General features: G+C 47.7%; 1 pseudogene; it reads left to right on the top strand.

Annotated features, from left to right (window-relative positions):
- Nucleotides 1-37,355: 37,355 nt before the first annotated feature.
- LOC145348627 (major histocompatibility complex class I-related protein 1-like) lies at nucleotides 37,356-38,063 on the top strand (annotated as a pseudogene).
- Nucleotides 38,064-72,089: the final 34,026 nt, after the last annotated feature.

The following is a 72,089-nucleotide window of genomic DNA, read 5'->3' as shown; positions in this document are numbered from 1 at the left end:
AATGGTGCTGACTTTGCTGAGTATTCATCAGCAAATTCTCTGTTGTACTTGTAGTAAACCCATTTCCAAAAAGCTGTTTCAATGCTGGTGTCAGCCGGAATATTCCAGTTACTGGACTGGTCATTGTGATCTCTGCTATGCTCATAACAAAATGGTTGCCAGTGGTGTCTTTAGTCCCAGAAGAAATGTCACCTCCAACATACACTGTACAATTCTTTGATGTGGCGAATTTTGGAGCAAAGCGCCATCCATATTTGTTCAGCCCTCTGCTCCAGTGATATTCAGCACTGTGCTGTGAGTGCTCCTTGTTTTTACAATCACACAGGACACCACAGAAGGGACACTGCTTCCGATAGCCACCTTGATTTGATTTATGATTGTCAGATGTATCAGTATACAGTGAAAGTATGGTTTGTTGTGCACTACACAGACAAAGTATACAGCTCAGAGAGAAGGAAAAGAAAGAGTGCAGAATATAGTGTTACAGGCATAGTTAGGATGTAGAGAAGGATCAACTTAATGTAAAGTAGATCCATTCAAAAAGTCTGATGGCAGAGGGGAAGAAGGTGTTCTTGCATCAATTGGTCCATGATCTCAAACTTTTGTATCTTTTTCCTGACAGAAAAAGGTGGAAGAGAGATCGTCCGGGGTGCGTGGTTGCTGGCTGCTTTGCCGAGGCCGCAGGAAGTGTAGATGGGGTCAATGGATGGGACGCTGTTTGTGTGATGGACTGGGCTTCATTCACGACCCTTTGAATTTTCTTGTGGTCTTGGGCAGAGCAGGAGCCATACCAGAAAGAATGCATTCTATGGTGCATCTGTAAAAGTTGGTGAGAGTCGTAGCTGACATGCCAAATTTTCTTAGCCTTCTGAGAAAGTAGAGGCATTGGTGGGCTTTCTTAACTGTAGTGCCAGCATGAAAGGACCAGGACAGGTTTTTAGTGATCTGGACAACTAAAAACTTGAAGGTCTCGACCATTTCTAGTTCGTCCCCATCGATGTAGACAGGGTCATGTTCTCCACTATGTTTCCTGAAGTTGATGACTATCTCCTTTGTTTTTTTGACATTGAGGGAGAGAATATTGTCATTGCACTACTTCACCAGATTCTCTATCTCATTCTTGCACTCTGTCTCATTATTTGAGATCCGACCCACTACAGTGGTATCATCAGCAAACTTGAAATTCGAGCTGGAGGGGAATTTGGCCACACAGTCATAGGTGTATAAGAAGTATAGTAGGGGGCTGAGGATACAGCCTTGTGGGGCACCGATGTTCAGGATTATCATGGAGGATCCATTATCCTTACTGATTGACGATTGTGGGTTAGGAAGTTCAGGATCCAGTCACAGAAGGAGGAGCTGAACCCCAGGCCACGGAGTTTGAAGATGAGTTTCTTAGGAATAATGGTGTCAAAGGTTGAGCTGTAGTCAATAAATAGAAGTCTGACAGAGGTTTCTTTGTTATCTAGGTGTTCCAGAGTTGAATGCAAGGTCAGAGAGACTGTCTACTGTGGGCTTGTTGTGGCGGTAGGTGAACTGAAGTGGATCCAGGCAATCTGGGAGTCTGGAATTGATTTGTGCCATGACTAACCTTTCAAAGCACTTCATATTGATGGATGTCAGAGCCACTGGCTGATAGTCATTAAGGCACACTGCTTGTTTTTTCTTAGGTACCAGAATGATGGTCGTCTTCTTGAAGCAGATAGGGAGCTCACGTTGTTGTAAAAAGAGATTAAAGATGTCTGCGAATACAAATGCCGGCTGATCCATGCAGGATCTGAGTGCTTGTCCAGGTATCCCATCCAGGCCAGTTGTGGGTTGCCCTTCGAGAAGGCTGCTCTGACATCTGCAAGGTGACCTCAGATATGGTTCATCCAGGACTTCCAGGTGGAGGGCGTGCTCTCACTGACCTCTCGCTCAAAACGGACATAAAATGTATTGAGCTCATCACAGAGGGATGAGTTGGAGCAATTTTACATGTCTTCATCTTGTAATTTGTTATGTCTTGCAGGTCTTGCCATAGTTGGCAGGGATCCATGTGGCTAGCCTGGGACTCTAGCTTGGTCCTTTTGACATCTTTGATGGATCTCCTTAGATCATATCTAGTTTTCTTGTATAGATCAGGGTCCCTGACTTGAACGTCTCAGACCTAGACTTCAACAAGCAGTGGATATCTCTGTTCATCCATAGTTTCTGGTTGGGGAAAACATGGATTTGCTTCTTTGGCATGGTTTTCTGCACACTTACTAATGAAGTTATTTACTGTAGTGGCATACGCATTCAGGTAAATTTACAGAGTTTTTAAATATTGACCGGTCTACAGACACTAAGCCATCTCATAGGAGATCATTCGATTCCTCAGACGAACATTGCTTGACTTTCTTTGACAGATTCTCCCAATTCAATTTTTGATTGTAAACCAGGAGCAGGAGCTTGTGGTCTGATTTGCCAAAATGTGGGTGGGCGATAGAGTGGTAGGCATATCTGATATTTGTGTAGCAGTGGTCTAGGATGTTTGGGCCTCTGGTGGAAAGGAGACATGTTGGTGGTACATGTTGGACCTTTAAACTGACCTGCTTTATGCCAGCTTATGGCTGTGAAAAAGATATGTGTCTTCCTTTGGTCCAATTACTTTAGACTGCAATGCTGGACCAGGGGACATGATGCACTGCCTGGATCTTGTGCAGCCTGAGCCAGGAAGGTAGAGCAAGACAGGTACTGAATAAATGTAGTGCAGGTAAGTGGCTATGGGGTGACAATCCAACACTGACTGCCACTGTGAAGGAATTGTGCCCCATATCTCCTTTTCTATAATGCAGTGATATAAACTGAGGATATAGTTTGAACTATGTCAGTTAAAAGTGAATCTAAAGAAAATTCTCTAATGCATTTAAATAGCATCTTTGACATAGCAAAATATTCCAAGGAGGAGAGTTATCAAATAAAATTTGACACAGTAAAGGAATAGTTTGGTCACACAGGAATGTTTGAAGGAATGAATTTAAGGGAAGAGGTAATTCCAGAGGCTGGGGGTGATTGAAGGCACAGCCACCAATTGTGGAACAATTATAATTGGAGGTGCTCAAGACTCCAGCATTGGTGGACTCCAAATGACAAGAACAAATTATATTTATATAGTGTCCTTTAGCATAGTGAAATATCTCAAGGTGCTTCGCAGGAGAGTTATCGAGCACAATTTGACAACAAGCCATAGAATATTAAGGGCAGAGGATAGAATTTTTGTTAAACTATATAAATTTCTCTACATCAAAAAGCCATCAATACAAAACCCGATGGGATGGATGCTTTCCTCCAAGAGGGTGGCATGGGGCTTCCTCTGATTTGACAGGGTCGAGGGGCTTTTAAGCATAAGAACATAAGAACATAAGAAATAGGAGCAGGAGTAGGCCATCTGGCCCTTCGAGCCTGCCCCGCCATTCAATAAGATCATGGCTGATCTGTCGTGGCTCAGTTCCACATTCCCGCCCTCTCCCCATAACCCTTAATCCCCTCGCTTATCAAAAACCCATCAACCCACGTCTTAAAAATATTTAGCGAGGCAGTCTCCACCACTTCAATGGGCAGAGAATTCCAGAGATTCACCACCCTTTGAGTGAAGAAATTCCTCCTCAACTCCGTTCTAAACCGCCCCCCCTTTATCTTGAGGCTGTGCCCCCTAGTCCTACTATCCTTTCTGAGCGGGAAGAGTCTCTCCACCTCTAACCTATCCATCCCATTCATCATCTTATACGTCTCAATGAGATCCCCCCTCATTCTTCTAAACTCTCCTCATAGCTCAACCCCCTCAACTCCGGTATCAGCCTAGTAAACCTCCTCTGCACTCCCTCCAAGGCCAAAATATCCTTGTGTAAGTACGGCGCCCAAAACTGCACACAGTACTCCAGCTGCGGCCTCATCAATGCCCTATACAGCCGCAGGAAGACCTCCCTACTTTTATATTCAATCCCCCTCGCGATGAAGGCCAGCATCCCATTCGCCTTCCTGACTACCTGCTGCACCTGCAAGCTGGGTTTTTGCGACTCATGCACAAGGACCCCGAGGTCCCTCTGCACCGTCGCCTGCTGCAGTTTTTCTCCACGTAAGTAATAATCCTTCCTACCATTATTCCTACCAAAGTGGACCACCTCGCACTTGCCAACATTAAATTCCATTTGCCAGTTCCTGGCCCATTCGCCCAGCCTATCTAGATCCTTCTGCAGACTCTCCCCACCCTCCGCACAATTTGCCTTTCCACCAATTTTGGTGTCATCAGCAAATTTCGACACCCTACACTCGGTTCCCTCCTCCAGATCATCTATATAAATGGTAAATAGCTGAGGCCCCAGCACCGACCCCTGGGGCACTCCACTAGTCACCATCCGCCAATCCGAATAGCAACCATTGACCCCCACTCTCTGCCTCCTATTTGACAACCAGTCCTCTATCCACGCTAACACCCTACCACCAACTCCACGCCCCCTGACCTTCTGCAATAACCTCTTGTGAGGTACCTTGTCAAACGCCTTCTGAAAATCAAGAAAGACCACATCCACCGGCTCTCCTCTATCCACCGCCCTAGACACATCCTCATAGAACTCCAGTAAATTTGTCAGACACGACTTCCCTTTAACGAAACCGTGCTGCGTCTGCTCTATCAAGCAGTTCCCCTCAAGATGCCTCGCTATTTCCTCCTTGATGACGGATTCTAACATTTTACCTACAACAGACGTTAAACTAACAGGCCTATAATTCCCCGCCTTTTGCCTGGCACCCTTCTTAAACAGCGGCGTAATATTAGCCGTTTTCCAATCTTCCGGCACTTCCCCGGAATCCAGCGACGTCTGGAAAATTAACACCAAGGCATCCACTATCACCTCCGCCATTTCTTTCAGGACCCTCGGATGCATTCCATCCGGTCCTGGGGACTTGTCCACAATCAGCCCCTCCAGTCTGTCGAGCACCGCCTCTCTAGTAACAGTAATGTCATCGAGACCCTCCAGTCCTACCACCTTTCCATCTCTAACATCCGGCAAATTATTCACGTCCTCCTCCGTGAAGACCGAAACAAAAAAGTTATTCAAGACCTCAGCCATATCCCCATCCCCTACCACTAAGTCCCCCTTCTCATCCTCTAAGGGACCAACGTTCACCCTAGCCAGCCTCTTCCTTTTTATATATTTATAAAAACTCTTGCTATCCTTTTTTATATTAAGCGCTAGCCCAGCTTCAAAGTCTCTCCTACCCTTCTTTATCAACTTCTTTGTCAATCTCTGTTGACATTTAAACCTCTCCCAATCCTCTTCTCGCCCACTACTCTTAGCTACTCTAAACGCCTCCGCTTTTAATTTAACACTTTCCTTCACCTCCTTCGTTATCTGTACTCCAAAGGGATGTGAAGTTGATAACAGAGACCTGGCTCAAAAAAAGGACCCATTTGGTATCTAAGTGTTCATAGTAAGAAGTCCACAACATCAGGTTAAAATCCAACTTTAACTTGGACTTTAACCTGGTGTTGTGAGACTTCTTACTGTGTCCCCCAAGTCCAACGCTGACATCGCTACATCATTAATATTCATAGGCACAAGGTTTTCAAGTAGTAAAGTGTAGTTAGGGATCATTTAGGGAACAGTGGTCATAATATCCTAATGTTACATATCCATGAATGACAACATTCTAAAATAAATTGAGTAGACTGGGATTGCATTCTCTAGAATTGAAGAATGAGAGTTATCTCATTGAAATATACAATATTTGGTTACAACATGAGATTATTCATGAAGACCCTGCCTTCTCAACCTTCTCCCTTCTGAGATGAGGTGAGCCTCAGTTTAGAATCTTCATCACTCAGCTCTGCCCTTCAAAGGGGAGAGCAGCCTGGGTCATCTGGCACTGTGGTGACTTTACCTTTTTACAGCATTTCGACAGAGTTTGACAGGGCATTTTTTTATTCATTCAATGGATTCAAAGGCCCGCATTTATTGCTCATCCCTAATTGCCCTTGAACTGAGTGGCAATGGATACAGGAAGAATGTTTCCCCTGGCGGGGATGTCTAGAACCAAAGGATTCATCTCAGAATAAGGGGTAGACCATTTAGGACCTAAAAAATTCACCTGTACACATTAAGAAATCTGCTCCATCCAAGTTCTTAACAGTATATCTGTCCCAATTCATGTTGAGAAAGTCGAAATGACCTAATATAATTACCCTATACTATTGTTTTTACACACCTTCCTGAACTGTGCACATACTTGCTCCTCAATTTTCTGTTGACTATCTGGGGATCTATAATAAACACCTAGAAATATGCCTGCCCCTTTTTTACTCCTAAGCTCTACCCACAAAGCATCATTTGATGCCTCCTCTAAGATATTATCTCTCCTTATTACATAGTAAAGAGTCTCACAGGTTAAAGTCCAACAGGTTTATTCGGTAGCATGAGCTTTTGGAATGCTGTCCCTTCATCAGGTGAGTAAATGATTTGTTTCATAAACAAGGAATATATAGACACAAACTCAATTACAAATTAGTGGTTGGAATGTGAGTATGAACAGGTAATCAAGACTTTACAGTTGCAGACAATGCGAGTGGAGAGAGAGTTAATACAGGCTAAAAAGGTATGAATTATCTCAGGCCAGGACAAGTGTTTAGGAAGGATAGGCGGGAGGAAAAAGCGGGGGGCGTAGCTCTACTGATTAAGGATAGCATCAGGGTGGTAGTAAGGGATGATATAGGAGCCAAAGAGCAGAAAGTGGAATCGTTGTGGGTGGAGATTAGGAACAGCAAAGGGAGGAAGACGCTGGTGGGTGTCATCTATAGGCCCCCAAATAATGGCCTGGAGGTGGGGCGGGCTGTTAACGCACAAATAAATGCGGCATGCAGGAATGGAACGGCGATAATTATGGGGGATTTCAATCTACATATTGATTGGTCGACCCATGTTGGACGCAGTGGGCTTGAGGAAGAGTTCTTGGGATGCTGCTGGGATAGTTTCCTTGAACAGTGAGTGTTGGAGCCGACGAGGGAGCGAGCTATCTTGGATCTGGTGTTATGTAATGAGGCAGGTAGAATTAAGGACCTTGTGGTGAAGGATCCTCTTGGGGAGAGTGATCATTGTATGGTGGAGTTTCTGATGCAGATGGAGGAGGAGAAAGTGGGTTCCCGGACCTGTGTCCTTTGTTTGAACAGAGGGGAGTACGGTAGGATGAGAGAGGAATTGGCAAATGTTGATTAGGGGAACGCATTGGAAGGTAGGTCTGCTGAGGAGCAGTGGAGGATCTTTAAGGAGATCTTTCTTGGTGCTCAGCAGAAATTTATTCCAATGGTTAAAAAGGATCGTAGGAGGAGAGATAATCAGCCGTGGATAACGAAGGAGGTAAAGGAAAGTGTTAAATTAAAAGCGGATGCATTTAGAGTAGCTAAGAGTAGTGGGCGAGAAGAGGATTGGGAGAGGTTTAAATATCAACAAAGAATGACGAAGAAGTTGATAAAGAAGGGTAGGATAAACTATGAAGCTGGGCTAGCGCTTAATATAAAAAAGGATAGCAAGAGTTTTTATAAATATATAAAAAGGAAGAGGCTGGCTAGGGTGAACGTTGGACCCTTAGAAGATGAGAGGGGGAACTTAGTGGTAGGGGATGGGGAAATGGCTGCGGTCTTGAATAACTTTTTTGTTTCGGTCTTCACGGAGGAAGACGTGAATAATTTGCCAGGTGTTAGCGATGGAAAGATGGTAGGAGTGGAGGGTCTCAATGATATTGTTGTTAGTAGAGAGGCAGTGCTCGACAGACTGGAGGGACTGATTGTGGACAAGTCCCCAGGACCGGATGTAATGCATCCGAGGGTTCTGAAAGAAATGGCGGAGGTGATAGTGGATGCATTGGTGTTTATTTTCCAGACGTCGCTGGATTCCGGGGAAGTGCCGGAAGATTGGAAAGCGGCTAATGTTACGCCGTTGTTTAAGAAGGGTGCCAGGCAAAAGGCAGGGAATTATAGGCCGGTTAGTTTAACGTCTGTTGTAGGTAAAATGTTAGAATCCGTCATCAAGGAGGAAATAGCGAGGCACCTTGAGGGGAATTGCTTGATAGAGCAGAGGCAGCACGGTTTTGTTAAGGGGAAGTCGTGTCTGACAAATTTATTGGAGTTCTATGAGGATGTGTCTAGGGCAGTGGATAGAGGAGAGCCGGTGGATGTGGTCCTTCTTGATTTTCAGAAGGCGTTTGACAAGGTACCTCACAAGAGGTTATTGCAGAAGGTAAGGGGGCATGGAGTTGCGGGTAGGGTGTTAGCGTGGATAGAGGATTGGTTGTCAAATAGGAGGCAGAGAGTGGGGGTTAATGGGTGCTATTCAGATTGGCGGTTGGTGACTAGTGGAGTGCCCCAGGGGTCGGTGCTGGGGCCTCAGCTATTTACCATTTATATAGATGATCTGGAGGAGGGAACCGAGTGTAGGGTGTCGAAATTTGCTGATGACACCAAGATTGGGGGAACGGCAAATTGCGCGGAGGGTGTGGAGAGTCTGCAGAAGGATCTAGATAGGCTGGGCGAATGGGCCAGGAACTGGCAAATGGAATTTAATGTTGGCAAGTGCGAGGTGGTCCACTTTGGTAGGAATAATGGTAGGAAGGACTATTTCTTACGTGGCGAAAAACTGCAGCAGGCGACGCTGCAGAGGGACCTCGGGGTCCTTGTGCATGAGTCGCAAAAACCCAGCCTGCAGGTGCAGCAGGTGGTCAGGAAGGCTAATGGGATGCTGGCCTTCATAGCGAGGGGGATTGAATATAAAAGTAGGGAGGCCTTGCTGTGGCTGTATAGGGCATTGGTGAGGCCGCAGCTGGAGTACTGTGTGCAGTTTTGGTCGCCTAACTTGCGCAAGGATATTTTGGCCTTGGAAGGAGTGCAGAGGAGGTTTACTAGGCTGATACCGGAGTTGAGGGGGTTGAGCTATGAGGAGAGGCTGAATAAACTAGGCTTGTACTCGTTAGAGTTTAGAAGAATGAGGGGAGATCTCATTGAGACGTATAAGATGATGAATGGGATGGATAGGATAGAAGTGGAGAGATTCTTCCCACTCAGAAAGGACAGTAGGACTAGGGGGCACAGCCTCAAGATAAAGGGGGGGGCGGTTTAGAACGGAGTTGAGGAGTAACTTCTTCACTCAAAGGGTGGTGAATCTCTGGAATTCTCTGCCCGTTGAGGTGGTGGAGGCTGCCTCGCTAAATATTTTTAAGACGCGGGTTGATGGGTTTTTGATAAGCGAGGGGATTAAGGGTTATGGGGAGAGGGCGGGAATGTGGAACTGAGCCACGACAGATCAGCCATGATCTTATTGAATGGCGGGGCAGGCTCGAGGGGCTAGATGGCCTACTCCTGCTCCTATTTCTTATGTTCTTATGTTAGACCGATTAAGAGTATAGAGATACAGAGGGACGTGGGAGTGCAGGTGCACAACTCTCTGAAGGTGTCGACACGGGTAGAGAAGGTTGTGAAGAAAGCTTATGGAATGCTAGACTTTATAGGAAGGGGTATAGAGTATAAGAGCTGCCGTCTAATGCTTCAGTTGTACAGAACATTGGTTAGACCGCATTTGGAGTACTGCGTCCAGTTCTGGTCACCTTACTACCGGAAGGATGTGGAGACTCTGGAGAGGGTGCAGAGGAGGTTTACCAGGATGTTGCCTGGCATGGAAGGACTGAGTTACGAGGAAAGGTTGGAGAAACTGGGGCTCTTCTCCTCAGAAAGACGGAGATTAAGGGGGGATATGATAGAGGTATATAAAATACTGAAGGGAATAGATAAACAGTGGTAGGCTTTTCCCTAGATTGGGGACAATTATGAGAGGTCACGATCTAAGGGTGAGGGGGGAGAAGTATAATTTGGATACGAGAGGAAGGTTTTTCACGCAGAGGGTTGTGGGGGTATGGAACGTGCTACCGAGTAGGGTGGTGGAGGCAGGCACATTGGACTTGTTTAAGGTTTACTTAGATAGACACATGAGTGAAGCAAGGATGGAGGGTTATAGTAGAGGGTATTAAATAGGGTCAGAGCCTCGGGACGACACCGGAAATGTAGTTTTATATGTTAACGTTTTTGTCTTTTTATTCCACAGGGTCGGTTCACCTTGTTGTCAAACGAGGGGCATGCACACGGTGGGTCGTGCGTGGGCTGCTCTTGGAGGTTCCGGGAGTGGCCTAGTACTTCGTGTCGTTGTATGTGCTTAATCCTGGACCAGCAGATGGGCACCGCAACAGCTCAGTGACTATCACTGCTAGCTGTGCAGATACATGGATTTGGGCCTGTGTCTGTGGGAGTTTGCGCATTCTCCCTGTGGTTGTGTGGGTTTCCTCCGGGCGCTCCGGTTTCCTCCCACACCCCAAAGATGTGCTCTTAGGCTGATTGGTGTACCAAATTGACACTATTCTCCCCTGAATCTGGCTACATTAGGGGTTCCACTCACATACACACAGGGCGGGGTAGGTGTGGGATGATGCGGCGGCGCGGGCTCGTTGGGCCGAAGGGCCTGTTTCCCATGCTGGGATGTCCTTTGTTCTTTGTTTGTTAACTCACCAAGCCTCCTTAGATAGCACCTTCCAGAAACATAACTATTACCATCTACCAGTACAAGGGACATATGGGAAAGCCACACCACTACCATCTGGAATTGCCCCTCAAGCCAATCACCATTCTAACCCTGATTTGGAAATATATTGCTGTTCCTTTGCTGTGTGTCACAATTCTGGAGTTCCCTCCCTAACAACACTGTGGGTGTACCTATACTTCAAGGACTGTCTGGGGAACGTGTTTATTCTTTCATAAATTATCTATTGGCAGCTGTGAGTAATGCTACTTAATACCCTAGCTTATCTGAGACAGAGTCTTGATGCGTGCCAGTCTCAGATTGAGAAGGCAACTCAGGATCACCTTCTCAAAGGCAATTAGGAATGGGCAATAATTTCTAACCAAGCCAGTGATGCCCACATCCCATGAATGAACTTTCAAAAATTACCCATTGCTTGCTACACCTTCACTTTCAGCAATTTATGAACAAGAACATTCAAGTCTCTTTTGACATCAGCATTTCCAAATTTCTCTCCAAAAAAAAATACTCTGCATTTCTGTTTTCCTACCAAAGTCGATAATTTCACATTTTTCCACATTCCATCTGCCACATTTTTTGCCCAGTCTGTTTAACTTTTCTTGAAACTTCTTTGCATCTACCTTACAACTCACATTCCCAGTGGGGTCCAAAAGGAGGAAAGCAGCCCATGGTCCTCTGGGACAGCAGTGATATTTACAGATCCTCGCAGTACTGGACAGCTTGCCAAATGAGAATCGCCTGTTTATTTCCACTCTGTCCATTATTAATGCACCATCCATGCCAGTATATTACTCTCAACCCCATGTGCTCTAATTTTGCTTACTAATTTCTTGTGTGGGACTTTATAAGGTGGGATGGGGTTTTCTCTACTCCAAGAAGGTGAAGTTTTCATCCCATTTTTTTGGACTGGAAAAATACTCTGGCATCCGTTCAGATAAAAAACATTGGAATGGAGCTAAAAAAAGTGGAAAGATGTCGCTGCAAAATTAACGAGACCTGTTTTTATTATAATGGGAGAGGAGTCCTAGATTCATGTCTTCTCCCCCGGCATCAGAACTGGTGGAATTGTACAGGATTCAATGTAGGTGATGGGGGTTTCAGTAGCCAACTGAAGAGTCTGCAAAACCTCTGTGTTGCCTTCTTTCAGATGCTTCAGTGGACAGAGGAGGACTTGGTGGGATTAAAGATTCTGGTGCTAGAGAGCAGAAAACTATCCATTGCAGGCAGCAATGATAGAGGCAGTGCTGCAGCAGAAGTCCAGGGTTAGCAGGGAATCAAAGACACAGATGAGTGAGGGCAGGATTGGAGGGGTTTAGGGGAATTCACAGGAATTTCACAGTCGGGGTAGGACGCCCATTTCGCCACCAACCATCGGCTTGCTCGATTAAATGTTGTCCCCGCCTCCAAACTCGTCACGGGAGAGGGAATTAAATTCTGCCCTTAGGTCACAATTCTCCCATTGCAGCTCGCCACTTTTCTGGCTGGTCCAACCAGGAGATGCGCATGTCGGCCATTTCGCGGATTCCCCGATAGTTTTCTCGACCCACGCACGTTTCCCAGCCAGAGATAAAGGACGCTGCCGGAAACCCACTGAAAACCTGCAGGCTGCTGTTTAGCATACGTTTACATACCTTTATATACCATTACTGAAATCCACATGATAATCTCTGCCCATGTCTGTATCTCCCACCTCTTTGTTGTGATATAATTTTGGCACAAATCAGAACAGGTATTTAAGATTGCAACCTAGCGTGGCAGTCTTGAACTGGCGTGAGGAGGTAAGTGCTGCTAGCGGAGCACAGGGAATGTTGCAGGCAGGTCTCGAAGATGCCTTGTGGTCTTCCTCCTGCTGCCTTCAGGTTTTGGCCCGTGGACGAGTGACATCTGCGGGGTTGGGGGGGGTGGGGGGGGGGGGGGGTGGGGGCGGTGGTTGGAGGGGGCTTCCATTTCCTCACAGTTTCCTGGCTGAAGCTCTGTCAGGGAGTCCTGTTACACACACACACACGCACACGCACACGCACACACACAAACACAGCCCAACCTCCAAGCAGCACTGAAGCATACTATGAGAGGCAGTCTTGAGGGCTTCCGCTTCCCCTCCCCCCTCCACAGTGCTTTGCAGTGGCATTGCCTTGCTGCGGGCTGAGGTCAGGGACGCTACTAAGTGCTGGTGTTCCGGGGTGGGCAGAGTGTACCATATGCTGACTGAGGCCAAACCAGGTGAAACAGCTGCTGCTCCAGGTGCTGAGGTTCACTTACAGACTGCAAGGAATCTGCTGTCACTGTGCACATCTCGTGCTGCTTTGCACGAGATGGATCAGCAACACATGCCTGTAACAGATGCTGCAGTTACACACATAGCAATGGCTTAAGGTTGCACATTGTCCACATCTGCACACTGACCTGCATAATCTGTGTTGGTATTTGTCGTGATAGGAATCTCACACAACTCTAATCGGGCCATGCATGGCACCATGGATTGCGTGGTGTTGCCAGTTCCCACAAGTGGGGACGCTGGTCCAAGTGAGGGATTGGGATGGTGCTGGGTCTGTGCAGCCAATGAGAATAATCCTTCATTCTTTGTGCTTTCCAAACCCCACTGTGCAGATGGATCTCGGTTTGCTCCATCTGGAGCTGGCCATGTTGGTGGCAGCAGGGGTGGAGGAGGAGGAGGCTTAGGAGATGACAGACGTGGAGAGAACACCACAAGAGCAGCCACCAGCAGATCTTCAGGAATGAGGTCAGGGGACTGCCGCTGAGAGCCAGAAGGTGGGTGAGTAGGCTCCCGAAAGGGTGCACAGAAGGCGGAGGGTGCCGAGGGCAAGGAGGTATAGGCCCTTTGAGGCCCTTTCGGAGGAGATGTGCTGTCGACAGCTGCGCTTGTACAAAACCACGATGCGTCACAGTTGTGAGATGCTCTCGCACCTGGCACCTCAGGAGAGTGACAGCCACTTGCTCCTGTGGACATGAAGTGACGGGCAGCCCTCAATTTCTATGCCTCCAGGTCATTCCAGGTTCCCAGTGGTGACCTATCTGGGATCTCCCAGGCCTCCATGCAGAGATGTGTGTGGCATGTCACAGACGCCCTGTATGCCCAGGCAGGGCAGTTCATTAATTCTGATGTGGGCCAAGCACAGCAGGAGGCCCGGGTTCTTGGCTTTTCGTCCACCACTGGGATCCCAAATGTGTAGGGCACGGTGGATGGCACACACATCGCCTTGCGGGCCTTCCATGAAGGGCCGCAGCAATTTGTGAACTGGAAGGGCTTCCACTCCCTGAACGTACAAATCATCTGTGACCTTCGGCTCAATATCATGCAGGTCGATACAGGGAGTGTTCATAACAGTTTTGTGACATCCCTGGGCTCTTTGAAGACCAGCCCAGGTTCCCAGGATGGCTACTGGGTGACATGAGTTACCCTTGCAAGGTCATGGCTGATGACGCGTGTGTGGAGGCCCAGACCGAGGCGGAGACCTGCAACAACGAGGCCCATGCTGCCACCTAGTCCGTCGTTAAGCGGTGCATCAGCCTGCTGAAGATGTGGTTCCACTGCTTGGACCGCTCTGGCAGGGCCCTCCAGTCTGACCCTGTGTGTGCTTCACGCATCTGAATCGTTTGCTGTACTCTGCACGAGATCACCTGGCAGCGGGGATACCAGCTGGAGCAGGAGGAGGAGGTGGAGGAGGAGCAGCGAGGGGGCGAGGTGGACACCCCACCACATGAAGAGCTGGAGGAAAGATGACGGGCGGCAATGACAGGTGTCTGGCAAGGAAGGGCAGCGAAAATTTGAGAGTCAGTTTACGAGCAGCCATCTTTGTGGTGTGACTGGCTGTGTATCCATTCCTGCAGCATATATACAGCTCTGGCTTATTAGGGGAGTGCAGGTGTAGTGAGTGCGGTCACTCAAGAGCCTGTTGGCAACAAACACTTGTTTGAGAGATTTTGAAGGCTGCATCCAGTTGAGTGTCATTTATCCAGCGGGGCGCTGATTGGCTGCCATTCAATACGTTGCTGTGTCCGGGGGAGGGGGGGGGTGGTCGCAATATTCAAAGCTCCCATTCAAGAGAGGGAATGATCACAAACTGGAAGCACATGTCAGCACTACGCTAGTTCTCTGCAGGGCAGCAGTGAGGACAGTATATTCAAGGGATGGAGGGATTGCATTCCCTCATTATCCAGATCCATGGGGGCATGAAGTGAGTGGGCAGATATATCCGTGTGTGGGGGGAGATGGGCAAGGGGGGCAGTGATGAGGCCAGCGGTGTCTTTGGGGGAGGTTGTGGGGGCCAGCGATGTGTCTGGGGGTTTGGATGGCAGTGATCTGGATGCTGGGAGCTTTTTTCTGACGTCTCCCAGCGATGTGCTCATTCGTGGGTTCCCACTCCATCCTGCTGATTTCAGGCTCTTTGGCCCCGCTCCCCCCAAGCATTTAATGAGATTCATGACTGGGCCATCTACATTGCACAGAGTGCAGAGATTCGGGTGAGAAGCTGAACTATCAGAACAGAACCTAGGAATACCTTTACTGCTAATCACTCTATGCCCTTCCCTGGTGCACATATACACCACGCTGTGCCCTGCTCCAGAGTGTGTGTGCCCAACCCTATACTTTGCCCTGGCATGTGCACATGGGCAGGATGTAGGGTGGCATGTGTGAGGGCAGGGCTTAGGTGGTGAGCGTGCACAAGAGCTGGGCATAGGGAGGCGGTGCATACTCTGAAGGAGGGCATAGGGTGGCGTGTGCATGGGCCAGGGGGAGGATATAGGATGATGTGTGTGTGCACCGGGGCAGGACATAGGTGGCGCGCACCCACATGGAGAAGTGCGTGCACCACCCACACCCTGCCCTCACGCGTGCATGTGCCACCCACACCCTCCTTCTTTCTCTACTGTACTGAACACCTTATTACTACAGGGGCTTGTCTGGTACTTTTTAAACAGGATAGTCAATGGGAGTTTCTGTGATCAGTGATACTACTGGATGTCTGATTTGTATTTTTCATTATTGTCTTCAGATTCTGCTTTGCTATGGCATAACGCATATCCCCTCGATCTGTGAGATCTTTCCATTATTGTCCATTGAAAGAGTCATCCACTGTTGTCGTGGGACAGTCTGGTGGGTTTCACTGTCATAGTAAGCCACTGGAACTCCATTAATCAAACCCATACCAATGTAGTCAGGTAAATCAGTGGTATCAGAGGTGGTCAGAAATATTGCAGTAAAGGTATTCCTAGCTATAGATTATAAAAAAGGAAAAAGGACAGGTCAATATAAATTTACAAACACTACCACCTGATCAAGTGAAGTTAATCTACATAGTGACAATCCCATATCGATGACAAAAATTATGAAATAGCCAAAGATTGCATGAGGGCAGGGTGTAGGGTGGCATGTGAGCATGCCAGGGCATAGGATTGCACTTGCATGTGCCAGGAGCAGGGCATAGGGTGGCATGCGTGTGAAGGTAGGGTGTAGGGTGCAGGACACTGTATGGTGCCCTTGCGAGGGCAGGGCATGACATCACACATTAGGGCAGACATAGGGTACCACACACGTGCACCAGGGGCAGGGTGTAAGTGGCACACACATGTGAGGCCAGAATGCAGGTGGGCTTGTGAGGACATGGCGTAGGTAGTGCACGTGCACGAGGGTAGGTGGCATGTGGGCAGGATGTGGGGAGCCGGTGCATGCTCTGGAGCAGGGCATAGCATGATGTGCATGCTTGTCCACCCTGTGCCCTCCCCCAGCACATACGCATGCCACCGTATGTCCTGCCCCAGCACACACATTGTATCCTACGCCCTGCCCTCACACACACCACCCTATGTCCAGCCCCGGGATGCATGCACCACCACATGCCTTGCTCAGGCGCACACACGCTACCCACCCGACACTTTGCCCTGGCGTGTGTGAGGACAGGGTGTAGGGTGGAGTGTGTGCACAAGGGCAGGGGATGCGTGTTACAGCAGGGAGTAGCACACATGCATGCATGCGCATGGGCAGGGCATTGTGTAGTGCACGCACATGGGGCAGGATGTAGGGTGGAGCACATGCACAGAGACATGGCATAGGGTAGAACTCACCCGCGAGGGCACACAGTATGGCTGAGCTCACATGAGGGCAGGGCGATGCACATGAGGGCAGGCGCTGGGTGGCACACACGCAAAGGCAGTGCTGGGTGTCTTAAGGACAAGAATGGGGCACTGTGCGCAAGAGATCATGGCATGGGCTTTATGCGTGCGAGGGCGAGGCATTGTGTGGCACACGCACACGAAGGCAGAGTGTAGAGTGGAGCGTGCACATATGAGCGCAAAGCATAGGGTGGTGCGTGCGTATGAGGACAGGGCATAGGGTGTCACGTGTGCATGAGGGAGGGCATAGGCTGGAGCCTGTGTGCGAGGGAAAGATATAGGTTAGCATTCACATGCACGCATGTAGGTAGAGCCTTATGTAGTACATACGCACGAGGGCAGTGCATAGGGTGGAGCTCACACAGAAGGGTAGGGAGTATGGCTGAGCACAAGTGAGGGCAGAGTGTAGAGTGCCATGTATGAGGGTAGAATGTAAGTTGGAGCATGTGCGAGGGCAGCTCACGAGCAGCAGTGTGAGGGCAGGACTGGGGATCACTGGGGCAGGGCATGCGTGCACACGTGCACAAGGGCAGGGTGTAGTGTGGTTCATCCGTGCAAGGGCAGGGCAGTGGATGGAGCGCGTGCAAAGACAGGGCAGCAAGTGCGAGGACATCACGTGAGTGGCACACAAGGGCAGGGTATAGGATGGCATGTGCATGCCACCCTACACCCTGCACTGGCATGGGTATGCTAACCACCCTACGCCCTGCCCTGGCGCATGCCTGTGAGAACAGGGTGCAGGATGGAAAGTGTATGCGAAGGCAGAGTGCAGGGCGGAGCACATGTGCGAGGGCAGGATGTAGGTTGTAGGGTGGAGCGCACGGGGGCAGGGTGTAGAATGGAGCACGCGAGGGCAGGATGCAGGGTGGAGCACATGAGGGCAGGGCATAGGGTGAGCATGTGCACAAGGGTATGGACATTGTGTTGACATGCGAGGCAGGGTGTAAGTGGCATGTACATGAGGGCAGGCCGGGGTAGGTAGGACGTAGGTGGCATGCGGGAACTCCACCCTATGCCTTACCCTCGCGTGCATGATCCAGCCTATGCACTACCCTCGTGAGTGTCCCACCTTAGGCCCTTGCCTTGCGTGCGCACACCACCCCATACCCTGAATGTGTGCATAAGGACAGGGCGTAGGGTGAAGGGCAGGGAGTAGCATTGAGCAGGCGCACAAGGCAGGGCATATGTAGGGCACGTGTGAGGGCAGGGCGTAGGGTGGCGCATGCGAGTATATGGTGTAGGGTAGCACGCACGTACGAGCGCAGGACATTGTATGGTGCCCTTGCACAAGGACAGGGCATAGGGTGGAGCACACGTGAGGCCAGGGCATAGGGAGGACGTGCATGCGAGGGCAGGACGGGTGGAGGGCGGGGTGGGGCTAAGCAGGCACATGAAGGCTGGATATAGGGTAGAGTCCAGGTACAAAGGCAGGGCCTAGGATGGTGTGCGTGAGTGCAGGGTGTAGAGTGGCACACGCAAGGGCAGGGCAGTGTATGAAGGGTGTGCGCAAGGGCAGGGCTTGTGTGGCGCAGGCACAAGGGCAGGGCATAGGATGGAGCACATGTGTGAGGGCACGGCATAAGGTAGGGCATGTGTGCAATGGCAGGACGCAGGGTGGCTTGTGGGTGAGGGCAGTTCATAGGGTGGAGTATGAGCACAAGGGAATGACATTAGATGGAGCACGTGAGTGAGGGCGGGGTGTAGGGTGGGATAGGGTGGAGCGCTAACATAAGGGCAGGGCGTAGAGTGGAGGGCAAGCAGTAGGGTGAGCGGGCGCACAAGGGCTAGGCATAGGGTAGAGTGCGCGTATGACGGCAGGGCATAGGATTGTGTGTGCAAGGGCAGGGCTTGTGTGGCGCAGGTGCGAGGGCAGGGCATAAGGTGGGGCACAAGTGCAATGGAAGGGCACAGGGTGGCGTGTGGGTGAGGGCAGGGTGTTGTATGGAGTGTGCATGCGAGGACAGGGTTTGGGATGGAGCGCGCGGGAGTGCACGGCATAGGGTGGGTGGGCAGTGGCGTAGCTAGGGGAGGCTGCAGGGGGAGTGACCACTCTCCCTGAGCATATTTTTCAGAAGTGGTGCCTTTTATACTCACTAACTACTACCCACTCCAGACCGCCTGACTGACAGCTTGATAAACCAATCGGGAGCACGGCTCCTCACCCACTAACTGACAAGTTTACGGAGAGGCTGGAACCTGTATTGGGAATGTCCATAACCTAGGAACTGAATGGCAGAAACACTCATGTAAAGTGCAGTGAGGTGAGCAGCTAAACACACCAGTACTCGTTTATTAATTACATTGTATCTTTTAATTCTGTCACAAAGTTGAGCCAGAAGTTATGAAGTTGAAATGTCCCACTTCTCTGTTGAAATTAACTATCTCACAGCACTCCTGAGATTATAGTGTCAGAGAGAAATATTCATTGCCCTTTTGTTTTACATCCATAGGTGATTCGGTCCGCCTTGTTGGCCGACAAGGGGCATACACGCGGTGGGTCGTGCAAGGGCTGCTCTTGGATATTGCTTTGAGAGCTGCCTAGTGCTTCACGTCGTTAGTGTACGCTTAAACTGGACCAACTGATGGACAACACGACAGCTCAGTGACTATCAGTCTGCTTTGCAGATACATGGACCCGGGTCGAATCTCCGACTTGGGTCGGTGTCTATGGGAGTTTGCACATTCTCCCCATGCTTGCGTGGGTTTTCCCCGGGTGCTCCGGTTTCCTCCCACGCCCCAAAAACGTGCTTTTAGGCTGATTGGTGTTAACAAATTGTCCTTAAATTGGACTTTCCCAAATCTGGTGAGAGAAAAGTCACGGGTAGAAGAAGGTAGATGAGGTAATCACTGAATGTTAAAATGGCGGCGTAGGCTTGTTGGGCCGAAGGGCCTGTTTCCTGTGCTGTGTTGTTCTTTGTTCTACTGTCTGCAAGTGTCCACACGAGGGGATTTTGAATGCCTTTTGAACTTTCTGCACGGAATTCATTAATTACAGCCTACCTGTGATTATTGATTTTTTTAATGTATATATATTGTGGTGTATGGGGAAGACCCAGACCCAACCCCCAGACTGACAGCTCGATAAACCAATCCGGAGCACAGATCCTCACTCACTAACTCCCGCCCACACCCAACCACCTGACTGACAGCTCAATAAGCCAATCCTAGGACAATATGTCACCCCTCCCCCTGCTCCACCAATCCGGTATACAGGACCTCACTCAGTGCTGACTGACAGTTGAGTTTACCAATCACAGCACAGTGCATCCACAAGCTCCACCAATCCGGACAGGCTCCTCAGCCCCACTCTGTCAGTGGGAAGGCTCAGTCTACAGATGAACATTGGGGTTCAGCAACAGTCATTTTTCAGAAGTGGCGCCTTTTCAAAAATAAAAGTTTTTTAAAGGAAAGAAAATAAGTTACTGAGAAAAAAACAGTTGGTTTGCGTGCGACGTGATGACCCCAAACTGTGGTGACGTCAGCGCAGGGTGAGCGGGGATTGGCAGAATAGTAATGAGAGGGTGGTCATTTATTATTTCGTGGCTCCTTTTTTATGTGCTCGCCCCCCCCTAACCTTCGGAACTGGCTACGCCACTGAGGGTGGGGCAAAGGGAAGTGCAAACACGTGAGGGCATGGCGTTGTGCGGTGTGCGTGCATGAGGACAGGGTTTGGGATGGCATGCATGCTAGTGCAGGGTGTAGGGTGGTGCGCATATGAGTACAGGGCGTAGGGTGGCACATGTGAGGGCAGGACACAGGGTGGAGTACTGCATGAGGGCACAGCATAACATGGAGAACACACATGATGACAGGACGCAGGGTGGCATGAGTGCGAAGGAACTGCATAGGGTGGCATGCGCGCGAGGACAGGGCGTAGGTTCGAGCGAGTATGAATGGAGGGCGTATTGTGTTGCATGCATGAGTGCAGGGCATAGGGTGGCACACATGAGGGCAGGGTGTAGGGCGGAGCACATGTGTGAGGGGACGGCATTAGGTGGAGCACGCACGTGATGGACAAGGTGTAGGCTGGCACGAATGTAAGGGCAGTGCATAGGGTGGAGGGCAAGCAGTAGAGCAGAGCAGGTGCATGAGGGCTTGGCATATGGTACAGTGCTCGTACGAGGACGGGGGCTAGGATGGTGTGTGCGAGTGTTGGGTGTAGGGTGGTGCACACAAAGGCAGGGCAGTGTATGAAGGGCATGCGCCAGGGCAGTGCTTGTGTGGCGCATGCACAAAGGCAGGGCATAGAATGGAGCGCATATGAGGGCACGGCATAAGATGGGGCACGCATACAATGGCAAGGCGCAGGGTGGCTTGTGGGTGAGGGCAGTTCATAGGGTGGCACGCGCGTGAGGGCAGGTGTTGTGTGGAGCATGCACGTGAGGGCAGGATTTAGGGTGCAGCGCACACACGAAGACAGGGCGCAGGATGGAGTGTGAGTGCTAGGAAATGATATTAGGTGGAGCACGTGAGCGAGGGCAGGGCGTATGGTGGAGGTCTTGCATGAGGGCAGGGCATAGGATGGCACACACGTGTGCAAGAGCTGGGTGTAGTGTGACGCATGCGCCCAAAGACAGGGCATAGGATGGATCACGCTTGTGAGGGCAAGATATCAAGGGGAGCATGCGAGTGAGGGGACGGTGTAGGATGGAGCACATGGATGAAAGCAGGGCATAGGGTGGAGCATGTACGCAAGGGTAGAGTGTAGGGTGGAACATGAGGGCACACACCTGTGAGGCAGCGTGTAGGGTGGCACATGCGAGGGTAAGGGTGAAGGGTAGAGCATGGTGTTGCATGGTGTGCGCACACTAGGACATGGTTTAGAGTGAAGCACGCATGAGTGCAGGGTGTAGGGTGGTGCGCATATGAATGTAGAGCGTAGTGTGGTACGTGCAAGACAAGGGCATATGGTGGCACGTGCATGCAAAGGCAATGCATAGGATGGAGCATGTAAGCGAGGGCCGGGTGTAGGGTGGAGTACATTTGCCAGGGCACAGCATAAGTTGGAGTACACGTGCGATGGCAGGGCATAGTGTGGTACATGTGCCAGGGAACTGGTAGGGTGGCACACATGCAAGGACAGGGCATAGGATGGAGTGCACGCGAGTGTAGGGCATAGGGCAGCCCACACGAGTCAAGATGTAGGGTGGAGTGTGTATGCGAGGGCATGGCATTAGGTGAGCATGCGCTCGATGGCAGGGCATTGGGTGGCACGCGTCTGAGGGCAGTGCATTGGGTGGACCATATACGTGAGGGCAGGGTGTTGTGTGGTGCATGTATAGAGTGAAGCGTGCACACAAGAACAGGGTGGGGCACGCGAGTCCAGGCATGGTGTAGGGTGGAGCATGTGGAAGGGCAGTGCATTGGGTGGCGTGCGCGCAAGGACAAGGCGTAGGATGGAGCATGTGCGAGGGCAAGACGTCAGGTGGAGCGCGTGCATGAGGGCAGGACGTAGGGTAGAGTGCACACGTGAGGGCAGACGTAGGATGGAGCTCACACATGAGGGAAGGATGTAGGGTGGAGCTCATGTGCGAGGGCAGGGCTTAGGGTGGAGCGCCCATGAGGACAGGGCATAGGGTGGAGCGCATATGCGAGGTCGGGGCATAGGGTTAAACGTGAGGGCGTGCACGCATGAGGGCAGGATGCAGGTGACACGCGTGAGGGTAGGGCAAAGGGTAGTTCGCATGTACGAGGGCATGGCGTTGTGTGGTGGGCATGCACGAGGATAGGATTCAGGGTGGAACATGCGTGAGTGCAAGATGTAAGGTAGTATGCGCATGAGTGCAGGGCATAGGGTGGTGCATGCACGAGTGCAGGGAGTAGGTTGGCACATGCGAGGGCAAGGTGTAGGTGGAGTGCATGTGCAAGGGCATAGCATAAGGTGGAGCACAAGCGCGAGGACAGGGAGTGCACATGGGTACAGGATGTAGGGTGGTGCGCGCACAGATGCAGGGCGTAGGGTCGCACGCACGAGGGCAGGGATAAGGTGGAGTGCGCAAGTGAGAGCAGGTGTTGTGTAGTGCGCACATGTGAGGGTAGTACGTAGAGTGGAGTGCGCACACAAGAACAGGGTATAGGGTGGGGCATGCGAGTGTGGGCATGGTGTAGGGCGAGTGTGTGCGAGGGCAGTGCATAGGGTGGCAAGCGCGTGAGGACAGTGTGTAGGATTGAGCATGCGTGGGAGGGCAATACCTCAGGTGGAGTGCATACGAGGGCAAGATGTTGGATGGAGCGTGCACACGAGGGCAGAGCATAGGGTGGAGGGCGCACCTGAGGACAGGACATAGGGAAGAGCACATGCGCGAGGCAGGACATAAGTTGGAGCATGCGCGAGGCCAAGACATCAATTGGAGTGCACACATGAGGCCAGGGCATGGGAAGAGCGCGTGAGTGCGAGCAGGGGATAAGATGGATCACTCTCGAGGGCAAGACGTCAGGTGGAGCGCGTGTGTGAGGGCAGGGCGTAGGATGGACGGTGCGCATGAAGACAGGTCGTAGTGTGGCATACGTGTGCGCGAGGGCAGGGTGGTGTGTTGCATATGCATAAGGATAAGGTGTAGGGTGGAGCGCGCGCGTGCGCGAGGGCAAGGCATTGAAAGGAACGCACACGCGCAAGGGCAGGGCACATGGTGAAGCATGAGTGCAGAGTGTAGGGCGGCGCGCATGTGTGAGGGCAGGGTGTAGGTGGCAAGTGTGAGGGTAGGGCGAAGGGTAGAACACGCGCGTGAGGACAAGGCATCGGGTGTAGTTTGCGTGTGACAGCAGGGCGTAGGCTGGAGCTCGTGTGTGAAGGCAGGACATAGGGTTGAGCGCACTTGCAAGGATAGGGCATAGGGTGGAGCGCGCACATGAGGGCAGGGTCTAAGATGGAGCTCGCCTGTGAGGGCAGAACGTAGGGTGGAGCTCATGTGTGAGGGCAGGGCGTAAGATGCAGTGTGTGCGTGAGGGCAGGGAATATGGTGGAAGGCAGGAAGTAGGGTTAAGCACATGTGTGAGGTCAGGGCTTAGGGTGGAGCATGCATGCGAGGTTAGGGTTCAGGGTAGAGCATGTGCACGGTGTAGGATGGAGCACGCGCGAAAACAGGACATAAGGTGGTGCATGCAAGTATAGGTTGTAGGGTAGCATGCACGCGGTAGGGCAGGACATTGTGTGGTGCGTGTGCGTGAGGGCAGGGCTGCGCATGCGCTGGCAGGCCGTCAGGCAAAGCGCACCTGGGCAAGAGGAGGATGTAGGGCGGCGCGTGCACGCAAGGGCAGTGCACAGGGTGGTGCACCTGGGTAAAGGCAGCGCGTAGAATGGAGCATGCGCACAAGAACAGGGCAAAGGGTGGAGCATGCACATGAGGGCAGGGCATAGGGTGTAGCGTGCATGAGGGCAAGATGTAGGGTGGGACACATGCATGAGGGTAGTGCTTAGGATGAAGCATGCACGTGAGGGCATGACGTCAGGTGGAGCATGAGTGCAAAGTCTGGGCATAGGTTGGAGGGCAAGCATGAGGGCAGGGCATAGCATGGCACAGACGTACATGAGGGCAGATTGTAGTGTGGTGCATGCGCATGAGGACAGGGTGTAGGGTGGAGCAAGCGTTTGCAGACAGGGCATTGTGTGCTGGGCACACAAGTGCAGGGCGTAAGGTGGAGCGCGTGCATGAGAGCAGGGTATAGGATGGAGTGCGCATGCGAGGGCAGGGTATAGGATGGAGTGCGCATGCGAGGGCAGGGTATAGGATGGAGTGCGCATGCGAGGGCAGGGCATAGAGTGGAGTATGTGCACAAGAGTAGGGCGTGAAGGTGGAACGTGCACGTGAGGGCAAGGAACAGGGTGGGATGCACGTGCGCAAAGGCAGGGCATAAGGTGAAGCATGAGGGCAAGGTATAGGGAGGCATGGGCAAGAGCAGGATGAAGGCTAGAGCGCATGCGTGAGAGCATGGCATTATGTGGTGCAAGGCAGGGCAATAGGATGGAGCACGGGCTTGAGGAAATGACGTAGAGTGGAGCATTTGCACGATGACAGGGCTAGCATGTAATTCAGGCGTGGGAGCAGGACGTAGGGTGGAGCACGTGTTTGAGAGCAGGGCATAGGGTGCAGTGTGGGCATGAAGTCAGGGTGTACAGTGGAGGGCAGGGAGTAGGTTAGAGTGCTCGTGCAAGGAGAGGGCATAGGGTGGAGTACACACATGAGGACAGGGCATATGATGGACCACGCATGTCAAGGCAGGGCATAGGATGGAGCTTGCGTGCGAGGGCAGAGTGTAGGATGGAGTGTTCACGAAAGGGTAGGGCGTACAGTGGAAGGCTGGAAGTAGGGCTGAGCATGCGTGTGAGAACAGAACATACGGTGTAATACGTGTGTGAGGGCAGGGAGTAAGGTGGAACACACAAGTATAGGTCATAGAGTAACATGCACATGAGGGCAGAAAGTTATATGGTACATGTGCAAGGGCAAGGTGTTGGGTGGAGCGCATGCGTGAGGGCAGCTTTGGGTGGAGCATGCACTTGAGGGCAGGGTATAGGGTGGAGCTTGTGTGCGAGCGCAGAGTGTAGGGTGGAGCATGCGCATGGGGGCAGGGCTTAGAGTGGATCATGTATGCCACGGCAGGGTGCGCGCACGAGGGCAGGTTACAGGGTGACATGCATAAGGACAAGGCATTGTGTGACCTGCGAGCACGAGGGCAAGGCGTGTGGCGCATGTGCGAGGGCAAGGCATAACGTAGAATGCACGTGCAAGGGTAGCGCATAGGGTGGAGTGTGCACGGTAGAGCAGCATGTCAGTTGGAGTGTGCATGTGAAAGGCAGAGCTTAGGATGGAGCATGCAGGCGAGGGCAGGGAGCAGAGTAGAGTGTGCACGAGAGGACAGGGCTTAAGTTGAGTGCATGCAGGAGGATGGGCGTAGGATGGAGTGTGCACGCGAAGGCAGGAGTAGGGTGGAGCGTGCACACAAGGATAGGGCTTAGGGTAGAGCACGCGTGTGACAGCGTGCACGAAGGCAGGGCATAGAATGGCATAAATGTATGCAAGGGCAAGGTGTAGTGTGGTGCATGCACATGAGAACAGGGCATAGGGTGGAGCGCGTGAACGAGGGCAGGGCATTGTGTGGTGGATGCACACAAGTGCAGGGCATAATGTGGAGCGCATGCGCGAGGGCAGGGTGTAGGGTGGAGCACATGCATGAGGGCATGGAGTAGGGTGGAGCATGAGGGCAGTGCTCACGTGAGGGTAGGGTATAGGATAGCACACATGAGGGGAGGGTGAAGCATATCGCTCACACGCGAGGGCATGGCGTTGTGTGGTTCACGCATGTGAGGACAGGACATAGGGCGTAGAGTGGAACATGCACGCAAGGACAGAGCATAGAGTGGAGCATGTGCACAAGGGCAAGTCATAGAATGGCGTGCGTGCACAAGAGCAAGGCATAGAGTGGAGCATGTGCACAAGGACAGGACATAGAGTGGTGCCGCAAGTGCAGGGCCTCGGGTAGTGTGCGCGTGAGTGCAGGGTGTAGGGTAGCACGCGCATGTGTGCCAGGCATAGGGTGACACGCACGAAGGCAGCGCATTGCGTGGCGTGTGTGCGCGAGAGCAGGGCATTTTGTGGCATGAGTGTAGGGTGTAGGTTGGAGCACACTCAAGGGGGCAGGGCATAGGGCGTAGTGCACATGAGAGAGCAAGGCATAAGATGGAACATGTGTGATGGCTGGGCATAGGGTGGAGTGCACCTGGGCGAGGGCAAGGCAAAGGGTAGCACACACCACAAGGGTAGCAGGCACACATGAGGGTAGGGCATTGTGTGGAAAACACATGAGGACAGGGCATAAGGTGGACTGCGCATATGAGGGCAGGGCATAGGGTGGAGCTCGTGTGCAAGGACAGGGCATAGGGTGGAGTGCTAGGACAGGGCATAGGGTGGCTCACACATGTGCAAGTGCAGGGCACAGAGTATCACACACGTTTGAGGACAGGACGTTATGTGGTGCATGTGCGCAAGGGCAGGGCATATGATGGAGTGCACATGTGAGGACAGGGCGTAGGTTGGAGGGCAAGCATAGGGTTGAGCACGCACGGGAGAACAGGGCGAAGGTTGTAGCACACACGAGGTCAGTGCTTATAGTCGAGAGTGCATGTGAAGGCAGGGCGTAGGGTGGAGCGTGGACACAAGAGCACGGTAGGATGGAGCACATGCAAAGACAGGCCGTAGGGTGGAGTGCATACAAGGGCAGGACGTAAGGTGGCGTGTGTGACAAAAGGGCATGGGGTTGCATGCACAGGTAAGGGCAGGGTGTTGTATGTTGCACGCGTGTGAGAGCAGGGTATAGGGTGGAGCATACGAGTGAAGATAAGGCATAGGGTGGAGCATGCACACGAAAGCAAGGTGTAGGGTAGAGCTCGCATGCAAGAGCAGAGAGGACGATGGTGCATGCGCTTGAGGGCAGGGTAGGACGGAGGACAGGCAGTAGGGTTGAGTGGGCACATGAGGGGTAGAGCATAGTGTGGAGCTTGCATACAAAGGCAGGGCATAGGGTGGAGCACGCACATGAGGACAGGGCTTAGAGTGGAGCGTGCACACGAGGGCAGGGCATTGTGTGGCACACACGCATGAGGGCTGTGTATAGGGTGGTGCGTGCGCAAGGACAGGACGTGGATGAGCGCGCACGTTAGGGCAGGGCGTTGTGTGGTGCATGCACATGAGGACAGAGCGTAGGGTGGAGCACATGTACAGAAACAAGGCGTACAGTGGGGCGCATGCTCAAGGGCAGGGCGTAGGGTGGAGTGTTCACATTGGGCAGGGTGTCAGTTGGAGCGCATGCACGAGGTCAGGGCATAGGTTAGAGGGCGCGCATGAGGGCAGGGCATAGGGTGCTGTACTCACACAAGGGCAGCATGTAGTGTGCTGTATGCGCACAAGAACAGGGTGTGAGGTAGAGCGCATGCATGAGGGCAGGATGTCAGATGGAGCATATGCGCAAGGGCAGGCCATAGGGTGGAGTGTGCACGCAATGGCAGGGCGTTTTGCAGTGGGCACACACAAGTGCAGGGTGTTGTGTGGAATGCATGCGTGAGCGCGGGTGTACGGTGGTGCGCACAAGGGCCAGGTTTAGGGTGGAGCTTGAGGGCAGCACATGGCAGAATGTAGGATGGAACACGTGAGGATGGGTGAAGGGTAGTGCTCATGCGTGAGGGCATGGCGTTGTGTAGTTCATGGATATCAGGGCAGGGCATAGGGTGGAACCCTTGCATGTACACAGGGCGTAGGGTGCAATTCATGCGTGAAGGCAGCGCTTAGTGTGTAGCTCGCACACAAGGGCAGGGCGTAGGGTGAAGCACGCATGTGAGGGCAAGGTGTGGATTGGAGCACGCATGTGAAGGCAGGGCATAAGGTGGAGTGTGCGTGTGAGGATGAGCTCAAAATTGGAGTACAGGGAGCAGGGTAGAGCATGCGTGCGTGGGTAGGGCATGGGGTGGTGCATGGACGTGAGGGCAGGGCGTAGGGTGGAGCATGCATGAGGGTAGGGTGTAGGGTAGAGCTCATGTGCGAGGGCAGGGTGTAGGGTGGAGTGCACACATGAGGGCAGGGTGTAGGGTGAAGGACAGGGAGTAGGGTTGAGCAGGCGATGAGGGCAGGGCATAGGGTGGAGCGCACATATGAGGGCAGGGTATAGAGTGGAACATGCATGCAAGGGCAGGGCATAGAGTGGAGCATGAGGGCAGGGCATAGAGTGGTGCCCACAAGTGCGGGGCTTAGGGTAATGCATATGTGAGTGCAGGCTATAGGGTGGCACGCGCATGGGTGCAGGGTGTAGGGTGGCCTGTGCGAAGGCAGGGCATTGTGTGCCACGCATGCACAAGGGCAGGGCATTGTGAGGCACAAGGGCAGGGTGTAGGTTGGAGCACACAGGAGGGGGCAGGGTATAGGGCAGAGCACACCTGTGAGGGCGTGGCAAAAGGTGACTGCGATGGCTGGGCATAGTGTGGAGCATACCTGGGCAAGGGCAGGGCAAAGAGTGGCGCACATGCATGAGGGCATTGCATAGGGTGGAGAATGAGCAAGAGGACAGGGTTTAGGGTGGTATGCACACCAGGGCTGGGTGTGGGTGGTGCATGCGCATGAGGGCAGCGCATAGCTGGCAGGCACGCATGAGGGCAGGGTGTTGTGTGGTACGCATGCATGCAAGGGCTGGGCATACAGTTGGAGCGTGCATGTGAGGACAGGGCATAGGGTAGAGCGTGCACGAGGGCAGTGCATAGCGTGGAGCTCGCACGCAAGAACCGGGCGATGGGTGGAATGTGCGCGTGAGGGCAGGGCATAGGGTGGATGGCAGTGAGTAGGGTTGAGCACACGAGGCAGGGTTTTGGGTGTTGCGCGCATGCACAAGAGCAAGGTATATGGTGGAGCACACGCATGAGGATAAGGCATAGGGTGAAGAGCACATGTGAGGGCAGGGTGTAGGGTAGAGCTCGCATACAAGAGCTGGGCATAGGTAGAGCATGTGAGGACAGGTGTATGGTAGAGCATGTACATGAGAGCAGGGCGTTGTGTGGTGTATGCACATGAGGGCAGAGCATAGAGTGGAGCGCACACGAGAACAGGATGTCGATTGGGGCACATGCATAACAGCATGCGGTAGGGTGGAGCATGCGCATGAGGGCAGGGTGTTGGGTGGAGCATGCAGGTGAGTGGAGGGCATAGGGTGGTGCACACAGACGAGGCAGGATGTAGTGTGGTGTATGTGCACGAGGTCAGGGCGTCGGGTGGAACACGTGTGCAAAGGCAGGGCATCGGGTGGAGCACGTGTGTGAGGGCAGGACATGGGTGGAATGCGGACATGAAGGCAGTGCGTACAGTGGCACACACGTGCATGAAGGCATGGCATAGGGTGGCAAGCACGCACACGGGCAATGTGTAGAGTTACATATGCACGCAAGGGCAGACTGCGGGTGGCACGAGCACAGGCTGTGGGTGGCGACATGCTTGCGCATGTGGGCTTGGACCCAGAGGGCAGGGCTGGGGTGGCATGCGCGCACAAGTGCATTGTGTGGGTGGCACTTGCTCGTACATGCAAGGGCCAGGAGTGGATAGCCAGAGCCTGCAAGGGCAGTATGTGATTGACACACAGGGGCAGAATGTGGGATTTAATCTTACCCAATAATCTCTTATGCTGGACTTTGTCAAACACTGTCTGGAAGTCCAAATATACTACATCGACTGGCTGCACCTTGTCAACTCTACTAGTTACATCTTGAAAGAATTCCAACAGATTTGTCAATCATGATCTCCCTTCATAAATCCATTCTGCCATTGCTTTCTATTCGATGAATTCGATGTTGAGACCGGAAGGCTGTGATGTGCATAGCCGGAAGATGAGGTGCTGTTCCTCCAGTTTGTGTTAAGTTTCACTGGAACATTGCAGCAGGCCAAGGACAAACATGTGAGCATGGGAGCAGGTTCATGTGTTAAAAAGGCAAGCAACAGGAAGGTCAGGATCCTGGTTGCACACTGACCGAAGGTGCTCAGCAAAGTGATCACCCAGCCTACACTTGGTTTCTCCAATATAGAGACCACAACCTTGTATAATACCAAATATCTTTCTCTTTTGTCTTTTGCCTGCTCTTTGATTTCACATATGTTCCCAAATTTGATCTTTGGCTACCATCATTTAATTTAAACCCTCTACTTCTTAAGTTATGAAGCTGGCAAGGACACTAGACCTAGCATGATTCAGGTATAGACGGTCTCAATGATGCAGCTTCCATTTTCTCTAGTAGTTGTGCCAGTGTTCCACAGACAGGAACCCTTTCTCCCACATTAGTCTTTGGGTTACGCATTCACCTTTCTATTTTAATTTACCTGTGCCACTTTGCATGTAGCTCAGGTAATAATCCAAAAATTATCACTTGGCTATACTGAATTATTAAATGGCTGTACTGAATTGCCACTTAGTGTCCCAGGATGTGTAGGTTAGAGGAATTAGCAGGGTAAATATGTGGCAATAGGGCCTGAGTATAATGCTTTGCAGGAAATTCAGTGCAGGTTCAATGGGCTGAATGGCCTCCTTCTGCACTGTTGGGTTTCTGTGTTGGCAGGTATCCCACTGAGAGTTCCCTCCAACCTTGGGCAGATGTCCTGAACTGTGGCACCAGGTAGACAATTTAAATATCTGATCTTTCACTCTTTGCTGTGGAGAACAGTATTAATCCCCCTCACTATAATGTCCCCTACTATCACTACATTCCTTCCCCCCACCCTCCCCCCCACCCCTACACACACACACACACACACACACACAAACACTTGAATAGCTTTTGACATGGTGCCATAGTCAGTTTGTTTATCTACCCTGCAAACCCTACTCCCATCCAAACAAGCTGAGAGATCCTTAAAGCTACTGGACAATTGCAAAGACTGAGGCTTCTGCATTCCTTCCGTCTGAGTCCCCTCACCTGCCTCATACTGTCCTGTCCCTGATCATGGACCAGGTAAATGGTATGACTGTCTCTTACTACAGAGCTTCCAGGTACTTTTCCCCTCCCTGATGTGTCATCATGTCTGCAGATCACCCTCCAATGACTGATCCAAAGCTCTTTGAGCTGCAAACACTTAATGCAGATGTGTGTTTGCTCTGGATCACACTGGCATCCTGGAACTCCCACATGTTGTGGCTTTGATACATCACCTGTCCTGCCATTCTTAGTGTGTTTTAATTAATTACTTATATTTATTTACCTTCCTTTTTATATATTTTACTAGCTTAGTTTACACAATTTTAGACCTTAGGATTGAAACAGAATTTAACTACTTACCACATATTCACCAAACAGCTAGCTCCTTTTTCTGTACTAGAGTGACTAATTCACACTGGATGTAGAGGGCAGAAAAAGCAAAAAGAAAGGAACACCTCCTTTACCCCCATTTGCCAAATTCCCAAATATACACTCAGTTGTCAAAAGCTGCACTTATTTGCTTTACTGCTGTAAAGAATTTTGAATTTCTTGTGAACCGAAGTGGAGCTGGAGAAATCAAATTCAACCAGTTAGCAAATAGAAACATAGACAAACTACAGCACAATACAGGCCCTTTGGCCCACAAAGTTATGCCAAACATGTCCCTACCTTACAGATTACTAGGCTTACCTACAACCCTCTAACTTATTAAGTTCCATGTACTTATCTAAAAGTCTCTTAAAAGACCGTATCGAATCTGCCTCTACCACTGTTGCCGGCAGCCCATTCCATGCATCCACCACTCTCTGAGTGAAAAACTTACCCCGACATCTCCTCTGTACCTACTCCCCAGCACCTTAAACCTGCGTCTTCTTGTGGCAACAATTTCATTCCTGGGAAAAAGCCTCTGACTATCCACTCAATCAATACTTCTCAACATCTTGTACACCTCTATCAGGTCACCCCTCATCCTTCGTCTCTACAAGGAGAAGAGGCCGAGCTCCCTCAACGTATCTTCATAAGGCATGCTCCCCAATCGAGGCAACATCCTTGTAAATCTCCTCTGCACCCTTTCTTTGGCTTCCACATTCTTCCTGTAATCAGGCGACCAGAACTGAGCACAGCACTCCAAGTGGGGTCTGACCAGGGTCTTATACAGCTGCAGCATTATCTCTCGACTCCTAAACTCAATTCCTTGATTGATGAAGGCCAGTACATCATACGCCTCCTTAACCACAGCTTCAACCTGCACAGCTGCTTTGAGCGTCCTATGAACTCGGACCCCAAGATCCTTCTGATCTTTCATGCTGCCAAGAGTCCTACTATTAATATTATATTCTGCCATCCTATTTGACCTGCCAAAATGAACCACTTCACACTTACCTGGGTTGAACTCCATCTGCTACTTCTCCGCCCAGTCTTGCATCCTATCAATGTCTCATTGCAACTTCTGACATCCCTCCACACTATTCATAATACCTCCAACCTTTGTGTCATCAGCAAACTTACCAACCCATCCCTCCACTTTCTCATCCAGGTCATTTATAAAAATCACAAAGAGTAAGGGTCCCAGACAGATCCCTGGGGCATTCCACTGGTGACCGACCTTCATGTAGAAAAAGACCCATCTACAACCACTCTTTGCCTTCTATAGGCAAGCCAGTTCTGGATCCACAAAGCAATGTCCCCTTGGATCCGATGGCCCCTCACTTTCTCAATAAGCCTTGCATGGGCCACTTTATCAAATGCCTTGCTGAAGTCCATACATACTACATCTACTGCCCTTCCTTCATCAATGTGTTTAGTCACATCTTCAAAAAATTCAATCAGGCTCGTGAGGCATGATCTGCCTTTGACAAAGCCACGCTGACTATTCTTAATCATATTATACCTCTCCAAATGTTCATAATTCCTGCCTCTCAGGATCTTCCCCATCAAATTACCAACCACTGAGGTTAGACTCACTTGTCTATAATTTCCTGGGCTATCTCTTCTCCCTTTCTTGAATAAAGGAACCATACCTGCAATCCTCCAATCCTCCGGAACCTCTCCCATCTCCATTGATGATGCAAAGATCATCGCCAGAGGCTCAGCAATCTCCTCCCTCGCCTCCCACAGTAGCCTGGGGTACACCCCATCCGGTCCTGGCGACTACTCCATTCTCTCTGCAGAACCATAGAACCGTAGAAAATTACAGCTCAGAAAAAGACCTTTTGGCCCTTCTCGTCTGTGCTGAACCATTTTTTGCCTAGTCCCACTGACCTGGACTTGAACCATATCCCTCCGCACCCCTCTCATCCATGAACCCGTCCAAGTTTTTCTTAAATGTTAAAAGTGATCCCGCATTTACCACTTTATCCAGCAGCTCATTCTACACTCCCACCACTCTCTGCGTGAAGAAGCGCCCCCTAATAGTCCCTTTAAACTTTTCTCCTTTCACCCTTAACCCATGCCCTCTGGTTTTTTTCTCCCCTAGCCTCAGTGGAAAAAGCCTGCTTGCATTCATTCTATCTATACCCATTAAAATCTTATACACTTGTATCAAATCTCCCCTCATTCTTCTACCCTCCAGGGAATAAAGTCCTAACCTATTCAATCTCTCTCTGTAACTCAGCTTTTCAAGTCCCAGCAACATCCTTGTGAACCTTCTCTGCACTCTTCAACCTTATTTACATCCTGTAACTGGGTGACCAAAACTGTACACAATACTCTAAATTTGACCTCACCAATGCCTTATATAACCTTACCATAACACTCCAACGTTTATACTCGATACTCCGATTTATAAAGGCCAATGTACCAAAAGCACTCTTTACGACCCTATCCACCTGTAACGTCACTTTTAGGGAATTCTGTACCTGTATTCCCAGATCCCTCTGTTCAACTGCACTCTTCAGAGTCCTACATGTAGCCTGTACATTCTACTTTGGTTTATCGTTCCAAAGTGCAATACCTCACACTTGTCTGCATTAAGTTCCATTTGCCATTTTTCAGCCCATTTTTCTAGTTGGTCCAAATCCCTCTGCAAGCTTTGAAAACCTTCCTCGCTGTTCACTACACCTCCAATCTTTGTATCATCAGCAAATTTGCTGATCCAATTTACCACATTATCATCCAGATCATTGATATAGATAACAAACAACAATGGACCCAACACCGATCCCTGCGGCACTCCACTAGTCACAGGCCTCCACTCAGACAAGCAATCTTCCACAACCACACTCTGGCTTCTTCCTTTGAGTCAGTGTCTAATCCAATTTACAACCTCCCCATGTATACCTAGCGACTGAACCTTCCTAACTAACCTCCCATCGGGGACCTTGTCAAAGGCCTTGCTGAAATCCAGGTATACAACATCCACCGCCTTCCCTTCATCCACTTTCCTGGTAACCTCCTCACAAAATTCTAATAGATTGATCAAACATGATCTACCACGCATAAAGCCATGTTGACTCTCCCTAATAAGTCCCTGTCTATCCAAATATTTGTAGATCCTATCCCTTATCACACCTTCCAATAACTTGCCAACCACAGATGTCAGACTTACTGGCCTGTAATTTCCCGGATTTCTTTTGGAACCTTTTTTAAACAACAGAACAACATGAGCCACCCTCAAATCATCCGGCACCTCCCCCGTGAATATTGACATTTTAAATATGTCTGCCAGGGCCCCTGCAAGTTCAACACTAGCCTCCCTCAAGGTCCTTGGGAATACCCTGTCCGGTCCTAGGGATTTATCCACTCTTATTTGCCTCAAGACAGCCAGCACCTCCTCCTCTTTAATCTGTAAAGGTTCCATGACCTCCCTACCTGTTTGCCCTATTTCCATAGACTCCATGCCCGTTTCCTCAGTGAATACGGATGCAAAAAGCCCATTTAGTATCTCCCCCATTTCTTTTGGTTCCATACACAGTCTACTCCACTTGCCTAAGACTGGAAGAAAGAAAGAAACTTGGGTCAGAACTTCCTCTGATGTCAGGTGTGGTGTTGGGCATGAAAAGTGAATTTTCTTTCATCCGTCACAACACTGAGATTTTTTTTGCATTGTGTCCATTTCCCAGTACATCCTGCCTCATTAATAATGCGTATGCATGGAAACATGGTAGATCGCTGACAAGTGGTCTCGGATTTGCCTGCCTCACTTTCATCTCAGTGCTTTCACTCTCTGAGCACTATATTTGGGCGGGATTTCCATCCCCAGGGTCTTTGATTCTGGAGAAAGCCTCCTATTCATCAGTTTAAGTGCCTGATTCCTTCACTGTCGCTGGGTAAAATCCTGGAGCTCCCTCCCTAACAATCCTTTGGGTGTACCTACACCATAAGACCATAAGACATTGGAGCAGAATTAGGCCACTTGGCCCATCAAGTCTGCTCCACCATTCAATTATGGCTGATACTTTTCTCATCCCCATTCTCCTCCCTTTTCCCCATAATCCTGATCCCTTTAATAATCAAGAACCTATCTATCTCTGTCTTAAAGACACACAATGACCTGGCCTCCACAACCTTCTGCAGCAAAGAGTTCCACAGATTCACCACTCTCTGGCTGAAGAAATTCCTCCTCATCTCTGTTTTAAAGGATTGTCCCTTCAGTCTGAGGTTGTGCCCAGATAGACCGCAGTAGTTCAAGAAGGCAGCTCATCACTGTCTTCTCATGGACAATTAGGGTTGGGCAGAAGTGCTAGCCTAGCCAATGATGCTCATATCCCATGAATGGAAATGAAAAGAAAATTCTGTGGACTTTCCCTAAAAGAGTGGAGCTTTCAATTGCTCTCTGCCACAGATAGCACTGCCCAAAGAGTCTGCAAAGGGATACAGCTTAAGTGAATAGACCGTTTAGCAGATGGGAATATGTGTGGTGGAAAGGATAGAAATAGACTGCAGAAGCATGTGGTACAGAAAATCTGTCTGCCATTGTACATGAAGCTCAAAAAGTTAACATTAAGGTATAGCAAGTAATTAGCAATGTAAATGGAATGTTGCCCTTTACTGCAAGGATGAGTAAAGGATATATTTGCTCAGTTCAGAGAGGATTCACTACGCTGATTCCTGGGATGAAGGGATTGTCTTATAAGGAATGATTGAGCAGGTTGGACTAATACATAGAAACTAGAAGCAGGAGTAAGCCATTCGGCCCTTCAAACCTGCTCCACCATTCATCTTGATCATGGCTGATCATTGAATTCAATATTCTGATTCCTCCTTTCCTCTATATCCCTTGCTCCCTTCAATCCCAAGAACTATATCTAATTTCTACTTGAATTCAGACAAAGTTTTGGCCTCAACTACTTTCTGTGGTAATGAATTCCACGCATTCACCACCCTCTGCATGCAGAAATTTCTCCTCACCTCAGTTCTAAATGTTGACCCCTTATCCTCAAAGGATACTTGTTGCAGTTCAAAAGAATGAAACATAGAAACATAGAAGATAGGAGCAGGAGGAGGCCATTTGCCCCTTTGCGTCTGCTGTGCCATTCTTCATGATCTTGGCTGATCGTCCAACTCAAAAGTCTAATCCTGCCTTCTCCCCATAACCTTTGATCCCATTCGCCCCAAGTGCTATATCCAGCCGCCTTTTGAACACATTCAGAGTTTTGGCATCAATTACTTCCTGTGATAATGAGTTCCATCTGTTAATGAATGTGGTAATGAAAGGTGATCTTAGTGGAATATAAAAGATTTGAGGGGATTGACAGGGTAGGTGCTAACAGGTTTTTGCTTGTGAGGAAATTTAGACCTAGAGGGCAATATTTAAAAATATGTGGTCTCCCATTTAAGGCCATTTAAGATAGAGATGAGAATGAATTTCTCCTCTCTGGTCTTTGGAATTACTTATACCAGAAAGTGAATGAGACTAGGTCATTGATTCATTCAAGGCCAAGTTAGACAGAGTTTTGATCTACATGTGGATAATGGATTATGGAGGGCAGGCGGGAAAGGAGTTCAAGCCACAGGCAATCAGCCATGATCTTACTGAATGAGGGATCAGGGTCAGAAGGCCAAATGACCTGCTCCTACTTCTTATTATCTTATGGTCACTTTTTAGAAATGTTCATGTAAAACTGAGCTAATAAAGAGATCAATCATTCTAACAGTGGGCTAGCAAGAGAGTCTATAACTTTGAGTCTCTCTAAAATAGTAAAGGGACCTCTCCATTAAATTTTTTGTTGCTCTGTTAATATTCAAAAGCAATGCATATTTTGCAATTGATAAGGACAGTCGAGATCATTGAAGATGGCTCCATTAAGAGATCAGTGGGAATTGGATTTGATGGAAAGGACTATATTAGTTTTGAGCCAGAGAGAATGAAATGGGTGGCAACCAATCACATCGCAGTGAAGACTAAAAAGAAATGGGATTCGGATCAATCCTGGAACAAATTCTGGAAATGGCAATTGGAATTAGAACTTGCTATGCTTTTAAAATTGTGTTTACACTTTGGAAAGGAATAATTTGGAGGGAAAGTCATTGATTTCAGTTTTAAGCCCATGTTCTGCTCTAACTTCACTGATCTATCAAACTGTTCTCCCATTCCATTCAGTGTGGGTTTATTGTTTGTGTTTTCACTCTTTCCCATTACAGTTCAGCCGAAGTCTTCATATCCAGAAGTGAGCTCAATAATTCGTACAAGCTGCTCACTCTCTCCTGCCTGGTTACTGGCTTTTCCTGTAGACATCGAGGTGACTTGGCCAAGGAATGGAGAGGTAATGTCTGAGACACTATCCTCAGGGTGTGACCGAACACAATGGGATCCATCAGATCCAGAAAGCAATTGCAATAAATGCTGGGGATGAGGATCAATAGTCCTGTCAAACTGAAGCAGCCTGGCAAAGCTCAAGTTCCATCAGTGGGATAAGGAACTTACTGAATTTGGGAATGTGTGGGAGGGAGAAAGATAAGGCACCTGTTACTGTAAAACTTAGCCAATAAAGAGACCTATCATTGTAACAGTAGGCCACAAGAGGGTCTATGACTTTGACTCTCTCTAAAATAGTAAAGGGACATTTCCATTAAATGTGGCTGAGAGAGGAGAATGAATGAGGTATAGATAATGGCGTCAATTCTCTGTTTTTAAAAAAATGAAACATTGCCACTGGCGGCAAAACCAATGTGTTTCCTACTGGTTGTGGCAGTGCCTGTCAGGGGGAATTCAGCCACCTTTATAATGTAAATATGTACAAGATATAAAACATGCATGCCAGCCTGGCTTTACAATGATTGGGGTGCCATTTTTCAAGGGTGCTTCGATCTCAGTGTTCAGAGACAAGCCCATTTCCTCCCCAACACTATGGACATGGCTAGCCCAAATGCAACCCCCCACCTCCACCTTCCCCCCTCCCCTCCCCACTGACAAAGGCCCCTCCCAGCCCAAGCCCCCCAGCTCCTCAGCAAAGAGGGCATCCTCCCCTCTGCCCACCCTCCTGCAACCAATAAGAGAACAGGTCATCCCCTCATCCTCTCATATAGGTATGAGGGTGACCCCACTGTCACTGTCAATCCTGGCCAAATGCTTTGGACTCTTGAGGGGGGACAAGGAGATAAGTTTTGTGCCAATATGATCCTCTCCCAGTGCTGAACTGTAGAGGGAAATCTATGGGACCTGGAGGCTTGGGTGGGCTCGGGCTGGGAGGGGAAGGGGTTAACCTTGGGACTCTCCCCAGGAATGGGGTCTCATGGCTGGACTGCCCCCCCTAGCATGGGAAAAGTGGAACATGGTGATCTTAAGCAGCTTTCTGTTCCTTGCTTTCATGCTTGTATGTGTACTATGAAACCTTTGAAGTAGCCTGGTCACTTTAATATCCATGTCCCCAGACACCTGGAAGCCTTCAAAATCACAGCAACATTCCATTCTACAGAAGGGATCTCCTTTGCTGTCTCTCAGAAGCTCCAAGTCTGAGCAGATGCCTTTGATGTCCTCTGACCAACAGGAGATGTCATTTTCATTAGGGATATTCACTTGCGCTCTTTCAGAAGCCCTAGGTATGAGCAGACCCATTTGAAATCCTCTGATGGACTAGATGATGTCAGTTTCAGTCGGGGAAATTCCCTTTTGTAGGTTCTGAGCAGCAGATGCAGTCTGGCCGTTTCGAATGATTGACGGTTCAAAGAAGATCAAACACTTCATTGTTGATACAAGCCAGTAAGCCTGAAGCACATTCCCATTTCACCACAGCTGCTCGCTCAGCCCCATTCTTCTAACATTGCATTTTTTCAAGTCTCGGAGCCTTCCCAGAAATCTCAAAACCTTTAAAAAGTTTTCTTTACATTAAATTTCACAATCTTTAACTAGATTTTGATTGACTGCTTATGGCATTTACACAATAGACAGGAGCTTTATTTGTTTTTTGTTTCCCTTCATGCTTGAATGCATTTTAACTACTTCCTTTTGGCAATGTTTATAAACATCCTTGTTCTGACTGATAGGCCCAAGCACCTCTTTTGTCCATGTCTGAACCAAGGCTGTAAATGGGGTCAGAAACCAAGTGGCCCTGGTGAAATCCATAGCGTGCATCAGTGAGATGGTCATTATGTGCCACACGACAGCATTGTCAATGACAGATTCCATCAATTCTGTAATAAGCAAACATAGACTATTGAACAGATTAGATTTGTCCTTCATTTTGTAGACAGGACATAGCTTGGCATTTTCCATATTGTCGAGTAGATGTCAGTATTATAACTATATTGGACAGGTGCAGCAGTTCTGGAGGACAGGTCCTCAGTATTACTGTTGAAATACTGTCAGGGCCCATAGCTTTTGCATTATCCAGTGTCTTCAACTGTTTTTTGTTACCAATGGAGTGAATCTAATTGACATTTGTGATGCTGGGGACCTCAGAGGAAGCAGAGATGAATAATCCATTTGGCATTTCTGGCTGAAGAAAGTTAAGAATGTTTCAGCCCTGTGTTTTGTGCTGTTGTGTTGGGTTGTCCCATCATTGAGGATGATGATATTTGTGGATCCTGTTCCACTGATTTGTTGTTTAATTGTCCACTACCCTTTGAACATGCAGCTTCTTTGTGATCTCAGAAGACAAATCCTACTTTGTTTGTGCACAGTTACCAGTGACCTCTCATGATGCATACATTCTGAGCCATCCAGGTTCTACAGGTTTTTGAAGGACCTTGGAGACTGCAGGCTCCTTGCAGACAAGGGATAGCCCCAGAAGACATTCTCATCCCTCATCAGTTGGCAGTGAAGAAAAATTTTGGGAGGCCAGAATGTGTTCTCCTGCTGATGTTCCCTAATCTGTCTGGTTCTACTTGAAAGCATCTCTGCCAGGTTAGCCCCATTTTGGAGGCAGGTGTCAGGATGAAGTGAGTGCATTCTTGGGTGAGGTTTGATTTGATAAAGGTTTCAGAACAGAATGCTGTGCAGGATCTAATGTGCATATTTAGCGTGGGGCATTTTAGCATAGTTTGGCACATGCAAAGGATCAAATTACAGCAAGGCAGAAGATAGAAAACCAAATTTCCACAAAGATGTTGGCAGCTTCCTCAGCCTAGAATCTGGTAGCTCTCAGATTGTCACAGACATTTCTACCATATCTTACTGCTGCAATGACTGCTGCATGTAGAGCAGCAACATCCTTGAGCTTGTCAGCTCCAATCCCTTCAGTGTCCTCGATAGAGAAGATACCTTACTCCTTCATGCCTCCCTCAGGCAAGACATCAGCAGTCAAAACTGATCTGGGACACCCTGTGAGGAGTATTGAAGAACTGTCTGAGTGCTCCAAACATCTTAACTTCATCTTTAGGGTACTCTTGTCAGAGAGTTTGTGCAGACTTGATGGACCAAATGGATTATATGCCTATTATCTGCTCAGTCAGGAGGCATTGTAGCTCTCCTCACAGCACAGTGTGAACAGTGACCTGGCATCACCAGTTAGAAAATCAGTTCTCCATGGAGAGAATTAATAATTAATAGAGCTTTCCCTTCACTTGGGATGAAAGATAAGATTGGTGAGACTTAATTCCTCACAATCATTCTAAGTTTTCTGATATCAAATGCTTGAGAGGCTTCAGAAACTGCACAACAAACTTCAGAATTTTTGCATGGCATGTGTGAGATTTGCCAGCATTTCCAGAATGTTTTACCCTCTATCCTGTCATTTATCATATTTCCCCTCACGGTCCCCCCGACTTCCTTTCTAACATGGCCGGTACAATCTGATTTCTTTCCTCAGACACTGCCTAGGATAGCTTGGCTTCCTTCCCCAGGCAGCCTCCAAACATGCCCCAAACAGTCTGTCTATCTTCCCACGACAGCCTCCCATCCTTTCCTGCATGTTCTCCCTCCCAGCCCGAGACTTTGTTCCATCTTTCCATCTTGCATCCATTCCATTCTTAACTATTAGCTACTCTATTCTGCATCCACTCCACCCTTCCTTACTGGTCCTGCCCACCTGTCCTGACTCCAATCCAGTCTCTCCCCCACCCTCACTTCCCTTTTGTTCCTTGGTTCCACCTTTCCCAAATTCCTTGCTGGTCCTCCCTCCCTTCTCCTGCCTCTGCTTCATCCTTCACCATTCCCACCACCTACCCCCCCTCCCCCCTCCCCCCCCACTCCCCAGGTTCCCTCACTTGCTTGTTGTTCCTGCCTCCTGTATCCAGCTTGGTACAGCTTTTGCTACCAACACCTGATATGAAGAAAGTCCTAAGAACAAACCTGCTGCGGTTCATCCCAACATCGTGATTTTTAGCCTCATGCCAAATTAAGTTCCCCCGCCCACCACGCTTGCCATTGTTGATGAGACCAGATGATTCCACCCAGCATCTCTAATGGTGTAGTGTGCCCTCAGAACTGATCTTCTAACAAGCCAGTACTTCTCCTCCTGCAGTGCTGCATACCATCAGGCAACTGCCCCTTCAACTATTCAATGCATCTTCATTTCTGCCTGGCTACTGCAGTCATTCCCTCATACTGTCCCTCCAACAGTGTAGCATTCCCTTAGCGGTGCCTCTCTGACAATACAGCGGCAACTCAGCATTGACCCTCCAACTGTGCAGCACCTCTTCCATACTTACTTTTCAACACTGAAGCACTCCATTAGGGCTGCAATGGACTAACAGGGCCTGATCTTACCATCATGTTGTGCCCATTTCCAGGCGTAAAAACTTGGTAAAGTCGGGCGTGAAGCGAGTAGCGCAATGAGCCTGCCTCCGCACTGATTTCCCCTTTACCAAGGCCCAAAAATGGCTGCGATCGGGACAGTGCCCAAAATGGGGTGGGGGTGGGGGTTGAGGGGCGGGGGGGGTGGTGCGGTGGGGTGTGGAGGAGTGGGGGGATGTCCGCTGCCACTCTGCCTGAGATCAGTGGAGAGAAAGGGGGTCTGCTGCCACTCTGCCTGAGATCAGTGGAGGGAAAGGGGGTGTCCGCTGCCATTCTGCATAAGAAGTTTCACAATACCAGATTTAAAGTCCAACAGGTTTGTTTAGCAGCACAAGCTTTCTGAGTCTCGCTCTTTCATTAGGTAAGGAGTTGTGTTCACAAACAGGGCATATAAAGACACAAACTCAATTTACAAGATATTGGTTGGAATGCAAGTCTTTACAGGTAATCAAGTCTTCAAGGTACAGACAATGTGAGTGGAGAGAGGATCAAGCATAGGTTAAAGAGGTGTGTGTATTGTCTCCAGCCAGGACAGTTAGTGAGATTTTGCAAGCCCAGGCAAGTCATGGGGGTTACTGATAGCGTGATATGAAACCAAGAGCCTGGTTGACACCATCCTCATGTGTGCAGAACTTGGCTATCAGTCTCTGCTCAGCGACTCTGCACTGTAATGTGTCATGAAGGCTGCCTTGGAGAACACTTACCGGAAGATCAGAGGCTGAATGCCTGTGACCGCTGAAGTGTTCCCCAATAGGAAGAGAATACTTTTGCATGGTGATTGTCGAGCAGTGTTCATTCTCCCATTGTTGTAGCTTTTGCACGGTCTCCCCATGTACCATGCCTCAGGACATCCTTTCCTGCAGCGTATCAGGTAGACAACGTTAGCCAAGTTGCAGGAGTATGTACCATGTACTTGATGGACGATGTTCTCACATGAGATGATGGCATCCATGTCGATGATCTGGCAAAGGTTTCTGTGGCAGGGTTGTGTGATGTCATGGTCACTGTTCCCCTGAAGGCTGGTGGTTTGCTGCAGACTGTGGTCTGTTTGAGGTTGTGCGGTTGTTTGATGGCAAGAAGCGGGGGTGTGGGGATGGCCTTGGTGAGATGTTTGTCTTCATCAATGACATGTTGAAGGCTCTAGAGAAGATGTCATAGCTTCTTTGGTCCGGTGAAGTACTGGACACCATGTCCCATGTTTGTCTTCTCAAGAGGTTGGTGCGGTGGCGCGTTGGAACTGTCGACCGATGAGTCAAGTGCCCTATCCTGTTCTTATGAGGACATCTTTCAGCGTCTAGAGGTGTCTGTTGCGATCCTCCTCATCTGAGCAGATCCTGTGCGTACGGAGGGCTTGTCCATAAGGGATGGCTTCTTTAATGTGTTTAGGGTGGGTTGGAGAAGTGGAGCATCATGAGGTCATCTGTGGGCTTGCGGTACAGTGAAGTGCTGAGGTGACCGTCCTTGATAGAAATGCTTGTGTCTACGAATGCAACTGATTCCAGAGAGTAGTCCATGGTGTTCTGATGGTGGGATGGAACTTGTTGATGTCAACATATAGTTGTTTCAATGATTGTTCACCATGAGTCCAAAGGAAGAAAATGGCATTGATGTATCTAGTGTATAGCATCAGTTGAAGGTCCTGTGCAGTGAAGAGGTTTTGTTCGAACCTGTGCATGAAGATGTTAGCATATTGAGGTGCGAATTTGGTCTCCATGGCTGTTCCATGGCCAAGTTCCGCACACATGAGGATGGTCTCAACCAGGCTCTTGGTTTCATGTCACGCTATCTGTAACCCGCACGACTTGCCAGGGGTTGCAAAATCTCACTAACTGTCCTGGCTGGAGACAATACACATCTCTTTAACCTGTTCTTAACCCTCTCTCCACTCATATTGTCTGTACCTTTGAGACTTGATTACCTGTAAAGACTCGCATTCTAGCCATTATTTTGTAAATTGAGTTTGTGTCTTTATATGCCGTGTTTGTGAACACATCTCCCACTCACCTGATGAAGGGGCAGCAAGCATTCCCAAAGCTAGTGGCTTTTGCTACTAAATAAACCTGTTGCTTTAACATAGTGTTGTAAGACTTCTTACCAAGTTAAAGCAACAGGTTTTTAAGGCCCCATTGCTCACTTCTCATTGGAATGAGCCTTGCTCATTTACAAAGGAAGATCATAATCCGTGAAGCCTATGGGGAGATCTATCAACAAACTCTGATGAGCTTTGTGGCCATCATAACAGCACCTATACAAGGTATTTCTGGGAGCCACTTCCTTGGCATGGGTTACAGGTAAGAGTGAATCTCCTCCCTTTAGCAAGCCTGGCATTACCATTGATATCTTCTCCTTCTGATTTGATTTGATTTATTATTGTCACATGTATTAGTATACAGTGAAAAGTATTTTCTTGACATTATACAAAGCATACTGTTCATAGAAAAGGAAAGGAGAGAGTGCAGGTAGGGTGCAGAGAAAGATCCACTTAATGTGAGGTAGGTCTATTCAAAAGCCTGACGACAGCAAGGAAGAAGCTGTTCTTGAGTTGGTTGGTATGTGACCTCCAAATTTTGTATCCTTTTCCTGATGGAAGAAGGTGGAAGAGAGAATGTTCAGGGTGCGTGGGGTCCTTGATTATGCTTTTACGAGGCAGAGGGAAATGTAGACAATGTCAATGAGTTGGAGGCTGGTTTGAGTGATGGAATGGGCTTCATTCACAACCTTTTATAATTTCTTGCAGTCTTAGTTAGAGCAGAAGCCACAACAAGCCATGGTACATCCGGAAAGGATTTTTTATGATGCATCTGTAAAAACTGGTGAGAGTCATAGCAGATATGCCAAATTTCCATAGTCTTTTGAGAAAGTAGCTGCATTTGTGGGCTTTCTTAACTATAGTGTCAGCATGGAGGGACTGGACAGTTGTTGGTGATCTGGACACCTAGAAACTTGAAGCGTTCAACCATTTCTACTTCGTCCCCATTGATGTACACAGAGGCATGCCCTCCACTATGCTTTGTGAAGTCGATGACAATCTTCTTTGGTTTGTTGATATTGAGGGAGAGATTATTGCCACTGCAGTAGCTCACTAGATTCTCTATCTCTTTCCTATACTATGTCTCATCACTGTTTGAGATCGGACCCACTACAGTGGTGTCATCAGCAAACTTGAAAATTGAGTTGGAGGAGAATTTGGTAACACAGTCATTGGTACATAAGAAGTATAGTAAGGGGCTGAGGACACTCCCTTGTGGATCACCATTGTTGATAATTATTGTGGAGGAGGTGTTGTTGCACACCTGTGGGTCTGCAGTCTGTGGGTTAGGAAGTCAAGGATCCAGTCACAGAGGGAGGAGCTGAGCCCCAGGCAACAGAGTTTGGAGATGAAGTTGAAGGAAGGGACTCCAGGATGGTAGTCTGCCTCCCTGGAGCAGGGGTACAGGATGTTTCAGAAAGGGTAGAGGGAATTTTGAAGGGTGGAGGGACTGAGTCTGATGTGATAGTGCACGTAGGAGAGAAGGATGTAGGAACAAAGTGCAGGGGGGACATACGTAGGCAGTTCAGGGAGTTGGGGGCTAGGCTGAAATGTAGGGCCTCCAGGGTGGTGTTCTCTGGGCTGCTGCCGGTGCCTGGGGCTAGCAGGGCTAGAAATAATGAGATACTCCAACTAAATGCGTGGTTGAAGGATTGGTGTAGGGCAGAGGGTTTTAGATTCGTAGACCACTGGGAAGTCTTTATGAAAGAGGGGCAAATATACAAGAGGGATGGGGTACAGTTAACTGGGAAGGGCATGCATATCTTAGCTGGAAGGTTAGCTGGAGTGTTTCGGCAGGATTTAAACTAATATGGAGGGAGGGTGGGGAGGTGGACGGAACTGGGATTGGGGATAGGGTAAGCCCGGAGGGTAGGAAGAAGGATCGGATTGTTTCTGAGGGTCTTCGGTGCATGTGTTTCAATGCTAGGAGTGTGACTGGCAAAACAGATGAACTGAAGGCATTAATGTTCGAAAGGAAGTTGGAAGTGGTGGCGGTGACAGAGACTTGGTTAAAGGAAGGGCAGGACTGGCAGTTGAATGTTCCTGGGTATAAGTGCTTCAGGCGTGATAGGGGTGGGTCGCTGAGAGGTGGGGGAGTGGCGTTGTTAGTTAAGGATTGCATCATAGCAGTGCAGAGGGAGGGAGGTATAGAGGATATAGGAATTGAGTCGCTATGGGTGGAGTTGAGGAATAGGAAGGGAGATGTTACTATGTTGGGTGTGTACTACAGACCGCCCAACAGCCCGAGGGCTGTGGAAGAAGGGATAAGCAGGGACATTCTAGATAAGTGCAGGAAGAATAGGGTGGTGGTAGTGGGAGATTTTAATCTCCCCGGGGTAGACTGGAAGGTGCCGAGATCAGAGGGTGCTGACGGGGAGGAAGTTGTACAGTGTGTAATGGAAGGATCCCTGGAGCAGTATGTGGATAGCCCGACCAGAGAGGGGGCTATACTGGACTTGGTTCTGGGGAATGAGCCTGGGCAGGTGGTTGACGTTGAAGTAGGAGAGCATGTGGCTAACAGTGACCACAACTCTGTCTGGTTTAAGATATTAATGGATAAAGATGAAGCCTGTCCTAAGGGGAGGGTGTTAAACTGGGGGAGGGCTAGATACAACCTGATTAGGCAGGATCTTAAAGATACGGACTGGGGTAAGCTGTTTGATGGCAGGTCGACGCTGGGTATGTGGGAGTCTCTCAAGGGAAAACTAAAATCTTTGCAGGAAAGACATGTGCCGGTCAAGAGGAAGGATGGGAAGGGTAGGATTAGAGAGCCGTGGGTAACTAGGGATATTGAGGACCTGGTCAGGAGGAAGAGGGAGGCGTACATTAGATCTAGGCATTTGAGGACAGAGATAGCGTTAGAAGAATACAGAGAATGTAGGAGAGAACTTAAAAGGGGCATCAGAAAGGCAAAAAGGGGCCACGAAATGGCTTTGGCGGGTAGGATTAAGGAAAATCCTAAGGCATTTTACTCCTATGTTAGAAACAAAAGGATGGTTAGAGGGAAGATTGGTCCTCTCAGGGACAGAGGAGGGGAACTATGCTTGGAGCCTGGGGGAATGGGGGAGATCTTGAATGAATACTTTGCATCGGTATTCACGCAGGAGAGGGGCCTGATGTCTGGTGCTGTGCTTGAGGAGTTTGAGGATCCGTTGAGGGAAATAGTCATCACGAGGGAAGAGGTGTTGGGACTTTTAGACAGTATAAAGATGGATAAATCTCCGGGGCCTGATGGCATCTATCCCAGGCTGCTAAGGGAGGTGAGGGATGAAATTGCTAGGCCTCTGACGCAAATCTTTGTCTCTTCTTTGGACACAGGTGAGGTCCCAGAGGATTGGCGGATTGCAAATGTAGTACCGTTGTTTAAAAAGGGTCAGAGGGATAACCCAGGGAATTATAGGCCGGTGAGCTTGACTTCAGTTATAGGCAAGCTAATGGAGAGGATCCTCAAGGATAGGATGTATGAACATCTGGAGCGCTGCAATCTGATCAGGGATACGCAGCATGGCTTCGTTACAGGGAGGTCGTGCCTTACGAATCTAGTGGAATTTTTTGAGGAGGTGACAAAAACGGTTGACGAAGGACAAGCCGTTGATGTCGTCTATATGGATTTCAGTAAGGCGTTTGACAAGGTCCCTCATGGTAGGCTGATAGAAAAGGTGAAGGCTCATGGGATACAAGGCCAGGTATGTAGATGGGTGGAGAACTGGCTTGGGAGGAGGAGACAGCGGGTAGTAGTGGAAGGCTCCTTTTCCAATTGGAGGTCTGTCACCAGTGGTGTGCCGCAGGGCTCGGTACTAGGACCTCTTCTATTTGTAGTATATATTAATGACTTGGAAGAGGGGGTAGGTGGTGTGATCAGCAAATTTGCTGATGACACTAAGATGGTTGGATTGGCGGGTACTGAGGAGCAGTGCCTGGCAATGCAACAGGACATAGACAGGCTGGTAGATTGGGCAGATAGATGGCAAATGGAATTTAATCCGGAGAAATGCGAGGTGATGCACTTTGGCCGGAATAATGTGGAAGGGAGTTATACGATAAAAGGTAGAACTATCCGGAGTATAGATACGCAGAGAGACCTGGGGGTGCAAGTGCACAAGTCCCTGAAGGTGTCGGTGCAGGTGCAGAATGTGATGAGGAAAGCGTATGGTATGTTAGCCTTCATAGGAAGGGGTATAGAATATAAGAGTAGGAGTCTGATGTTGCAGTTGTATAGAACGTTGGTTAGGCCTCACTTGGAGTACTGTGTCCAGTTCTGGTCGCCGTACTACCGGAAGGATGTAGAGATCCTGAAGAGAGTGCAGAGGAGATTTACCAGGATGCTGCCTGATATGGAAGGGCTGTCTTACGAGGAAAGATTGAACGAACTTGGGCTGTTTTCCCTTGAGAGACGTCGGCTGAGGGGGGATCTAATAGAGGTTTATAAGATTATGAAGGGGATAGATAGAGTAAATGGTGGTAAGCTTTTTCCGCTATTAGAAATGGATAGAACGAGGGGTCACGGGCATAGGGTGAGGGGGGCTAGGTATAAGACAAATATTAGAGGGCAGTTTTTCACGCAAAGGGTAGTGGGGGTGTGGAATGCACTGCCAAGTAAGGTGGTGGAAGCAGGCACGCTAGGGTTGTTTAAGAGTCACTTAGACAGCCACATGAGCGGTCTACATATAGGGGGATATAGCAGGCCTTACTAAGCATTGTAGGCTTGGGATTCCGTTTTTGCCTCAGGGATGTTACAGTCTTTGCCTGTTTAATAATGAATTTTTTGTCTCCACAGGCATTTAAGTCCACCTTGTTGACCAGCAAGGGGCATGCATGCGGCAGGTTGTAGTGGGCTGCTCTTGGATGTTGCTTCGGGAGTTGCTTATTGCTTCATGTCGTTAGTGTGCTTAAACTGGACCATCTCGAGGGCAACATGACAGCTCAGAGACTATCTCTGTTGCTGTGCGGACACATGGATTTGGGCCTGTGTCTGTGGGAGTTTGCGCGTTCTCCCCGTGGTTGCGTGGGTTTCCTCCGGGTGCTCCGGTTTCCTCCCACATCCCAAAGATGCGCTTTTAGGCTGATTGATTGGGTAACAAATTGTCCCTATATTGGACCTCCCTGATTAGGCGTAGACTAAAATCATGAATAGGTCACTGAGACAATGGGACGGCGGCGCGGGCTCGTTGGGCCGAAGGGCCTGTTTCCCGTGCTGTGTTCTTCTTTGTTCTTTGTTCTTTGTTCTTTGAATAATGGTGTTGAAGGCTGAGCTGTAGTCAATAAATAGAAATTTGACGTGTGCTTGTTATCCAGGTATTGATTTGATTTGATTATTATTGTCACATGTATTATCATACAGTGAAAAGTATTCTTCTTGTGCGCTATATGGACAAAAGATACCGTTCATAGAGAAAGAAAGAACAGAATCAGAACGTAGTGTTATAGTCATAGCTAGCGTGTAGAGAAAGATCAGCTTAATGCAAAGCAAGTCCATTCAAAAATCTGACAGCAGCAGAGAAGAAGCTGTTCTTGAGTTGATTGGTACATGACCTCAGACTTTTGTATCTTTTTCCCGAAGGAAGAAAGTAGAAGAGAGAATGTCCATAGTGCATGGGGTCCTTAATTATGCTGGCTGCTTTGCCAAGGCAGTGGGAAGTGTAGACAGAGTCAGCGGACGGGAGGCTGGTTTGCGTGATGGATTGGGCTGCACTCACCACCTTTTGAGTTCTGTGGGAATAATGGTGTTGAAGGCTGAGCTGGAGTCTGACATGGGTATTCATGGGGAGAAATGGGGAGGTGGAGGTGTTCCAGGGTTGAAGATAGAGCCAAGGAGATGGAGCCTGTTGCTGCTGCAGCGACAGGTGAACTTTAGTGGATCCAAGCAGTCTGGGAGGCTGGAATTGACTTGTACCATGACTAACCTTTCAAAGCACTTCATAATGATCGATGTCAAAGCCATCAGGCGTGTAGTCATTAAGGCATGCTGCCTTAATGACTACACGCCTTTCTTTGGTACAGGGATGGTGGAAGCAGATTTCTTGAAGCAAATAGGGACCTCAGATCAGCGTAACAATAGGTTAAATCTATCTGCGAGTACCCCTGTCAGCTGGTTCACGCAGGGTTGTTGAGTGCTCATCCGGGCCTCTGACCTGCTTACATGCTGTTATACAGACATCCATCTTCATGGTGGTCTTCTCTCTGCAACATACATGAGAAAGCATGAGTCAGCATGAGCCTCTAAAGGTCCTATTTCTCCCAATGGCAACTAATGACTCACTGGGTTAAAGAGCTGAGTACTACTGTCGGCAAATATTCACCCTTGAAATCCAGTGCAGGCACATTTTAAGTTTACCCTTCCATTTAGTTGAGAGTAAACTCTTTGGGTAACATGTTTGGTTCGGAACCGAGATTATCAGTGGAGGACGGTTTGCAGGTGGGGAGGAGCTGAGCCTTCTTGTGTGAACTTGCCAGCAGAATGATGTGAGGCTTGTCACAAGTTTCTCCTGACTTTCTTCTTGCTCTGGGGAATTTGGAAGCTGTGACCAAAATAATCCATTATTGCTCTAATATTAATGATGCACATTAACAATGAGGTTCCTTCAGTTGTAATCTTCCTGATTTCCTACATTCTGAATAAAGAGCTCATAATCTGACTCAGTTGCAAATCTTTTCTCATCCAAGAATATACATATCTGTTTGTTGGCCCTTTATTCGGCTCTGCAGAAATTGCACCAATCATTCAAGAGGCCCCCAGAGAACTCACCAGCTGAGTTTGCCCTCATTTACATTGCTTGTTGTTCAATTGCTTCATCTTATAAGAAGGTGGTGTTGAGACCTCAGTGCCAGACCTACTTGGCCCCTCCCTTGAGAGTGCAGATATCCCTCCCGAGGACTCTATGGAGCACGATGTTGAGGTTTCCCTCAATTCTTTCATTCTAATCTTCGACCCATTGTGATTTTGAATGTGCTTGTGGAGCTTGCTCCCATCGATCTTGAGGCCTCTGGCACGGCGTGATTTAGAAACCCTCACACCACCACTCGCATGGTAGAAGGACATCACTGTCCTCTCCCCCACAAATTCCCACTTCCATCATGAGACCTCTTATTGCCCATATACTACCTTTTCCCTACTTATGGGTTGTAGATTCCTCCCTGGACTGAGTTTGGTAACCGTGGCCCATGAAAATGACCATACACCCTTCCCCCCGCCACAAGCAGTTCCTGGATACATGACGCCACAACCCCCACCCCAAACCTCCAACTGATGAAGTGGCATCATGTCCATGCCTGTCTGAGACTGGGCTGCCATTACCCTCACCCTTCCTGCCCTGGGACAAGAAGAGTCTTGGCAAGATGAACAGTGTAAAGTCAAGCCCTTCCTGAATTTGCCACCTTCCCATTCAGGTCCCAGTCACAGATGTAATTAAATCTCCCCATTCAGGTGTAGAAGACATCCACACCCTCAGCAGCCCAGTCATGTATGCAAGCCCTCCTTCCTCACCCCCCCCCCCCCCCCCCCCCAACAACTCTAGTACAGGCCTTAGCCCTTTGGCATGCCTTTGGCTACTTACCCCACTCTTCAGTCAGGGGCCTTGCTGCTCAGCTGACTCAAGATGAACCCCATCTTATCGCTGGTCTATTAGGTACAGCTTTGGAGGTAGCCCTTGCTGAAAGCGACGTGCTGTTGAACATGAGTTGCCATGAGCATTGCATGATGCAAGATAGGTACATGAACGTCAAAGGGTCGAGCAAAGTGTACGTCACCAAGGGCACATCGCTTATATAGCGCTGTGAAACTCAGCACAATTGCATGCTAACGAGCCCTGCTGATCCAGTGTTGGAAGGATGATTCTGGCGTGCACCCCTTTTAATGATGCATGATGTTAAAATGTATGTAAAAGACATGCCTGACATTGGGCAGCGGGAAAAGCGTTTGAAGGCTTGACAGCAGTATTGCAAACTGGTTTTACAACTTTGTAAAACCGAGTTTCGCACTCTGGCAATATTTTATGTTAATACCTGCCATGACAGGCATCACAGGAAAGTAGCAGAAAGTCCCAGCTTTATTTATTTTACCTCAGTTCTATCTACATCTGGACTTCTGAGATTCACCCACAGCAGCCTGATGATTCTTGCCCTACTGCATTTCTGCTGAAATTTATCATTTACCATTTGGTTCCTTGTAAATCTGAGGTCCAATAAAACAGTCACTGAAGCCCAAACCACAGATTCCCATCCTCACTTTCAGCTGCTTTTAACCAGGTATATCTCAAGCAGGGTTAAAAACATAGTTCAGTACAAGATTCACTGGAGTTGTTCAATCATGGTGATAACATGTATTTAAAATGAATTTACAATTAAAGCTCCCTTTTCTCATCCATTGAAACGGATAAAACTAAAAATCCACAACAAATATTCCATATGAATTCTGGAAAGGACATCAAATGGTAAGATTCCAAGTTTTACAAAATATTGTTCAAATCATTGACTTCTCAATGTCCAAAAGTACATTTTCTCAAGTATTTTGTGTATTTTATATATTTAATACTTTCATTAGTTTTAGAACAATCGTTTTTGGAGACTGACCCCACTCCCTATCACCAGGAACACATGGGCAATAATATGGAATGTGAGACGACCAAATTCCATGCAGCTTAACACGGAAACTTTTCGGAGGGGGGGTGGTCACAAACCAGAGAAAGTGCATATGACCAAGCAAAACATTAGCCTTTTGGAAGAAAAAGAAATGACATGTTTCAAAAACTTGGTAGCATCTGTGGAGAAGCATAGTTAATGTTTCAGGTTACGATCTTCCATCGGAACTGGGAAAAGTTAGAAATGTTATAACTTCTATGCAGATGAAACGTTGGAGTGAGGGGTTGCTCTGTGATAGGGTGGCAGATGAGAGACAATGACAACTGAATGACGGAAGAGTTAATAGGACACTGCCAAATGGAGCAGTAATGGGACAAATAAAGAAACAAAATATGGATTTAGAGGAGGTGTGAATGGCAGAATCATGAACAGCTGCAGACTGGAAGCAAAACCAAGAAAAACAAGATGAAGGATGACACATGCAAAGAAAAGGTAACAAAATAAGGAAGCACAGATTACAGTCTGAAGTTGATGACTCGACGATGGATGCCTTTGACCTAACCAGGTAAATCATATTATTAATTTAAAGGCAAAATACTGCTGATGCTGGAATGTGAAACAATACCAGAAAATACTGGAGAAACTCAGCAGGTCAGACAGCATTTGTGGAGAGAGAATAGAGCCAAAGTTTCAAGTCAGGCTGACCCTTCATCAGACCTTTGTCTCCATGTTTACTTCTTTGGGCAAGAGCCCTTCTCCCATTCAGCAGATCCTTTCACCCACTTCCAGCATTCTCCCTCCACCTGAACACCTCCCTCTAACCTCATACCTGCTCTTGATCTTTTCATTAAGAACTGTCGGCTGTCTCAATTTCACCGCTCCTCTCAACCACTTTAACTTGTCTCCCTCTGAACTTGCTGCACATCAATCTCTCAGATCCAACCCTGACTCTGTCAACAAATCCGCCATCAATGCTTTTGATGTCTGGCATATAGCTCTCTACCTCACAGAGGCTGAGTGCCAACTCTCGGACACTTTCACCTACCTCCCCCTGGAGCATGACCCCACCACCGAATATCAAGCCATTGTTTCCAGGACTGTCAATGACCCCATCTCCTCCAGGGATCTTCCCTCCATAGCTTCCAACCTCATAATCTCACAACCCCAGACAGCCCGCTTCTACCTCCTCCTCAAAATCTACAAACAGAAGTCGCCTAGTAGGCCCATCATGTCAGCCTGTTCCTACCCCACTGAACTAACTTCTTCCGATCTTGAATACATTGTCTCTCCTCTCCCCTCCACCATTGCCTCTACTTTCTCAGGACACTAAGGAAATTTGGCATGTCTGCTACAACTCTCACCAACTTCTACAGATGCACCATAGAAAGCATTCTTTCTGGCTGTATTACAGCTTGGTGTGGCTCCTGCTCTATCCAAGACCTCAATAAACTACAAAGGTTCATGGACGAGGCCCAGTCCATCATTCATTGATTGATACTGTCCATACTTCCCAATGCCTTGGAAAAGCAGCTAGCATAATCTACAACCCCATGCACCCTGGACGCTCTTTTTTCCATCTTCTTCCATTGGGAAAAAGATACAAAAGTCTGAGGTCACATACTAACCGACTCAAAAGCAACTGCTTCTTTGCTGCCATCAGACTTTTGAATGGACATACCTTGCATTAAGTTGATTTTTCTTTACGCCCTAACTATGATGTAACACTACATTCTACACTTTCTCCCTTCCTTCACTATATATGGACAATAGTTAAAATTGGCAGAGATAAAGGGAAAAGTACAGTTTGAATATAGTGATGAGGATGGTGAAGAAAAGCAAGAGCGTTATAGTCAAAGGCTTGGTGGGATCTATTTGAATATGTCTAAGCATTGTAAGGGTTTGTTGAGAAGGATGTAGAAGCCTTTTCATTTCATTTGTGAAAGTGGCTAAACAAATTAAATGGTCACAGGCCATGTGAGTATTACTGATTCAAATAAAGTTGGTAGGTAGAGCTAGTGGGGTGTTTGCTTCACTATCAGAGGAGGTATCTGGGGAATAGGATGAAGTGAAAAAATCAATGTTAGGTGCCTATGAACTAGTGCCAGAAGCCCACAAAGGTTTAGAAATCTAAAGAAAGAACCCGGTCAAACATACATCGAATTTGAAAGGATTAAACAGAGTAATTTTGAAAAGTAGATAAGGGCTTTGAAATAGACCAGATGTATGAAGCTCTTTGAGAAGTTATTATTCTGCAGGGGTTTAAAGATTCACTTCCTGAGGTAGTGAGAACTCATGTGGAAGAGCAGAGGGTTAAAATTGCAAAGTTAGCTGCAGAAATGGTAGATGATTGTGAAATAGTTCATAAATCAAAGTTTTGTTTTCAGACATCTGTTTCAGCCGGTGAGGAATAGAAACTGGAGAAAAGAGACATCCTCAGGTGGTAAAAGGAAAGGAGATCTTGTGGGAGATAATAAAGATAGTGTATCTCAGGTTGAAAAGAAAATACAGGAGGATGGAAAAGAAATGAAAAGCCCCAGATGTTTTAACTATAATGCAAAGTCACAGTGTTGAAGGTTTAAGAAAGGTACTGACAAGATTGATGTAGTAAATCAGGTTTGTTAGAGTGGTAAAGGGAAGCCCAGTTGAAGCAAAAAAGCTGCAAAAGAATGTACAGCCTGGTCAGGAGTTGATTGATAAAAAGTGCCAGATCTCATTAAAAAATTTACTTGTGTGGCTAAAGTTTACTAATGTGTACTCTGGCGAAGTTGGGTAGAGTAATTGTAGATTAGGGAGATAGAAAGTTAGAATTTGGTGTTTGTAAAATTATAAAAATTGTAAAATGCTGGGGGGAAAGCATTGCATGGTCCTCTTAAAAGGTGGTTTTTCTGTGCTTAGAATTTTTTTTAAAAAATGCAAGCACATAGAGAGCCTAAACTAAAACATTTGTATCAAAAGACCAAGCAGCAGTTTTGCCAAGACAATAGACTTTTTAGTTTATCCAATCAATTTGAATCAGATACCAAAAACCTATTAAATTTAAACTTTTTAAATTTAAATCTGATGGTTTGACAACAATACTATTGTGGGAAGCATTGATATGCCATCAGGGGTATAAAAGAAGTAGGCAGTGAAACAAAGGGAAGAGAGTAACTGCCAGAACTATCAGCTCAGCTCTGGATAGAGAGAGAGAGAATCACTGGCTCTCATTGCTTCATCTATGTCTTAGAAAAAGCATCATCGAGATAGCAAAGTACCAAAGAAGAAAAGGTTCCAGACAGAAGAATCAACAGAGAACATCCAGAATATTCTGGAAGACACAAAATCTGTTGTAATTTTGAGAGTGACTAATTCTATTGTTTTAATACTATATTTTGTTAATGAGGGGGAATTGTATTTAGCTGAACAGCATTCCATTAGAATCTTGTTTTATTCAGGAACAGTTAATAGTTCAAAGGGATTTATTCGATTTGTTAATCGTTCAGTTCTATGAGGATATGTCTAGGGCGCTGGATAGAGGAGAGCCCGTGGATGTGGTCTTTCTTGATTTTCAGAAGGCGTTTGACAAGGTACCTCACAAGAGGTTATTGCAGAAGGTCAGGGGACATGGAGTTGGGGGTAGGGTGTTAGCGTGGATAGAGGATTGGTTGTCAAATAGGAGGCAGAGAGTGGGGGTCAATGGGTGCTATTCGGATTGGTGGATGGTGACTAGTGGAGTGCCCCAGGGGTCGGTGCTGGGGCCTCAGCTATTTACCATGTATATAGATGATCTGGAGGAGGGAACCGAGCGTAGGGTGTCGAAATTTGCTGATGACACCAAGATTGGTGGAACGGCAAATTGTGCGGAGGGTGTGGAGAGTCTACAGAAGGATCTAGATAGGCTGGGCGAATGGGGCAGGAACTGGCAAATGGAATTTAATGTTGGCAAATGCGAGGTGGTCCACTTTGGTAAGAATAATGGTAGGAAGGATTATTACTTACGTGGCGAAAAACTGCAGCAGGCGACGGTGCAGAGGGACCTCGGGGTCCTTGTGCATGAGTCGCAAAAACCCAGCTTGCAGGTGCAGCAGGTGGTCAGGAAGGCGAATGGGATGCTGGCCTTCATAGCGAGGGGGATTGAATATAAAAGTAGGGAGGTCTTGCTGCGGCTGTATAGGGCATTGGTGAGGCCGCAGCTGGAGTACTGTGTGCAGTTTTGGGCGCCGTACTTACGCAAGGATATTTTGGCCTTGGAGGGAGTGCAGAGGAGGTTTACTAGGCTGATGCCGGAGTTGAGGGGGTTGAGCTATGAGGAGAGGCTGAATAAATTAGGCTTGTACACGTTAGAGTTTAGAAGAATGAGGGGAGATCTCATTGAGACGTATAAGATGATGAATGGGATGGATAGGATAGAGGTGGAGAGACTATTCCCGCTCAGAAAGGATAGTAGGACTAGGGGGCACAGCCTCAAGATAAAGGGGGGGCGGTTTAGAATGGAGTTGAGGAGGAACTTCTTCACTCAAAGGGTGGTGAATCTCTGGAATTCTCTGCCCGTTGAAGTGGTCGAGGCTACCTCGCTAAATATTTTTAAGACGCGGGTTGATGGGTTTTTGATAAGCGAGGGGATTAAGGGTTATGGGGAGAGGGCGGGAATGTGGAACTGAGCCACGACAGATCAGCCATGATCTTATTGAATGGCGGGGCAGGCTCGAAGGGCTAGATGGCCTACTCCTGCTCCTATTTCTTATGTTCTTAAATAAACATGTTACGTGTTGATTTTAGAGTGAATGTCAAGGATTTATTTTGTATTTAACCTCTCGAAGTTGCTGAAGAGCAGGTCACACCACTTCACACGCACTTTTACAAATTATAAGGTAAGATACTCCTCTTTGGGTGTTTCAGTGTTGGTTCTCAGAGGGGGGAATCAACCTCTGCTTTAAAACAGTACCAAGAGGAATAGGTAAATAAGTTAAAAATTTAAGAGATACCAGAGCAAGTCAATCTTTAGTAGTAAGAGATGACGAGTTATGTAGTTGGAAGGAGTATTGCCAGAAAAGATAGTATTATGTGGAATTCAGGTTGAGAAGAGTAGTGTTCCATTATATAAAGATGAGGTTGGAGAGTCCAGTGAAGAGTGGTGAAGTGGTAGTAGGAATAATAAGAAATTGTCTTGTCCAGGAATTCAGCTTATCTTGGGTAATGATATAGCTGGATCACAGGTGGGAATGATGCCCACTTTGGTTGAGAAGCCAGCAGAACATCAAACATCTGAATAGTTGAAAGACGCACATCCTAGGATTTTTCCTGATTATGTAGTAACAAATCAGTCACAGCACAAGAGGAGAAATTAAAGAGTGCAGATAAAAAAGTTGAAGTTCAATTATCAGAAACGATTATTGATTGGGTGATTGGAAAACAATAACAACAGGTGGAGGATGAGGTAGATATTTTTAATTTGGGAAAGTTCGCAGAGTTGTAATATAATGATATAGAAATAAAACAGTTGTATCAGAAAACATACACGGAAGAGGAATCCAGATGTATACCAGAATGTTATTACCTTAAAATTGACTTCTTAATGAGGAAGTTGAGACCTTTACATATTCAGGTGGATGAAAAGTGGACAGAAGTTAATCTGTGACGACAGGCTGGGGTGTGGGTGTTGTTGACTAGGCCTGCATTTATTACCATCCCTAATTGCCTTTGAAAAGGGATGGCAAGCTACTTTTGAGAAGGGGTGGTGAACTGCCTTCTTGAACTATTGCAGTCTTCGTAGTGTAGGTAATCCCCACAGTGTTGATAGGGAGGGAGTTCCAGAATTTTGACCCAGCTGAAGTGAAGCATTGGCGATATATTTCCAAATCAGGTTGGTGAGTGACTTGGAGAGGACTTCCAAGTGATGGTGGTCCCAGGTATCTACTGCCTTTGTCCTTCTGGGTGACAGCGGTCATGGATTTTAAAGGTGCTGCCCTCTTAGTGAGTTGCTGTAGTGCATTTTGTGGATCAGTGCCAGGCAACCTAGAATAGTGAGTGGGCTGCATGAATGACCCTCTTTCATCTCAGTGGGCTGCAAGATTAATTTATGAACATTTATGTGCATTTATGAACCCATGAATAAGATTCAATACATGCCAAATATTTCATAATGAGTTACAGAAAATGTTTAATCATTCCTATAGCAATAGAACTGTCATCAACTTCAAATAGTAAAAGTAAAATAAATATTTATGCTTAGTGAATCTAAAGTAATATAAAAAGGGCAATCTCCCACGTCCATCAGCATCATAACTAAGACAGTGTTCTGGGATAGGATAATTCTGCTAACTGCGCTTGAATATCTAGAACTTGCAAGGAATGCTGATTGAGCTATAGCAGTGCTTTCATTTCATGCAGTGGGAGCACATGACTCTCAGTTATTGTGTGCAATTAGCACGTGTTTTTCAGAAGGAACTCTTCAAAATGCAGCTAATGAAAATACAACAACTCACTCTAACTTATGAATCAAAGAAAGGGTTCAATAAAGAAACATCACTACTCCAGACTTGGGGCCTCGCCCTGGGCCACTCCAAGCTCCCCTCAATTCTATATTGTTCCTTATTTATAGTGAATTAACTGGTCAGCTGACTATTACATCACTCTGTAATTGTTTCCATGGTTTACTGGGTCAGATAGCGAACGTGGTACTGTTGTTTAAAAAGGGTAGGAGGGATAGCCCAGGTAACTATAGGCCGGTGAGCTTAACGTCAGTGGTAGATAAGTTGATGGAGAGGATTCTTAGGGATAGGATGTATGCGCACTTGGAGCGTTGCGATCTGATTAAGGATATGCAGCATGGCTTTGTCAAGGGGAAGTCTTGCCTTACAAATCTGGTAAAATTCTTTGAGGAGGTGACAAAAACGGTTGACAAAGGTCGAGCTGTTGATGTTGTCTATATGGATTTCAGTAAGGCGTTTGACAAAGTCATTCATGGTAGGTTGGTACAGAAGATTAAAGCTAATGGGATATGTGGTCAGGTATCTAGATGGGTAGAGAACTGGCTTGCAAAGAGGAGTCAGAGAGTAGTAGTGGAGGGGTCTTTTTCTGTTTTTCACACAGAGGGTAGTGGGGGTATGGAATGCTCTGCCAAGTAAGGTGGTGGAGGCAAACACGCTAGAGTCCTTTAAGAGTAACTTAGACAGGCACATGATTGAGTTGGAGATGGGTGGATATAGGATCCTTTTAAATAAGGGTCATTAGCATTGGGGTGTCCCTGGTAATGTAAATGGGTATAGTATGATGATAATGTTTTTTCTCTTTTCATTCACATGTTTTGAGTCGGTCCACCTCGTGTCCAACGAGGGGCATACACACGATGGGTCGTACTGGGGCTGCTCTTGGTTGTTCGAGATTGGCCTAGTGCTTCATGTCGTTAGTGTGTGCCTAAACTGGACCAGATGCTGGGCAAGACGACAGCTCAGTGACTATCGCTGATTGCTGTGCAGACACATGGATTTGGGCCGGTGTCTGTGGGAGTTTGCGCATTCTCCCCGTGCTTGCCTGGGTTTTCTCCGGGTGCTCCAGTTTCTTCCCACCCCCAAAGATGTGCTGTTAGGCTGATTGGCAGGAATAAATTGTCCCTAAATCAGTTTCCCTCAATCTGGATGGCCATAAAACATTAGACAGGGGTCGTGGGTAGAGAGGTGGACTGGTGGTGCTGAGATGGCGGCGCAGGCTCATTGGGCCAAAGGGCCTGTTTCCCGGGCTGATTTTGTTCTTTGTACATATCGTTCCCATTGGTCACATTACACCCAATCAAAGTTGTTACCGATTACATTCTAATAGCATGCACCTCACTTCATTATCGTACAAATGTAATAATTCTGGTAAAAACTAATATGCAGACAGTAACCAGCAGAATCTAGCCACCCTGCATATAGGCAATGGTCAACTCAGTATCTCATGAGGCACATCAGGACCCACTGTGCTGCATGTCGTAGTGGGATGCAGATTGCCCACCCCTGCTGTGGATGGTATACATTATTGGCACTGTTCATTAGTGATTGAGGAAGTGAACAGTTGTGAAAGAGAGCCAATCAAGTGGGCTGCTTTGTTCTGGATGCTGTTCAACTTCTTCAGTATTGTTATATCTGAATTCATACAGACAAGCGAAGAGTTTTTAATCACTCTACTGGCTTGTGTCTTGTAGATGGTGGCCATGATGTGGAGTTGCTGGCGTTGGCCTGGGGTAGGCACAGTAAGTAGTCTCATAACATCAGGTTAAAGTCTAACAGTTTACTTGGTAGCACCGCTCCTTCATTAGGTGAGTGCAGGATTTGTTTCACAAACAGGGCATATATAGACACAAACTCAATTACAAGATAATTGTTGGAATGCGAGTCTTAACAAGTAATCAGGTCTTTATAGGTGCAGACAATGCGAGTGGAGAAAGAGCTAAGCACAGGTTAAAGAGGTGTGAATTGTCTCAAGCCAGGACAGTTCGTGAGATTTTGCAAGCCCAGGCAAGAAGTGGAGGGTTACAGATAGTGTGACATGAACCCAAGATCCCAGTTGAGGCCGTCTTCATGGGTACGGAACTTGGCTATCAGTTTCTGCTCAGCAATTCAACCATCACCAGGCAGGAGTGTTCCCTTCCTGTCAGGGAACACTTCAGCAGTCAAGGGCATTCAGCCTCTGATCTTCTGATAAGCGTTCTGCAAGGCAGCCTTCATGATGCACGATAACACAGAATCGTTGAACAGAAACTGATAGCCAAGTTTTGCACACATGAAGATGCCCTCAACCGGGATCTTGGGTTCATGTCACACTATCTGTAACCCCCCACAACTTAGTTGGACTTGCAAAATCTCACTAACTGTCCTGGCTGGAGACAATTCACACTTCTTTAACCTGTGCTTAACCCTCTCTCCACTCACATTGTCTGCACTTGTAAGGACTTGATTACCTGTTAAGACTCACATTCCAACCATTATCTTGTAATTGAGTTTGTGTCTATATATGCTCTGTTTGTGAAACAAATCCTGCACTCACCTGATGAAGGAGCAGCGCTCTGAAAGCTTGTGATACCAAATAAATCTTTTGGACTTTAACCTGGTGTTGTGAGACTACTTATTGTAGATGGTGGACAGGACAGTCAAGAGCTGAATTATTCACTGCAATATTCCCAGCTTCCAACCTGCACTTGTAACAACAGTATGTGTATGGCTAGTGCAGTTCAGTTCCTGGTCAATGGTAACATCCTGGATGTTGCTAATGGGGGATTCAGTGATGGCAATGCCATTGAATGTCAAGAGACAATGGTTGCATCCCATCTTATGGAGATAGTCATTGCCGTTATACTTGATCGCTGTGTCCAGATCATGGGTTCGAGCATCTTTGTTACCAGGAGTGGTACAATGAAATAAGTGCTAAAATATGTGACCTATGGAAGGAAAATAAGCAGCCATCATTGTCAGGCAAAAGAACCCAAGGTCACAAGTCAAGAAGACAACATTCAAACTGGTCAGATCTGATGCCCAACGATAAATCCAGAAGATAAAGGACATATGGTGAGAAGGAAAAGCCCAAGAGATCCAACAGATTGAATGTCATGAGATGCAAAGCTTTTCTGAAGCAACCAGGGCCATCTATAGACCAAAATCAACGTGTAGAACTCCCCTTCATTCACAGGATGGTACTTCTCTTCTTAAGGGTACCGTACTATCTGTCGTTGCTGGAAGGAACATTTTTAACACTCTTCAACCATGAATCACACTAGCAACTAATACTTCTCAGTCTATCCTCTCGTGCACTGTGGTAGAATCCATGGGTGAATCACCATTGACGGAGAGCTGCCACAAGCAATCAAACGGAGAAAAAAGAACCAAATCTGTGGCCCAAAGGATATTCAAGTTGATAGCTTTCGCTCACATCAAGACTCCACCCAATTATTCTACAGATTTAACATAGAAACATTGAACATAGAAACATAGAACAGTACAGCACAGTACAGGCCCTTCAGCCCTCAATGTTGTGCCGAGCTATGTTCAATCCCAAGATCAAGCTATCCCACTCCGTATCATGCTGGCATGCTCCACGTGCCTATCTAATAACCGCTTCAAAGTTCCTGAAGTGTCTGACTCCACTATCACAGCAGGCAGTGTATTCCACACCCCAACCACTCTCTGAGTGAAGAATCTACCTCGGACATCCCTCCTATATCTCCCACCATGAACCTTATAGTTATGCCCCCTAGTAACAGCTACATCCACCCGAGGAAATAGTCTCTGCACGTCCACTCTATCTATCCCCCTCGTCATCTTATAAGCCTCTATTAAGTTGCCTCTCATCCTCCTCCGCTCCGAAGAAAAAAGCCCCAGCTCCCTCAACCTTTCCTTCTAAGGCCTACCCTCCAAACCAGGCAGCATTCTGGTAAATCTCCTCTGCACTCTCTCTAATGTTTCCACATCCTTCTTATAGTGAGGTGACCAGAACTGAACACAATATTCCAAATGTGGTCTCACCAAGGTCAGGTATAATTGCAGCATAACTCCACAGTTCTTAAACTCAAACCCCCGTTAATAAACGCTAACACACTATAAGCCTTCTTCACGGCTCTATCCACTTGAGTGGCAACCTTCAGAGATCTGTGGCTATGAACCCCAAGATCTCTCTGTTCCTCCACATTCCTCAAAATCCTGCCATTGACCTGTAATCCGCATTCAAATTTATCCTACCAAAATGAATCATCTCGCACTTATCAGGGTTAAACTCCATCTGCCACTTTTCAGCCCAGCTCTGCATCCTATCAAAGTCTCTTTGCAGCCTGCAAGAGCCTTCCACGTCATCCACTACTCCACCAATCTTGGTGTCATCAGCAAAATTACTAACCCACCCTTCAGCCCCTCTTCCAAATTATTGATAAAAATCACAAATAGCAGAGGACTCAGCACTGATCCCTGTGGTACACCGCTGGTAACTGGCTCCAGTCTGAAAATTTTCCTTCCACCACCACCCTCTGTCTTCTATGAGACAGCCAGTTACTTATCCAATCGGACAAATTTCCTTCTATCCCACACCTCCTTACTTTCTTCATAAGCCTACCACGGGGAACGTTACTAAAATCCATGTATATGACATCAACTGCTCTACCTTCATCTACGCACCTAGTTACCTCCTCAAAGAATTCAATCAAATTTGTGAAGCAGGACTTAACTCTCATGAAACCATGCTGACTATCCTGGATTAAACTGCATCTTTCCAAATGGTGATAAATTCTATTTCTCAGGATCCTTTCCATTAACTTACTGACCACTGAAGTAAGACTAACTGGTCTATAATTACCAGGGTCATTCCTATTTCCTTTCTTGAAGAGGTGAACAATATTTGCCACTCTCCAGTCCTCTGGCACAATCCCTATGGACAGTGAGGACCAAAAGATCAAAGCTAAAGGCTCCACAATCTCATCTGTTGCCTCTCAAAGTATCCTAGGAAGTATCCCATCTGGCCCAAGGGACTTATCGACCTTCAGGTTTTTCAAAATTGCTAATACATCTTCACTCAGAACATATACCTCCTCCAACCTATCAGCCTGTATCTTGCACTCATCCTCAAAAACATGCCCCCTCTCCTTAGTGAACACTGAAGAAAAGTATTTATTCAATGCCTCACCTATCTCTTCTGATTCCTGCACAAGTTCCCACTACTATCCTTGACTGGCCCTAATCTCACCCTGGTCATTCTTTTATTTCTCACATAAGAGTAAAAAGCCTTGGGGTTTTCCTTTATCCAACCCACCAAGGACTTTTCATGCTCCCTCCTAGCTCTCCTAAGCCCTTTCTTTAACTCATTCCTAGCTACCTTGTAACCCACAAGTGACCCAACTGAACCTTGTTTTTTCATCTTTACATATACTTCCTTTGTCCTATAAACAAGACATTTAACCTCCTTTGTGAACCATGGTTCCCTCACTCGGCTGTTTCCTCCCTGTCTGACAGGGACATATCCCTATCAAGGACATGCAGTATTTGTTCCTTGAAAAAGCTCCACTTTTCGTTTGTGCCCATATCTGACAGTTTCTATTCCCATGTTATGCTCCCTAATTCTTGCCTAACTGCATCATAATTACCCCTGCCCCAATTATAAACCTTGACCCGCCGTGTGACCCTATCCTTCGCCATTGCAATAATGAAAGACACTGAATTGTGGTCACTATCTCCAAAGTGCTCTCCCACAAACAAATCTAACACTTGGCCCGGTTCATTACCCAGTACCAAGTTCAATATGGCCCCACCTCTTGTTGGCTTATCCGCATACTGTGTCAGAAAACCCTCCTGCACACGCTGTACAAAAATTGTCCCATCCTAACTATTCGACCTATAAGGATTCCAATCAATATTTGGAAAGTTAAAGTCACCCATGAAAGCTACCCTGTGACCTCCACACCTATCCATGATCTGCTTTGCTATTTCCTCCTCCACATCTCTATTACTTTTTGGGGGCCTGTAGAAAACTCTTAACAACATGACCGATCCTTTCCTATTGTGAACTTCAGCCCATATTACCTCAACAGGCAAATCACCCTCAAAATGCCTTTCAGCAGCCATTAAACTAGCCTTGATTAACAATGCTACTCCTCCACCTCTTTTACCGCCTTCCCTACCCTTACTGAAACATCTATACCCCGGAACTGCCAACAACCATTCCTGTCACTGTTCTAACCATGTCTCCGTAATGGCCACGACATCATAGTCCCCATTTAGGAGAAACTCCCCTGTCAGCCACTTCCTCCACAGTCTATACTCCAGACCCTTTGCCCCTATTCCACTCGATTTCGATAATATGACCATTCTAATTAGAAGGCTGATAAATTATTCTTTGGTAATTATTGAGGTATTTGTCTCTTGTACATAGTATGGAAAATCCTTACACATGTCCTGCTGAATCATCTACTTCCTATGGCTGAGGGAAATCCTCCCTGAGACACAATATGGCTTTTAATCTTCCAAAAGAAACTCTGACATGATTTTTGTTGCCAAACAAATCCAAGAAAAATGCTGACAACACCTTAAATTCTTCACTTCATGTTGTCCTCAGCAAAGAATGAACGAATATACAAATTAGGAGCAGGAGTAGGCTACTCAGCACCTTGAGCCTACTCTGCCATTCAATAGGACCATAGCTGATCTGATTGTAACCTCAACTCCCCCAATCCTGCCCACTGCTGATAATCAGGAACTTATCTAGCTCTGGTTTCACTGCCTTTTCAGGAAGAAAGTTCCATAGGCTCATGATAAAAGAAAAAAAAATCCTCATCTCTGTCTTAAATCAGCAACCTCTTACTTTAAAACAGTGACCCCTAGTTCTAACAAGAGGAAACATCCTCTCCACATCTGCTGTATCAATACCCCTCAGGATCTTAAGAGTTTTGATCAAGTTGTCTCTCGCTCTTCTAAACTCTAATAGATACAATTCCAACCTCTCCATCCTACCTATTAAATCAAGAGATTCTGTGGAAGATGGTCCAAAGATTAGATATAAAATAGACTTCACCATAATCCTGGAACTGCTTCATAATGATATGACTGCAGCTGTCTTTAGATAACTTCAAAATCTGGACTAGTGTCAAACAAGACTGTGTGAAAGCCTTAATCTATTTACCATCCACCTGACTGGCTATTTACTGAATCAAAGTTCAACTGTCCTCTAGTGTGAACATTAAATATTGTCTAGGAAAACTTTAACCTCAATCACCTCTGTACCAGAGCTAAACTAAATACCATAGACATGCATGATTCAGTTTGCAGTGTTGTTGCCAATTCTGCACCAGATGTACAAATCACTCTTTATCTCTTCAATTCTTCATTCAATAAGCTTGGCCAATCCTTGGATGCTGCTAAAACAAAATTCACATGTCAACTACCTGGTCAATTTCCGATATATGTTGAAGGAGAAGCCCTGGAATACGTTGAGCACTTCCATACTTTAGCAGTCACTTTTCTCAAAGGTCAACGATTGACGAAGAGATCCAAACACATTCTACACCATTTCAGCTTGCTGCAAACAACAGCAGTGAGTGTTTGACAATAGAAACTCCACAAATCAATACAATTCCCAGTGTACAAAGCAGCTGTTGTCAGCACACACGTTTTCTGCAGCTGGATCTGGACTGCTTATCAGTGACACGTAAGAGCACTAAAAAATGTAACCAGCAATATTTCTGCCCCATCCCGAAGAATCAAAAGGAGGGTTGAATAAATAACCGTGTCCTCCTTGAAAACAGCTCCAAAAGTATTTAGGCAGAATCCCTGAAAAAGCAAGTTCGTTGGACTGGACATTGCATCTAGGTGGGCAAGAAGAATCTTCCCTGCCATATCTTGTTTTATTTGATTCACACAGATTCAAAACTTTAACTCTGTTTTTCTCTCTCAATAGATACTGTCAGACTTATTGCACTTTTCCAGAATTTTCTATTTTTATTTCAGATTTCCAGCATGTGCAGTATTTTGCTTTTAATATATTGATTCTTATGACCAGCATTTGGTAATTGTTGTCATATGTTGTCAACCTGAAGGGGCACAGAGTAAACATGGGGCTCGGATGGGGGAGGGAGTGTGTGCACAGAGGGATCATGAAGTAGGAAGGGGAATATGAAAAGATGTAGAAGACACATGGGGGCATAGTGATACAACTGGGTGGCATGTGGAATCTGAGGGAGCATCAAAGACACAGGGGGCACAGTGAAGCAATGGGAAGATTTGCACAATCGGGGGGCAAGGGTTGCGTTGGGGGTGAACTGAGGATTAGGGGGTTTCAAATGATGTTGGGAGCTGGGCTGCTGTGCTGGAGAGCTGAGGAGAGCCTTCTAACCAATTTACCTCCATATCCATACTTCTCACACATTCCATTGCAGTCCACTAAATTCACTACGAACCCAACCCCCTTGTGAATAGATGGAAATCCCAGGTAAAGTCACACGTGTCAGGTGCGTGTTTTCCCAGTTGCAAGAGTGCTCAGATTGGGTTTTCCCAAGCTCAAATAATAATAATTCAGGTTCATTTTTTAAGGGATTTTTTTTGTCTCAACTTTTTTCCAAAAATACATTTTATTAATAAAATTAATAAGAGCACGTGGCTGTTCAATGTTGACATTACATAAGGAAACTAAATCAGTTTCTTCAAATGTTCACTACATTTACAATGATGATTAATATTTACAAGGTTCATAACATGTCAAACATAAGTCTGAGAGGTTTCACTTACTTTCATAGAAACATATGGCAAGATTTTCCCAGAAACTGGCTAAGACGGGTAGCAGGTGGAAAATGTGACATTGAAGTGGCCAACAGCAACAGCAGCTTTTTCCGCCATATGGTGCAGAACAGAGAAGACAAAAATCAAGGACAGAGTCCCTTGATATATTGCTGACAGTGCAGTGCTGGACATTGCCAGGAGGCGGTGTCACAGCAGTGCCAGGACAGTGCCCGGACATAACCCTCTTCCCCCCTAAGCAATGCACTCGCCTGAGCTCCCCTCTATGGCCCTGAGATAGATCAATTGGGTTTCACACCATTCTATTATCAGGACGACATTAAAGGATTTTCTGAAGGGGGCATTGGATGATCCAGGTGTAGGGGACTCATAATGGTATGTTCATAAATGCAAATCATGTTTCTGATGTTGAACGCTGGGAAACATGACCCATTATTGATGGGGGAGGTGGCAATCGTGTCACATATTTATGTCGACATAAACATGATGTGGTTGTTCACACAAGACTTTCCACTCCTGTCAGCAAATCTGCCATGCGATTGGGAACAGAAAATCCCAGCAGTAGAAAATAGGGGCAGGAGTAAGCCATTCAGCCTATCAAGCCTCCTTCATAATTTGAGGATCATGGCTGATCCTCAATCTCGCCATACTCTGCTCTCTCCCCGTTCCTTTCGATGTCTTTAGAATCTAAAAATATTTCCTTCTTAAAAATATTCAGTGACTTGGCCTCCACAGCCTCTATGATACAGAATACCACAGGTTCACCACTGTCTGAGTGAAGAAGTTTCTCTCATCTCTGTCCTAACTGGCCTACCCTGTATCCTGACATTGTGATCCTTTGTGCTTGATCCCTCTCAACCACCTCATACACCAGCTCTACAGCAAACGCTGCAACCTGGAAACCAAGATAGAGTCCATATTGTCAACTTGCGCTCAGGACGCAGACCAGCTGCGAAACACCATCAAGCAGACAATGGAACTATGCCATCTACATGCACACCAAGAACAGGAAACTTGAGAAACTTGCATCACCAGCAGCAACCAAGGCTCCTCCAGTACCACAGTAGAAAACAGTACCACTGCAGGGAAGTCCACTGTCAAATTGTCGGACTACACACTTGAACCAGACAAAATCAAGGGCTCAATTTCTGCCCCCCCACCAAAATGGATCCCATCAGTCTTGCAGCAGACACAGAGGAATTCATTAGTTGAATAAGGCTGCAGGAGTTTTTCCACAAACCCCAAGAGGCCAACAGTGAACACAATGAGACAGCTAATGAACTGGAACAGCCGACAGAGAGATCCGCGGTGCAGTAACCAAAGCAGAAAGAGTCAAATTGGACTCTTCCCAAATGCCATTGCCCTCGACTTGACATGTATGCCTAAGCCGTCAGAAGGTGCTTTAATGCCAGATTCATCAGCCGCACTCACAAGACAGCCCTGAACATCACCCAAGCACACTGCAACACCATCCGTGCTCTCAAGACCAACCGCAACATTGTCATCAAACCAGCAAAGGAGGAGCTACTGTCATACTGAACAGAACGAATTACTGCAAAGATGTGTACCAACAATTTAACAACAAGGAACATTACACACAGTTACCTGCAGATCAGTGTTTTAGGTGTGACAGAGGAGGGTTGAAGAGAGGTGGAGGGGTGGCACTGTTAGTAAAGGAGAACATCACAGTAGTGCAGAGGGAGGACAATATGGAAGAGATAGGGATTGAGTTACTGTGGGTGGAGTTGAGAAATAAAAAGGGAGAGATTACGTTGCTAGGGGTGTACTATAGGCCACCCAACAGCCCAAGGTCAGTGGAGGAAGGCATTTGCAGGGGCATTTTGGATAGGTGCGGGAAGAATAGGGTGGTTGTAGTGGGTGACTTTAATCTTCCTGGAGTGAATTGGAGGGGGCTTAGAGCTGGGGGTACGGAGGGAGAGGAGTTTGTGAAATGTGTTTTGGAAGGGTCTCTAGAGCAGTATGTAACTAGCCCAACTAGGGGAGGGGCTATACTGGATTTAGTGTTGGGTAATGAGCCGGGGCAGGTGGTTGAGGTAGAGGTAGGCGAACATGTGGCTAACAGTGACCACAAGTCCGTCTACTTTAGGATAAAAATGGAAAGGGACGAGTGCCGGCCGAACGGGAGTGTGCTGAACTGGGGAAAGGCGAGCTATAGCAGGATTAGGAGGGAGCTGCAGGACACTGATTGGGAGGGACTGTTAGCTGGAAGGTCCACGGTTGGCAAGTGGGAGGCTTTTAAGGGCAAAATGAAATGGTTGCAGGGGAGGTATGTTCCGGATAAGCGGAAGGATGGGAAAGGTAGGATTAGAGAGCCGTGGATTACAGGGGGTATTGAAGACTTGGTCAGGAAGAAGAGGGAGGCGTATGTTAGGTTGAAACAACTGGGTACGGAGTGTGCACTGGCGGAATATAGAGAGAGTAGGAGGGAGCTAAAAAGGGGAATTCGAAGGGCGAAGAGAGGGCATGAAATGGCTTTGGCTGGTAGGATTAAGGAAAATCCAAAGGCATTTTATTCCTATATTAGGAGCAAGAGAGTAGTTAGAGGGAAAATTGGTCCTCTTAGGGACAAAAGTGGGGAGTTATGTATTGAACCGGAGGGAATGGGAGAGCTCCTGAATGAATACTTTGCATCGGTATTCACGAAGGAGAGGGGTTCGGAAGCGTGTGGTCTCTTGGAGGGAGCTGAGGATCAGTTGAAGGAAATATCTATTACGAGGGAGGAAGTGCTAGGGCTTTTAGGTAGCGTAAGGACGGATAAAGCTCCGGGGCCTGATGGTATTTATCCCAGGCTGCTTAGGGAGGTGAAAGATGAAATTGCTGGGCCTCTGGCGCAAATCTTTGTCTCTTCTTTGGACACAGGTGAGGTCCCAGAAGACTGGAGGGTAGCAAATGTGGTACCGCTGTTTAAAAAAGGTAGTAGGGATAACCCTGGGAATTATAGACCGGTGAGTTTGACATCGGTGGTAGGGAAATTAATGGAAAAAGTACTTAGGGGTAGGATGTATGAGCATTTGGAGCGTTGCGATCTGATTAGGGATACGCAACATGGCTTTGTTAGAGGGAGGTCTTGCCTTACGAATCTGGTGGAATTCTTTGAGGAGGTGACAAAAATGGTTGATGATGGGAGAGCCGTTGATGTCATCTATATGGATTTCAATAAGGCGTTTGACAAAGTCCCTCATGGTAGGTTGGTAGAAAAGGTTAAGGCGCATGGGATACGAGGTCAGGTAGCTAGGTGGATTGAGAACTGGCTGGGCAATAGGAGACAGAGGGTAGTTGTGGAGGGGACCTTTTCGGGCTAGAGACCAGTGACCAGTGGTGTGCCACAGGGCTCAGTACTGGGACCTCTCCTCTTTGTAGTATACATAAATGACTTGGAAGAGAGCGTAGGTGGTGTGATCAGCAAGTTTGCGGATGACACCAAGATGGCAGGGTTGGCGGGTACTGAAGTGGAATGTCAGGTGATACAACAGGATATAGATAGGATGGTGCATTGGGCAGATAGGTGGCAGATGGAATTTAATCCTGACAAATGCGAGGTGATGCATTTTGGAAGGAATAATGCAGAGAGGAGCTATGTGATAAAAGGTAGACCGATTAGGAGTATAGAAATACAGAGGGACCTGGGAGTGCAGGTTCACAAATCCATGAAGGTTGCGACACAAGTGGAGAAGGTTGTTAGGAAGGCTTATGGAATGCTAGCCTTTATAGGAAGGGGTATAGAGTATAAAAGCTGCCTTCTAATGCTTCAGTTGTATAGAACGTTGGTTAGACCGCATTTGGAGTACTGCGTCCAGTTCTGGTCACCTTACTACCAGAAGGACGTGGAGGCTCTGGAGAGGGTTCAGAGGAGGTTTACCAGGATGTTGCCTGGCATGGAGGGGCTGGGTTACGAGGAAAGGATGGAGAAACTGGGACTTTTCTCCTTGGAAAGACGGAGGTTGAGGGGGGACATGATAGAGGC

Source organism: Carcharhinus amblyrhynchos, chromosome 9 (assembly GCF_965287045.1).
Source record: "Carcharhinus amblyrhynchos chromosome 9, sCarAmb.v2.hapA, whole genome shotgun sequence".
Classification (NCBI taxonomy): Eukaryota; Metazoa; Chordata; class Chondrichthyes; order Carcharhiniformes; family Carcharhinidae; genus Carcharhinus; species Carcharhinus amblyrhynchos.
This window is presented reverse-complemented; position numbering and strand designations above follow the sequence as displayed.